The following is a 72,089-nucleotide window of genomic DNA, read 5'->3' on the forward strand; positions in this document are numbered from 1 at the left end:
TTACCTTATTAAAACAAAAAATTTCTGCAAAGCAGTTTTTAGCCTAGTAACTTAAACAAGTAATCGTAATAATCTTTAAACTTTTTGTTCTACTTATTACATTAGTAATCTGAGATACCAAACTCCAAGATTACTCATCCAGGTGGTCAGATCCTGAACTATAAATCTAATATCTGAACAGTTACAATGGCTATATACATTGATAAAATAAATCAGAAAACAAATGATATTTTGGAGCAGAAGAAAAAAAGCACACCTTGGAAATCCAATTGCACTGCTGTGGTACAATAAGCCTCATGTATAGAGTCAAAGACTCAGTTTTACATTGACTATAGTGGGTACTCTGAAGAAGTTACCCAACTGTCTTAGGCTTCAGTTTTCCTACCAGACCTACTTCAAAGAAAAGCAGAACTATATACAGAAATGAATTGAAAATGTGAAGCCATACACCAAATACACCTAGTAAGAAGCATACCCATGCTTTGTACCCAACCACTAGGGAGCTACCCACAGCAGTATCAAATTCACAGGTCACTTACTACCAGGAGGGGCAATGACTTTCTAATTTGAGATTTCCACCTCTGGAAGGCATTGACATTCTATTTTTAAAAGTAAAAAAGAACACTACAAATGAAAAAGAATTATTTAAGCAAAATGGCTACTTGTCACACATCGAGAGGTTACATGAGATTCAAAGAGCAATACCTAATTAAAACATTTATGTTCAGAATTTCTATGTAATATGTGTTAAATATAAAATCCACAAAGAAAAAAACCACAGACCATAAAAATTTCACAAATGCAAGTTAAACAGATTAGCCACATACACTGCCAAATTATTGTTGCCTTCCTCTCATTTCTTCCAATAAAGCAGTAAAGAAGAACAGGCAAGAACAGGTACATATCTCTGTCATTATACTCACTTTAGCTAAAGATGTATTTGATAATCTCCCTCCCCTTGAGCAAACAAGGATTATATGATTGGATCTGTTAGGACAACAGGACAAAAAAGAATAGACAAAGAGGCTCAAATATGTAACACTTGCAGTGTACACATAAACTAATGACTACTGAAAATTGGGCTATTAATGAAAATCTGGACAAAGGACTAGGAATTTTTTGTTTTTTAAAAGTTTTTTTAGTTGTTGACATTTATTTATTTTTAATTGTTTTTAGTTTTAGGGACACAACACCTTTATTTATTTTTATATGGGGCTGAGAACCAAACCCAGTGCCTCCTCATACATGCTAGGCGAGCACTCTACCACTGAAACACAATGCCAGCCCGCGGTTTTTAACTCTTAATGATATTGCTGACTCGATTATACAACTGTCAAAATTATTTTTAAGAATTTAAATTTCAAATTATAATTAAATTTATATAAATTATAATACAAATTAAATTACAAAATAAAATAGTGTCTGATATGTAAAGTAACTTCACTGATATGTGAAGTTACAGACTAGAGGAGGATAGAAAAACATTTCACTTTGATTCTTCTTTGCATTTACATAAAGACTTACTAGATTTTACTCTCATCTGAAGCAAACTATCAATGACATTGGATAGGAGTCATTTACTGGATATTCTCAAAAGACCTAATATTACTGGAATTGCTAGATACTCCAAAAACAATGTTTTTCCTTCATCTGTCTTCAAATCCAGAAAGAATCAAATGCCTGAGCCAGGTAATCAGTTGAAAAACAATGCAAAATCATCTGCATGTCAGTAGTCAGGTTGGTAATCAGAAAGATAAAAAGAGAGCATCATCACTTTAACAAAATCAAAAGACAAATAAAAACTAAATGACAAGAGATCACAGGCTAAATTTAGATTAATTTCCCCTAATTTATTAGAACTCAGTGGGAAAGGGAGAGATATGGTAAATTTCCTTTAAAATTTTCATATTTTAGTACTAAACAACAAATAAGACCTACATTTTTCGAGTACGAAAAAATAAAACATGATTTATATTAAATATCACAGGGAGATTTTATTTTCCATATTTGATTATAACTGTAATGTGCTTCCAAAAAAATTGAACGCATTACTTTACTTCTTTCTGAATGGTTATTTCAAAATGTGACTTTATACAAACAAATGGATTTTAAACAAGGATTTCTGTCTCAGGCTAAAAATTGGATATTAGACCACTGAAAGACAACTTCAGAAATTTGGATATGCTCTGGAGTGTTACTTTCCTTGATATATCTGTAAATAAGAGTGGCAGCAAGGTTTACCAAGGCTAGCACTTTAGAGACACCTGTCAGATTAGATTGCCTGGAATTCTCTTAAAGATGTTTGACAGGTACCTGGGAAGCTTCTAAAGTCAGGAATGAAAAGCACTAATCTAAGTAGAATCAATGCAAATAAAGTATTAGATACTTGTATCATTATATTTCAATATGCCAAACAAACCCAAGTCACTATTCTTAACACCAGTTTTCTATAATTGTTTCAAAGCTCTATTAAAAGGAATTTTTAAAAGTTTATTCTGTTCATATAATAGAGTTATTTTTTCTATTGAGATTTCTACTTTAATGACTTGAAATACACTGAAAGTATAACAGAATCACCAAATGGCATTTATTGTCTTCTTGGTTTTGGGTTGAATTTTCTTACATAAATATGAAGAAAACAACTAAACCCTAGTTATTAAGAATGAGAAGTTAGAGTAACTAATATGAAATTAAAATATATATATTAAAATATTTTGAGAAATGAAGATCTATGCCTCTGGATACCCTTTATTGTGTACTCCTTTTTCTTTTTGTTAGAATTTAGAAAGTTCAAGGAACATTATATTACTATACTTAATTTCATAGCTAAAAAATAAATGTTGGAAATTAAAGAATAATAGAACAAAATTGATAGATTGTTTAGATTTGCCTTGTTTAGAATATATATACATAAATATATATATATATATATATATATCTAGCAATTACACAAAGTATACATGAATTATAAACTCTATAAGGAACAAAAGTTTTATCACAGCACCACCTGCTGCACTTAATACAAATTGCTTCACTTATTAATATATCATCTGACTATTAAATAGGTTGAATGCTATATGGGATTTTTCTTAAAATTTACAAGCTGAAGAAATTGTTCTTTAAGAGTTTTAAAGAGTAAAAAATAGTACTTGACTACTTTTTTCAAGATCGACCTTACAGAAAAATTATGTTCTCATTTGAATTTATCCAGTAGAAGATGTTTCTGGAAACAAGACCAATTTATCTTCCAAAAGACTATTTTTAAAATATTAATTATAACTATTTCAAAACATTTATTTTCCTAAATGTGTTATATTATTGAGTCTTTTAACAAAATCCTGTCATTGAAATGTTACCTTTATATTCTTTACCAAAAGTCAGTCTGTTGATCTTAATCAGTGTAAGATAAGATTTTCCTATATTTAGTCTATTTGGCAGCTTTAAAAAGCAATTAGAAACTGCCTCATTTGCAAGCTACAGATGAGCTACACTGCCTGGCTCTGAGCCTAGGCTAACTCTATGCTCTTAACAAGATGCAGAAGAAATGATGCTGTGTGCTCAGGATCCTAGCCTTGAGAGCTCTTGCATCACCAACTTTTCTGCCATGTGTGAATAGGCCCATGGGAGAAAGATGAACCAAGAACAGGGATCCCAACCCAGAAAAACCTGTCACTTGGGTCCATCTCAAATTATCAATCCAAAAAAATTGTGAGCTAGTAAATAAAAGTTTTTTGTAAGTCCCATAAGTGTTTGGTTGTATATATAGCCATAGACAGCTAATGTGATCTAATATATCTTAATTCAACTCTTAAAAGTTAAATAATATAACAATAATGAAGTTTATTGATATTGATAATAGATAGCTACTATTAACTAGAATTTAATATAGCTGCATGTGGAGGTGCATGCCTATGATTCCAGTGACTCAGGAGGCTGAGGGCGGGAGGACTGTAAACTAAAAGTCAGTCTGGAAAACTTAGTAAACCTTGTCTCAAAATTTAAAAAAAAAAAACTGTTTTTTCAGTTCAATCAGTTTTTGCTTTGTGTTATTGGTGTATAAAGGATTATCATGTTCTCTTGATGATAAGACTACTTAATCACTATGAGACACTTTACCACTGAGTATGCCCATGCATTTTTAATTTTGAGACAGTGTTTTGCCAAGTTACTGAGGGTCTTGTTAAGTTGCTGAGACTGCCTCAAATTTGTGATCCTCTGGCCTCAGACTTCTGAGTTGCTGGGATTACAGGCATGAGCCACCATGACTGGCTTGTAAATGATCTTTCAAACAGTTACCAGTCTATTATAATTATGAAAACCAAAACCAAGTAAAAACAACTAAGAAGGTAGAATTATGACTTTTTTTTCATTAGTTCACTTATCACTAGTAGTAATGACTTCAGATAAACATACTTCAGATAAAGTACCCAAATAAAATTGATGTCATTGCCCATTTAAAGAAACCACCATTCTGAGTCATACAATTTAACAAACACAATAGATACAAAACTTATATATTTTCTGCTTGACCACACTGGTATGACTCACTTTAACAAAATTTCTCATATTTAATGATCCAGAATGACAACTGGTTACAGGTAATAATTTAAAGTATATCAATTAAGTTGACATTACATATAATTAAGCTGCACATCTGTAAATCCCAGAAACTGAGGAGGCTGAGACAGGAGGATCACAAATTTGAGGTCAAGCTGGCAACTTAGTGAGACACTGTCATGAAATAAAAAATAAAAAGGGTCAGGGATGTGGTTCAGCAGTAGAGTACACCAGGGTTCAATCCCTAGTACTGGAGGAAAAAAATTATGATCATCTTTGGTTGAAGAATTTCCTTCTTTCTCTCCCTTTTGCTCCCTCCCTCCCTTCATTTCTTCTTTCCTTTGCAATGCTGGAGATTGAGCCCAGGTCTTCTGCATGTAGTATTATTTTTAATTGATTCACTTCTTTATATATCAATAAATTCATTCTTATACACCAAGAACCATGCTAGGTTTGGGCGGATAAACAAAATAAGTTTTTATCATTAGTAAACTAACTACTGCAGGATTGATAAGCTTTTTCAGTATAGGGCCAGGTAACAATTTTATAAGTTTTAGAGGCTACACAGTCTCTCTTGCCAGCTACTCAGCTCGGCTGTTCAAAGGCAAAAAGAGTCATAGCCAAGACATAACAAATGAGCATGGTTATGTGAGAAAATTTTATTAACAAAATAGATGGTGGACCCGATATGTTCTGTAAGCTATAGTTGGCCAACTTGGTTGTCTAGGAGAAAATAGCAAACTAACTAGCAATTCCAATTTATGTGGCAAATAAGCCAACAATTTTAAGTGAAGGTTGTTGTTAGAACATGATCTAAGAGAATCAACACAGGCTTCTGGGAGGAAGTAACAATACAAAAGACTTCATTCTCTCAAATTTACCAAATAAAACTTGATTTTAAATAATGTGCCACCATTATAAAATAAGCCAAAATCTCATGCTGAAAATTTAAAACACATTTGATTGTAAAATAATTGCTTTATTATATGGTTATCTCTCCTAGTTACTAAAAATTATTCTGTAAGCATGCTTGAAAGCTTACCTTGAGTGATTGTTTTGAGAATAAATAAGGTTGACAAAAATCTCAATGGCAAATTGGAGTTCTTAAAGAAAGCAGCTGTCTTTGGTTTATTTTCCACAGAATGTTCTGAAAAATTATCCTGAATTCCTTTAATTACCACTCCTTTAAATATATCTTCATCCAGTCTTCTCAATTTTGATGTCATAGTTGAATGATGTTAAAAATATGTACAATCATGTTCATAGTTGCTCAATTCACAATAGCCAGATTGTGGAACCAACTTAGATGCCCCTAAATTGATGAATGGATAAAGAAATTGTGATACACATACACACACACACACACACACACACACACACATATACAATGGAATATTACTAAGCCATAAAGAATGATAAATTATGGCATTTGCAGGCAAATGGATAAAATTGGAGAATATCATGCTAAGTGAGATAAGCCAATCTCAAAAAACCAAAAGATGAATGATCTCACTGATAATTGGATGATGATAACTAATGGGGGGTGGAAGGGAGAATGGAGGAAGAAGGGACTGTACAAAGGGAAATAAGGGTGGGAGGGGTGGGAGAAAGGAAAAAAGTAACAGAATGTATCAAACACTATTACCCTTTGTAAATGTATGATTTCACAAATGGTATTCATCTACTTCACGTACAAACAGAGAAACAAGTTGTACCCCATTTGTTTACAATAAAAAAAGAAAGATAAACAGTGGCCATTTTACTAGTAATGAGACTAACATACATTGTTGTTATGTCTTTGTTGTAGATTTATTGTTTATCCCCATCTCAAATCACATAACTTTTAAAATTTAAGTTTTGATTTGAAATCATAAAGAAAGGAAAAAATGTACAATCTTAGTGTATTTGCTCATGCTCAGAAAACATTTAATTTAAATTCTAAAATAAAATAATTGAACTAAGAGTAAATGAATTTCTTGTTAATTAAAAAAATAAAACAATTAAAAATATGCAAGCCTGGAAGATTACAATCAACTGAAAAGGAACTTAAGTATGTGTATTTCTCTAAAACATGTAAAAACATAAGATCAAGCTATATTTCTGGAAGAGAAACATCAAAGGAAGAGAAGTGGACTGCCTGCACTCTGTTTGTCAATGCTCCACCATCACTGACTACCAGTTTCTCAGGTATATCTTATTGTATTTGGTTAGGAAATGACCATCTGGAGTCTCACTGTTTTCAGGTTAATCTTACTATAGGTGCCCTCAGTGACTCTGAAAACTGAACAATTTCAAAAGGATAAAATACTAGGTTAAATCATAGAAAATTCTCATGGAGAACAAACTGAAACAAGAAAATAGGCAAAATAGGAATAATGGCAAAAAAAAAAGCTCTAAAATAAAAGAATCTAGTGGTATTCCATATATTCACCAAGAATCAAATCAAAGAAAACCATTTCAGACTGCTGCAGAGTATGCTTTGCTAAGCCAGACTTAGAAATAACTTAAAATTTCCTTTGCTATGATTTGAATTCTTCAATCATATGACACTGAGTTTATAATAGTTACCTGCCTCTGAATGGGGATTTGTGAACAATTCCCTACTCAATAGCATATAACAATCTTCAGCATTTAAATTACAAACAGATATACTAAGATTTTGTGAGTATCAAATGCCAAATGACTGGGTGGCACAAGCAGTGTAATCTAATTCAAATACATTGCAAATAAGTGTATAATATCACTAGGAAAAAGCAATACATGAGATTTAAAATCTCAATTCAAATTTAAATATTTCAAAATTATTATAGTAATTTTATTAAAATGATAAGATTATGGAATTCTACATATTTTTGTTAAAAAACTATCTCTAATGCTTTATGCTACTTTTATAATAGGAAAATAAATTGTTCTTTACTTTTCAAATATGTGTGTAGACACTATTTCTCTTTAATTGAAAAAAAGTTAAAACCACAAAAATTTTATTTTTTTAAATTATTGCTGAGTCTTCACCAATATCTTCAACCAATATTGGTTGAGAATGTACACTCACCACACCAAAAATAAGGAAAGTCTCAAAACTAAATGCAAAAAGAGAATCAATACCTGCCAATCCCAATATATGACAAAATATTACAATTACCCAACAAAGAATTTAACACAGGTCTAATAAAATGAGCATTTATAAGCTCTTTTAGAAAATCTCATTGAAAAACTTAAAAGAATTACCAAAGAAAATGTAGAAAAAAAGCCAAGTGGAAATTTTAGAACTGGAAATACAATAAACACAATAAAAATTTTGTGAATAGGCTGGGTAGCAGAATGGAGGGGATACAGAAGAATTATTTAAATAGAAAGTAAAAAAACAGAAAACAGTTAATCTGAACAACCAATCTAAACTGAAAAATAAACAAATAGGATGTTGAGGAATTAAGAGTATAACAAGAAATTTAATAGTCATGTCATAGAGTCCTCCAAGAAAAATCAGGTAACTAAAAAAATACTTGAGAAACAATGGCTAAAAACTTCCCAGACATGGTAAAATATACATGTAGAGATCAAAGAATCTGAACAAATCCCTAACAGAATAAATCACAAGAGATCGACACTAATACTTATCATTGACAAACTTATAAAAGCTACCATAAAAAAAGGAGAATGAGAAATGATATTCTATATTACATGTACGGGGAAAATAACTCAAATGACAATATATTTCTTATCAGAAACCATGGAGGTGAGAAGGAACTGGCACATTTCTGAAGAGCCAAAAGTCAGAGAAAATAAAAAAGCCTGTCACCCAAAATCCAATTCCCAGTGCAAATATCCTTCAAAAATGAAAGGAAAATCATAATGTCAAAATGAAGAAAACAGGAGGATCTGTCATCAGCAGATCTGCTCTAAAAAAAATAAAGTTCTTTTAAACAGAAAGGAAAGGCTAAAAGAACAAGAGGAAGAAGAACACAAAAAGCAAAACTACACAGTAGACTTTTATTCTTTTCTTGAGTTTATAAACTGTTTGATGGGTGAAGAAAAAACAATAACATTATCTCAGGCAGTTCTTTTTTTTTTGGTACCAGGCCAGGGGTACTCAACCACCTAGACACATCCCCAGGCCTTTCTTTTATATTTTATTAGAGACAGGGTCTTGCTTAGGGCTTCACTAAGTTGCTGAGGTTGCTTTTGAACTCAAGATCCTTCTGCCTCAATCTCTCAAGTCCATGCTGGAATTACAGGCATAGGTCACCATGCCCAGCTACAGAAGAAATATTTAGCTTGATTATATTATAAATGAGGGAGTTTAAGAGATGTCATACCTCTCTATTTTACTAAAAACTGATAAAATGATGGTACCAGTGAGACTAATAAGTGATTTATATATAATATTGAGAACTACTAAAATGCTCAACAAAGAGATATACCCCTTGGGGACTGGGGATACAGCTCAGTTGGTAGAGTGCTTGCCTCACATGCACAAGGCCCTTGGTTCAATCCCCAGAGAGACAGAGAGAGAGAGAGAGAGAGAGAGAGAGAGACCCAAAAGATTATAGATAAGTAAAATTGGAATTCTAAAAAATGTTCAAGTAAGCCACAAAACAGTAAGAAAAAAACAAATATAAAAATGAAAAATAGATAAAGGCAAGAAATAAGGTGACAATTTAAGCCCTACCATGTACAAATCAAATACCAAATAAAACACAAAGATTGACAAAACTCATTTCAAATATAAGAATATATGCAGGTCAAATGTAAAAAAAATGGAAAAAGATGTACCATGAGAATATGAATCAAAGGAAAGCATAAATGGCTATATTAATATCAGTTAAAGTGATTTCACAAGCAAAGAAAATGACCAAAAAAGGACTTTATACAAAAATAAAAGGGTCAATCTATCAAGAAGACAAAACAATCCTAAATATATGTGGACTGAGCAACAGAGATACACTATGTGAGGTAAAATTGATGGAAATAACAGAAGAAACACAAATTTACTACTAATGCTAGAGATCTCTTTTTTAATTTTTAAAAATTTTATTTGTTCTAATTAGTTGCACATGACAGTAGAATGCACTTATACATTTTGAGATATTCAACACCACCTCTTAACAATTGATAGAACTAGATAAGATATCAACAAGGATGTAAAACAACTTATGAATATCAACAAAACAAACAAACCTGAAGAACACAAAGACCTAAAACAGACTAAATAATTCATGGGTCATGATATGATAATAAAACATATCAAAATCTATAGGACATGATTAAAGCAGAATTGATGGAAAAATAGCACTAAATTAATAAATGTATGTATTAAAAAAGAAAAAAGTCTTGAAACAATGTTTTCACCTCAGTAACCTAGAAAAGGGAGAGCATAATAAACTAAAAGCAAGGAGAAGCAAGAAAATAACAGATAGCAAGAAGAAATCAAGAAAATTAAGAACAAAAGCATGACAGAAAAATCAACAAAACAAAAAGATAATCCTCTGAAATAACAATGAAAAACACAAACTTCTAGGGAAAATAAAGAAAACCCAAGTTTCCATATCTAGAATAAAGAAGGCTATCACTATAGACACTGAAGATTTCAAAAAGATAGTACTGTGATAAACTCTACACAAATAAATTTGCGTAGATAAAATGGTTCATTTCTTCAAAAAGCACAAACTACAAGTCACTAGTATGAATGATATAATTATAATTCTATAATTCTATAATTAGAATAGTCATTTAACTATTAAGAATAATAAATTCAAAATTTAAACCCCCCCAAAAAAGAAATCTCTAGGTCCAAACATTTCACTTGCAGAAGTCTACTTAATATTTAAAGAATTAACACTAACTCTTCAAAATTTCTTCCAGATGAGATAATTACCATTTTTATAAATCTAATATTACCCTGATACAAAACAAAGAAAACCACAGACCAATATTCCTTATAAATGTAAGTGAAGAATCCTTAACAAAATACTAACATATAGAATTCATCAATAAACAAGAATTAAACATCACAAACAAATGAGCTTTATGTCAGGGATGCACAGCTGACTCAAAGTTTAAAAATCTATGTATTCTACCATATTAAACAGTTAAAGACAAATAACATTATATGATCTTACCAATCAACACAAAAAGTTCATTTGAAAAAATTCAATAATAAACCCATATCATAATAAAACCTCTGAAAAATAGGAACTGAGGGTAATTAACTCAAATTGAAAAAATCATCTATAAAAATACTATTATTAATGTTTACTTAATGGTGCAACAGACTAAATGGTGTCCCCTAAAGTGGAGAACAAGGCAAAGATATTTTCTCTCACAACCATGTACAATCAGTATAGTGCTAGAAATTCTAGCTAATGCAATAAATCATGAAAAGGAACTAAAGGTATGCATATTTAAAAGGAAAACAAAAACAAAAGCTACTGTGTTTATATTTGAGATAACATGACTATCTATGTAGAAAATCCCAATAAGTCTGTTAAGAAATTACTAAAACTACTAAGGTCTAATTCACAGGACACAAAATAAACAACAACAAAAATTCAATCATATTTTTATATGCTATTGACCAACATATGGACATCAAAATTTAAAAGAATGCTAATTAAAATCACATAAAAATTACTCAGCTGAAAACTCAGAAAGAGGAATTCTATGCAGAAAACTACAGCTCCAATGAAAGAAATTAAAGTTCTAAATAAGTGAGGAGATAATTTGTGTTCATAAGTTGGAAGATGCAAAACAATAAAAAGTCAATTCTCAATTTGATATACAAGTTTAATGTTATTAGCAAAATCTCTGCAAGTGATTTTATAAATAGAGAATATATATAAACAAAATCAAGGGAACAAAAACTAATTGAAGTATTACCTGAAAATAAGTTCCTATAGTCATTTACCTGTGTTCCACCATCTAGTTGCTGTAGAGACTGATATATTAATTTTAAAAAAGGTTCGTGAAGTTTGGCAGGCATTCACAAATGGTATCCACTATAGCTACTCTGTCATCATAGGCAAAAGCTAAACATAAAAAGATAAAAAATAGAAAGACACAGAAGTTTTAGATGTCTAGAATTAAATATCAAAATGTACCAAAAATCAACTAAAGAAAAAATAAATTTTAATTAAAATCTCTCAAAATCCCCATAAACTATAGAATTTGACAACATGCAATTGAAAATTTAAGTATGTACTGGGAACAATGGTAAGTGTACAAATCACAGTGATCTGGGAGGCTGAGGCAAGAGGATTGGAAGTTCCCGGCAACCTCAGAAATTTAGTGGGGCTATAAGCAATGTAGTGAGAGCCTGCTAGGAGAATAAAAAGCAGATAGGTCTGGGGATATAGCTCAGTGCTAAAATGCTCCTGGCTTCAATCCCCAGTTACTACCCCCTCAAAATACTTAAGTATGCATATTTGCTCTCATCTAGCAATAGCACATCAAGGGATTTAAAGAGCTTAACCTTAATATACATACTCTTTGAAGCTTAAATGATAAAATAAGCATATAACCTTTAAAAATGACAACTTAGACTTGTTCTTATTATCATAGAATAGTCCATAGCAAGCATAATAAAGAATCCAATTTATATAAAATGTCTACTTAATTTTATATTGAAAATATATATGAAAGGATATTTTCTAAAAATATTAACAATTGGATTTTAATAACTTGAGTAATATTTACTTTCCTCTTTACACATCTATATTATCATAATTAATTTTAATTTGTAAAAATAATTTAAAAATTTACAAAGATACTGATAACATTTGTTTCCAAAGTAAGTCATTTTGCTAAATGACTTCAAAGACCATAAAGGTATATTCTAATGCTCTGATAAAATAACACTACTTCTGGAATTTTAACCAACCTAAGAAGTCACCTAAAATATACCCCTGAAAACCCACATGTACAAAGATATTTATTTATAACAGCATAAACCTGAAAAATAACTTAATGTTTAACAGGGAAATTTTAAGTTAACATTACATCCAATGGACTAAAGATTATGAATGTATTGTATGTATACTTTTTTCTGTATATGTACTATGATGTTTCAATATCTTTAAAAAAGCCTTCTAGCTGGGGAAAGACTGCCCCTCCCTGAGATAGCCAATACTTAGGGACAACAAAAAGCATACTAGAAGTTGCCTTTGATCTAACCAATCCAGAGTCAAACCTCTATATAATCCATGCCTTAGGAAAATTATTCTAGCTAGCCACTCCTATTCATCCTGCTGAGTCTTTCTTTCTAATGCTTTCTCCTTGTTTCTGTCTTCCACCTCTTGACCACTCTGGTGTCTTTCTTATGTGGCTCTGCATAACCTGCAGTGCCTTCTGTCTCTAAGACCTGTGAATATATAAACTCTTGTTTTTTCTTCCTGAGCTTCTCTGCTTTCTCATGTAGCTGCATCTGACTGAGAATATCATAAAACAACCCAAATGGCACATGCCTGTAATCCCAGCATCTTGGGAAATGAGGCAGAAGGATCTTGAGTTCAAAGCCAGTGTCAACAAAAGTGAGGCACTAGGCAACTCAGTGAGACCCTGTCTCTAATAAAAATACAAAATAGGGCTGGGGATGTGGCTCAGTGGTCAAGTACCCCTGAGTTTAATTCCTGGTACCAAAAACAAAAACAATACAATAAGTAAATAGAAACACATTACTGATAAATTAAATAAAGCAAAGACAGGATAAAAATTCACATATACAACCACAGACATGATTAATAAGCTATGAAAATAAACCTTAGTTTCAACATGCATATTTGATCTCTTGAAGCAAGATGGGATACTCCCTTCTTTTGAAATACTCTCCCTCTTCAGATTATGTGACATCAATTTCTCCTGGTATCCCTTCTACTTCTCTGGTCACTAACCAGTCTCTTTTGCTTATTTATTCTCATTTAACTGACTGTTAAATATTGGAGTCACTCAAGATTCAATATCAGTTACTATAAACTGCTGACTAATATATATATCAAACCTCTCCAAGACTTCTTGGATCTCTCACAACAATTGCTTCCAGACACAATCCATTTTGCTGTTTCAAATCCATTTCAGACTCAATGTATCAAAAAAACTTGTCAGATTCCCCTACATACTGAGATGTTTCCCCCTAATAGTTCCTACTCTGAGTTACTGCTATAAACACTCATACAGTTGCAAAAGTCATAAACCTGAAAGTCAACCTTGACACTTCACTTCTTACATGGAATCCATTAACAAGTCACATCAATTTTATCTCCTTTTGAAATAGTTCAGTTCTAATTCTATACCCACCCTCCCAATCCAAATTGCTACCTTGTTTCACCTTAATTTCTTAATAGTTTCTTAATGTGATTGACTCCAATCTTTCTTCCATGTAACAGTCAGCACAATCTTTTTTATTAATTTACTTTTATTGTAAACAAAAGGGATACATGTTGTTTCTGTTTGTACATGGAGTAACAGCTTACCATTTGCATATTCATACATTTACATAGAGTAATGATGTTTGATTCATTCCATTATTTTTCCTTCTCCCCACCCCTCCCACCTCTCTTTGCCCTCTATATAGTCCCTCCTTCCTCCATTCTTGCCTCCCTCCCACCCCCCATTATGTGTCATCACCTGCTTATCAGTGAGACCATTCGTCTTTTGGATTTTTGAGATTGATTTTTCTCACTTAGCATGATATTCTCCAATTTCATCCATTTTCCTGCAAATGCCATAATTTCATTATTCTTTATAACTGAGTAATATTCCATTGTGTATATATATATATATATATATATATATATATCACAGTTTCTTTATCCATTCATTAATTGAAGGGCACCTAGGTTGATTCCACAGTCTGACTATTGTGAATTGAGCAACTATCTCTGTAGTATGCTAATTTTAAGTCCTTTGGGTATAGTCCAAGGAGTGGGATAGCTGGGTCAAATGGTAGTTCTGTCAGGGGTGGGCTCTGAGGGCCCCAGAGCAGCACCGTGGCCTGATCTCTAAGATGGCACCTGGCAGCTTGCCAAACATAGCTGCACTCGTAAACAAGTTTTAGGAAGTAACTCTGATTAGCTGCTGTATATGAGGCGATCCTGGTATCTGCCTGGAGACTGTTCCTTGATAGGCTGACTTTCCTGGTAGTCTACTCTCTGACAGGCTGATGTTCTCAATATAAGTCAGAGACTTGTGGAATAAAGAGGCTTTTTGGTTCCTGTGATCAAGAACGTACATGTTGTGATTGTCCCCGCAGGTGGTGGGCGATCACAAGTGGTGCTGAAATCCGGGAATGAAAATTTTACAAGGATAAGTAAGAAAACAAGGTAAGATATTCTAAAATTTTAACAAGTTAAACCAGTTATAAAAAGGTCAAAAATAAACAAGTGAAAGGCAGCCTTGGTAGCACGTGAAAGGCGGCTACACCCTGGACTAAGTGAAAGGCGGTCCACATTAAAGGTAATAAAGTGAAAGTGGCACGGGAAAGGTGGCTACACCCTGGACTAAGCAAAAGGTGGTCCACATTAAAGGTAATAAAGTGAAAGTGGCACACAAAAGGCGGCTACACCCTGGACTAAGTGAAAGGCAGTCCACATTAAAGGCATTAAAGTGAAAGTGGCACTTGAAAGGTGGCTACACCTTGAACTAAGCAAAAGGTGGTTCAAGGACTAGATAAGCACGTGGAACGCAGCTTACATTGTACAAGATGGGGTCTGAAGTATCAAAAGTTCTTATGCAACAACCCTTACGGGAACTGCTTAAGGCCAATGGTACACCTTTAAAAACCAAAACTGCTAGAACATTCTTAGATACAATAGAGAAGGTAACTCCTTGGTTTTTAGATGAAGGATTATTAAACATTCTGCAGTGGGAACAACTTGGAGAGGATCTTCATAAACAGGATCTAATAGCAACGGAAAAGAGCTCTTAAGGAGAACAAAGTGAGGAAGGATTGAGTCGTAGTGACCTAGAAAACAATTACTCAGAAAGTTTGAGAACAAGGGGAAAAGGAGAGCTAAATCTAATACAAAGAACCCCCAAAGAAATAACCAAGTGGTAGTGAAAACTTAAGAACTAGGGGAAAAGGGTAGTAGAAAGCTAAACCTAATATATAGAGCTTCAAAATTTGTAGAACCTGCCGGTATTTGAGGACCAAAATAGAGATACCATCAACCATTAGAAAAACTTTAAAGAGGCAGTTAAGACTGATTGGAAACAGGTATGCAGAGCAGTGTTATCTGGAGGACAATGTCTAATTGGAGAACTCAGTGGCAAAGAAATAGCTGTTGAAACTGCTTGCAGAAACATAGTAGCAAGGTTTCCTGATGGAAATGTTGAGATGTTAATAGGAGAAGGCCAATATGCTTCAATAGATGCACAAAATCAGCAGCAAAGAGATAATGCCCTAACAAAAGAGATAACTGTAGTAAAATCTGTTACACCTCATGCCTCAGGTCTTTGCCCAGGTGCAGAAAAGAAAAACATTGGGCTAACAAGTGCAAATTGGTTACTGTTGAGGGAAAGATGTTACCAAATCATTTAAGAAACAGGGCACAGAACTCTTCAACTCAAGGCTCACAAAATGGAAGCAGCTGTCATAGCCCTTGTAGAGTTTAAGGAGTAACAGATAAAAAAAAAAAAAAAAGGAGTAACAGATCTTTTTGCTGATATTGATTGCATCACTCGGGCAATTCCCTAATTGGAATTGGTTGGACCCATAGCCCCTCATAAGCTGATTTAGCCACATAGATGATTTCCATCTTTTCTTAGTAAAGCAAGCTGCTTATTTTCATCCTGTGTAACCTTTTAATTCTTCATGTTGGTACCTCACTTTTAAGGAGGGTTTATAAGTAAATGGAGTGCACTGATTAGAAGGTTAATGGAGTTAATATTGAAAAAAGCAGAGAGGCCCTAAAACAAGGGGAAGAGGTTTTGGAGGAAATAAAAGAGGGAAGGTCTAAAGCATCCGAAAGGGCCTCAATAAGATCAGAGACAGACAAGGAAAATGAAACTGGGTGTGAGGAACAACTTGTTAGGAAGAGGGAAATCAGTTTAGGGGAGGGTCCCCCATTAGGAGTCTGCCCTATGTTATCCACCCTTAAGGCCTGCTTCTCTCCAGGACCTCCCAAAGGGGGCTCCAAGTTTCTCCCCAGAGAGCCGCCGCCTAAACAAACCAGCCCAACCATCAGTGGCACGTCCTAATAAGGAGTATGATATCGTAGCCCCAGTCCCCACAAATATTGGGAGATAATTGTTTCACAATTTTCTGCGTCCAAACCTGAATTGATTACTAACCAGGATTAAGGGTTAAAATGCCCTAGGCATCAAGTTTCTGCTGGAACATTATATCTCCTTTCAGATCCAAATCTCAGTCAAGGCTTGCGTTGAAATGTAAATAGAGAAAGCCTGAAGGCTCAGTAGGAGACCGGTCTCAAACCCAAGAAAAAAAAAAAAAAACAAAGAGCAAAAAGAGTCTTACCTGAACTCCAGCAAAAGTAAATTTTATGGTGCTTTACTAAATTAATTAACGGCCGTATCATTTTTCCCGTATCATTTTTCCAGGACTCTTGCTTTTTTTGAATTCTACATATTTTTTGAGCTCATGACTTTTTTGATCAGTTCTAATTTTTTCTTACTCAACTAGAGTTTTTGAACATCTGTTACATTGCAATGGAGATTCACCTATAAAGTTTCAAGGCCTTTGATTTTGTGTTATGTGTATGTCGTGCTGTCTAATGTCATGTTCTGTCTGTATCTAAATTGAGCACTCCTAAAATTAAAATTTAAAAATGGATCCAAATATTTTTAATTCACCTGATTTAAAAAGGTCCAATTTAAATTGGGTAAACTAATAGAAGTAAAATGTCTTGAAAATAACTTGCAGGTCTCTAGTTGGTCAAACTAATATAATTTTCATGTTTATAAAATGTCTAACATCAATTTTTCTAGGACTTTCCTCCAACAAGAAAAAGCTGGCAAATACTGCTCAGGACACTTGTCTAATATCTTGTTTTTTTTTTTTTTTTTTTTTTAAGAAAATAAGTGAATTAGAATTGACATGCATGGGATTACTCAAATGTGTTTGTACAGAAAATTGTTTTGTGTCATCACCAAACTAAAAACAAGGTAACTAAGAGTTATGTCCTAACAGGTACAATTCTATACACAAAGGGTTCTAAAAGTTTCAACTGTGTTTCAATTAGAGTACTATAAATAACAAAATATTTAATCTTGTTAAAATAGAGTAATTTATCTAAATTCAGAAATTTCATAAGAGTTTGTTTCAGAATGTGAACAAAAAGGGGTCAACAAATAGGAAAGAGAAAATAAAAGGTTCTGGGTATGGAAATATATTTAATAAAAGGGAAAAGGAAATGTTTCTGGGTAAGAAAGTGCTTGTGGGATGAAATAAATGAGGGTCTAAGTAAGTGCTAAGAAAGTCTATGTAAGTAAAGGGCAAGTTTCAACAAGTTTGCATGTAACTAAGTTGGTTGTATGTATGTGAAACATTTAAAGCTATTTAAGGTTTTTCCTAAGGTGAAATACTATTGTTCTAATATAAACCAAAGTTTAATCTATATGGTAAAATGACATGGTAAAATAACAATGATTTCTTAGAAACACTAATTTACTCTTAACTTTGTGTCTATTAAGTTTTATTCTTTAGAACAATTAGTCTTAAAAATAGGGGTTTATACAATTATGGTTAAGCAACTGTTAGAGTATTGTACTACGTTATAGAGTCTAAGTTTTTCTTTAAAAATTAAATTTGGTAAGAACCAATTTCTCACTAAATTTGAAATAACTCTAACCACAGATATACCTTATAACCCATAAGGACTCTTTATAAACATAAAGGGGGAATAGGGGAGACCTTCAGGTCCCCTAAAGATAAACTTTCTCTTTGCCTCTTTAATTTAAAATTTTTAACTCTGGATAATGAGGGATGCTCTGCTGCTGAGAGACATGGCAATCATAAACAACATGATAGAGTGACGGTACAATGGAAGGATGTTCTTACAGGACAATGGAACGGCCCAGACCCGGTGCTTTACTGGAGCCGCGGCTCGGTTTGTGTGTTTCCACAGGATAAAACATTGCCTATCTGGGTTCCTGAATGACTAACTTGACCAGTGCCAATGCTACCAACAAGTAACTCAGACCAACATACTCCTGATAACCATGATGCTCGTAGCCCCCCTTGAACTAACTTAAAACCTCTTTTTAGTCTCTTAGGGTGCTATCTCTCTCAATGTTGGAATGCTTCTAGGTTCCCACTGGCAGTCTTAATGTGTGTTCCTACCTTCCTACCAGTCCCAGTCTGTTACAGATGAGGAATTGCCAGTGTTACTATCAAGAAACAGGAGAGAATTTGGCATCACAGCGGCTATGGTCACTGCAATAGTGGTTTCTGCAACAGCAGCACTAGCAACTGTCATACCTACAGCAACAGCAGTCAATCACTTGGCTGAAAATACAGCTGCAGTCTTACAGACTATAGAGACCCTAAACCAACATCTAACAGCAAGCATACTCCTTGTAAATCAAAGAGTGGACTTACTACAAGAACAAGTGGATATCTTGCAAGAACTTTTGGGACTGGGATGTGTTTATCCTTTAAGAGCAGTGTGTGTCACCCCTATTGCTTATAATAACCTTAGCTCTGTGGCTATGTTATATAAAAATTTCTCTGTCTACCTTACTGGCAATTGGTCATCTATGTTTGATAATTTAACCAGTCAGCTACGAGCTGAAATACTCAGTCAATGCCACCAGAGTTCAAATTGCATCGGTATCCAAAATGTTCTCTTTGTTATCTAAAAGCCTGGGATTGACAAATCAGTGGGCTGGAACAGTAGGTGTTCTGATTATTATCTGCTTAGGGATAGCCTATGTTATACGCAGCCAAATCAGAGCTTACCAAGATGCCCGAAGTCATCAATGGGCTACAGTACAGACTTTGATAGCCATTGAGACAGGTACATCCCCCCAAGTATGGCTAAGCATGCTGGACCAGTAGTCAAAGATGAGAAAGATCCGTGGAAATGCATACCAACCTAAGACAGGGTTCTGACGCCTGGGGGTCAGAATTCCAATGACGGGTAATGATGTAATTTGCCATGGACAACCTAAGACAGGCATGGTCCCAAGTCATCTTTTCTTTATTTAAAGAATAAGGGGGAGATGTCAGAGGCGGGCTCTGAGGGCCCCAGAGCAGCACCGTGGCCTGATCTCTAAGATGGCACCTGGCAGCTTGCCAAACATAGCTGCACTCATAAACAAGTTTTAGGAAGTAATTCTGATTGGCTGCTGTATATGAGGCGATCCTGGTATCTGCCTGGAGACTGTTCCTTGATAGGCTGACTTTCCTGGTAGTCCACTCTAATAGGCTGATGTTCTCATTATAGGTCAGAGACTTGTGGAATAAAGAGGCTTTTTGGTTCCTGTGATCAAGAGCGTACGTGTTGTGATTGTCCCCGCGGGCGGTGGGCGATCACATAGTTCCATTCCTAGTTTTGTAAGGAATCTCCACACTGCTTTCCAGAGTGGCTGCACTAATTTCCATCACCACCAGCAATGTATGAGTGTTCCTTTTTCCCTACATCCTCGCCAACACCTTCTGTTGCTTGTATTCTTGATAATCGCCATTCTAATTGAGGTGAGATGGAATCTTAGTGTAGTTTTGATTTGCATTTCTCTTACTACTAGAGATGGTGAAAATTTTTTCAAATGTTCATTGATTCCTTGTAGATCTTGTTCTGTGAAGGGTCTGTTCATATCCTTAGCCCATTTGTTGGGTTATTTGTATTATTGGTGTAGGGTTTTTTGAGTTCTTTATATATTCTGGAAATTAGTGCTCTATCTGAAATATGAGTGGCAAAGATTTTCTCCCACTCTGTAGGCTCTCTCTTCGCATTGTTGATAGTTTCCTTTGCTGCAGCACAATCTTTTGAAAGAATAAACCTCATACTATTTTCTTTCTCTATGTTCTTCACTGGCTTCTTACTACTATTAAGGTATCATTTCCTATAATTCAAACAATAAAATCTCAAACAAAAAAAGAAAAAATTACAGACATTTTATAATTTGAAAAATGTTCAAATAGTACTTTTTTGGATACTTTCATGAATAAATGCAATTTGATAACCACATACTCTGTGAAGATCACAATCTCAGTAAAATTTTCTGTGTTAAACGCTCACACCTCATTTTAAAATATGACTGACTATAAAGCATTCCTTCCAGGAAACAGATTACATAAGTCTATAAGGAAGAATTCAGAATAATTAGGACTATCAGATATTCAGCAAATTGAGACTCTTCAACATCATAACATAAAACATGAGGAGAGGGAGAAAGGAGATGTTAATGTGTCCAAAATATAGAGACCTAGGAGACACAAAGACCAAGAGCACCATGTAATCCTGGTTATACTGTTTTGGCTGTGGTAGTGGGTTTTTCAGCAATAGCTTTTTTGAGACATAATTTGTAACTGAGGAAAAACCTAAATAATCTCTCCAGCTTCATTTACTTCCAGTTGACTTTAAAAGTCACCAACTTTGAAGGTCATATCATACAGCTAATCAATATATTATTAGTCTTTCACTAGCTCTGCTGTAGATAGTTCCTCTGACATGTGGGTTTATGATAACTGTTGCCTATGTAAAAATTTCAACTTTAACATGACTTGAACTGCTTTTGTCAAAAGAATTAATCATTGGGCAAGGTTTGTGGCTCAGTTGTAGGGCACTTGACTAGCACATGTGAGGCACTGGGTTTTAGTCTCAGCAACACATATAAATAAGCAAAGGCATTGTGTCCATTTACAACTAAAAAAAGAGAAAGAAAAACAAAAACTGTTCACTTTGGCCTAGGCAGATGTTCAAAGTGTGACTAAACAGGGTGAAAAGTCTGGCATCTATGCCTTTGCATTTTATCTGTCTCCTTTGCTACCTTAATTTTTGGGTCAGATTGTTTCTGTTCAACTCTACATGTAGACACATTAGTAGCTTAAGGAATGTTTGTTCAGAACTGGTAGTAAAAAGTTGATTTACCCAAAATTTCCCTAATGTCTCTCCTCCCATTTCAACACTAAAGGCAACAAGAAAAGGGTAACTAAGATATTTTAAGTTTTACAGGGGTATCATGATGAACAGAGTGCCAACTACCAGATTTTGCAATATCCAACTCCAGACCATTAAACTGGTGACTAAAAGTTTCCAGTCATCGATCAATTCCTAACTGGACGACCCCCTCTTTTCTCCTTGTCTAAAGATAAATGAAGTCTGAAATTTGTGTGAAGATAATCTTTTGGGGTATTAGTCTACCATCTTCTCAGTTTTGCTGGCTTACTAAATATATGTTCCTCACTCAAATTGCTTGTTCATGATTCACTTAGCATGTTTACCAAAGGTGAGTAAATGGATTTGGGTTCAGTATCTGATTCACCCACTACCAAACTTTTAAACTGTATAATCCAGTAATTTTTGAAATATTAATAAAATTGTGCAACCCATCACCACATCCAGTTTTAGAACATTTTGACTCAAAAACATCTTACCATTATCATCATCCCAAACTTTACCCCAAGCCTCCTAGTCAACCACTAACTACTTTCTGTCTATAGCTTTGTCTTGATTTGTCATACAAATTGAATCATACCATTTGGTCTTTTGTGAATGAATTATTTCACTTATCATGTTTTCAAAATTCATGGTGTTTTTTTCTACAGACTGCATTTTGATACATTGTACACAAATGGGGTACAACTTTACATTTATATGTACATGATGCAGATTCACACAATTCATGAAATCATACATGTACATAGGGTAATGATGTCTGTCTGAGTTCACTGTCTTTCCTGCCCCACCCCCTTCCATTTTCCTCTACACAATCAAGTTTTCTCCATTCTTCTCTTACCAGCCCCTGCCACCCAATCCCCCAATACATATCATCATTCACTTATCAAAGAAAACATTTGACCATTTTTTTTGTGATTGGCTTATTTCACTTATCGTATTCTCTGACTCCATACAATTACCTATAAATTTTATTCTTTATTACTGAATAATATTCCATTGTGTATATATAACACAGTTTATCCATTCATCTACTGAAGGGCATCTAGGTTGGTTCCACCATCCAGCTTTTGTAAATTGATCAGTTATAAATGCTGATGTGGCTACATTACTGTAGCATGCTAATTTTCAGTCCTTTGGGTATAAATGGAGAAGTGGGATAGCTGAGTCAAATGGTGGATCCATTCTGTTTTCTGAGAAATTTCCTTAATGCTAAATTTCATGTTTTCACATGCATAAAACTTCATTCATTTTCAATAAAAGTAATATCATTGTAAATATAGTAATCCACGATAATAGACATAAAAATCTATTGAGGTGTTATTTGGTTGACATTTGGGCTAGTTCTACTAGTTGGCTATTATAAGTCATGTTACTATGAACAATCATGTACACATTTTTATGTCAAAAAATGCCTTCACTTTTCTTTACCACACACCTAGTAGAATTACTGAGTTATAAGGTAACCTGACAATCCTATTTTGAATGAGCAGCCAAACTAACCCTCTATGTAGCTATACCATTTTATGATCTTATTAGCACTGTGTAAGGGTTTCAATTTCTTCAAATCTATGATCACATGGCTTTTTTATACAAGGCATCCTGGTGAGTATGAAGTGGTATATCATGGTTTCCATTTACATTTTCCTGATGATTAATAATGGTGAGTACTATTTTATGTGCTTACTGACCATTTACAAATTCTTATAGATAAACGTCCATTCAAATTCATTGGGCATATTGAGCATTTTTATTACTCACTATTGTTTAAATACTCAGAATGGAAGTAGTTTATTCAATATGTAGATTAAATTGAGGAGTACTGGTGTCTTAAGAATATTGTCTCCCTAATCATGTCTGTTTATTAGAGTTTTAATTTAATTTAATTTAATTTAATTTAATTTCATTCATTTAATTTCATTTAATTTCATTTAACTTTAACCAGATTTTAGGACTTTTAATTTGTCCAAAAGTCACTGAATCAAAATGCATAAAACAATCTGCTTTCCTTTACACCCCCCACAATGAAAAGCAAACAAAAAAAATTATGTGTAGGAAAAAAAAGCTTTGTAGATGGGATGAAAACACATAAATTCAAAAATTACAGATAATGTTTAATTTCTTTTTTTTAAGATTAAATTTTTTTTATTGTAAACAAATGGAATAAATGTTGTTTTTCTGTACATAGAGTAAAGGCTTACCATTTGTGTAATCATAAATTTATAGGGTATTTTTGTGTATTTTTGCCCTTCCCCCCACCCCTCCTATCCCTCTTTTCCCTCTTTACAGTAGTTCCTTCCCCATTCTTTCCCCCCCTCCCTAACAATAACTCTAACCCTAAAACAAACCCCTTCCACGGCCCATTACATATCATCATCCACTTATCAGCGAGATCATTCTTCCTTTGGTTTTTTAAGATAGGCTTATCTCACTTAGCATGATATTCTCCAATTTCCTCCATTTGCCTGCAAATGCCGTAATTTTATCATTCTTTATGGCTGAGTAATATTCCATTGTATATATATGCCACAGTTTCTTTATCCATTCATCAACTGAAGGGCATCTAGGTTGCTTCCACAATCTGGCTATGGTGAATTGAGCAGCAATGAACATTGATGTGGTTGTATCTCTGTAGTATGCTGATTGTAAGTCCTTTGGGTATGGGCCAAGGAGTGGGATATCTGGGCCAAATGGTAGATACATTCCAAGTTTTCTAAGGAATCTCCGTACTGCTTTCCAGAGTGGCTGCACTAATTTACAACCCCACCAGCAATGTATGAGTGTACCTTTCTCCCCACATCCTCGCCAACACCTGTTGTTGCTTGTATTCTTGATAATCTCCATTATAATTGGGGTGAGATGGAATGTTAGGGTGGTTTTGATTTGCATTTATCTTATTACTAGAGATGTTGAACATTTTTCCATATGTTTGTTGATTGCATGTAGGTCTTTTTTGTAAAGTGTCTGTTCATTTCCTTAGACCATTTGTCAATTGGGCTATTTGTAGTCCTGGTGTTGAGTTTTTTGAGTTCTTTATAGATTCTGGGGTTAGTGCTCTATTTGAAGTATGATTGGCAAAGGTTTTCTCCCACTCTGTAGGCTCTTTCTTCGCATTGCTGCTAGTTTCCTTTGCTGAGAGAAAGCTTTTTAGTTTGAATCTATCCCAGTTGTTGATTCTTGCTTTTATTTCTTGTGCTATGGGAGTCCTGTTGAGGAAGTCTGGTCCTAAGCTGACATGTTGAAGATATGGACCTACTTTTTCTTCTGTAATCTGCAGGGTCTCTGGTCTAATTCCGAGGTCCTAAATCCATTTTGAGTTTAGTTTCATACACGGGGAGAGATGGGTTTAGTTTCATTCTGTTGCATATAGATTTCCAACTTTCCAGCACCATTTGTTGAAGAGGCTATCTTTTCTCCATTGCATATTTTTGGCACCTTTGTCTAGTATGAGAAAATTATATTTATTTGGGTTTGTGTCCGTGTCCTCTATTCTGTACCATTGATTTACCTGTCTATTTTGGTACCAATACCATGCCTTTTTTGTTACTATTGCTTTGTAGTATAGTTGAAGTTCTGGTATTGCAATACCCCCTGCTTCATTTGTTCTGCGAAGGATTTCTTTAGCTATTCTGGGTTTCTTATTCTTCCAGATAAATTTCATGATTGCTTATTCTATTTCTTTAAGGTACGTCACTGGGATTTTAATTGGAATTGCATTGAATCTGTATAGCACTTTTGGTAGTATGGCCATTTTGACAATATTAATTCTGCCTCCAGGAACATGGGAGATCTTTCCATCTTCTAAGGTGTTCTTTAATTTCTTTCTTTAGTGTTCTGTAGTTCTCATTGTAGAGGTCTTTCACCTCTTTTGTGAGGTTGATTCCCAAGTATTTTATTTTTTTTTGAGGCTATTGTGAATGGGGTAGTTTCCCTAACTTCTCTTTCTGAAGATTCATCACTTATGTATAAAAATGCATTAGATTTATGAGCATTGATCTTATATCCCACTACTTTACTAAATTCACTTATGAGTTCTAAGAATTTTCTGGTGGAATTTCATGGTTCCTCTAAGTATATAATTATATCATCAGCAAATAGGGATAGTTTGAGTTCTTCTTTTTCTATTCATATCCCTTTAATTTCTTTGGTCTGTCTAATTGCTCTGGCTAGAGTTTCAAGGACGATATTGAATAGGAGTGGTGAAAGAGGGCGTCTCTGCCTTGTTCCAGATTTTAGGGGGAATGCTTTCAGTTTTCCACCATTTAGAATGATATTACCCATGGGCTTAGCGTAGATGGCCTTTACAATGTTAAGGAACGTTCCCACTATCCCTATTTTTTCTAGTGTTTTGAGCATTAAGGGTTGCTGTATTTTATCAAATGATTTTTCTGCATCTATTGAAATAATCTTGTGATTCTTGACTTTAAGTCTGTTGATATGGTGAATTACATTTATTGATTTCCTGATGTTGAACCAACCTTGCATCCCTGGGATGAAAACCACTTGATCATGGTGCACTGTCTTTTTAATATGTGTTTGTATGCGATTTGCTAAAATTTTGTTAAGAATTTTTGGGTCGATGTTCCTTAAGTATATTGGTCTAAAATTTTCTTTCCTCTATGTGTCTCTGTCTAGTTTAGGTATCAGGGTGATATTGGCTTCATAGAATGATTTTGGGAGAGTTCCCTCCTCTTGATATTCATGGAATCCTTTGAAAAGTATTGGAATGAGCTCTTCTTAAAATGTTTTGTAGAAGTTGTCTGAGAACCCATCAAGTCCTGGACTTTTCTTTGTCAATTAAAAGACATAGACTGGCAGATTGGATAAAAAAGAAAGTTTCAACAATATGTTGAATGCAAGAGACTCATCTCATAGAAAGTGATACCCATTGACTAAAGGTGAAAGGATGGGAAAAAACATACCATGCATATGGACCAGCAAAATAGCTGGGGTATCCATCCTCATTTCTGATAATGTGGACTTCAAGCCAAAGTTAGTCAGAAGGGATAAAGAAGGACATTTCATACTGCTTAAGGGAACCATAAATCAGCAGGACATAACAATCATAAATATCTATGCCCCAAATAGGTGCTCACCCATGTATGTCAAACAAATCTTTCTCAATCTCAGAAACCAAATAGAGCATAATACAATAATACTAGGTGATTTTAACACACCTCTCTCACCACTGGACAGATCTTCCAAACAAAAATTGAACAAATAACCTTAGAACTCAATAACACAATCAATAATTTAGAATTAGCAGACATTTATAGAATATACCATCCAACGAAAAGTGAATACACTTTCTTCTCAGCAGCACATGGATCCTTCTATAAAATAGACCATATATTATGCCACAAAGCTAATGTTAGCAAATACAAGAAGATAGAGACACTTCCTTGTATTCTATCAGATCATAATGGATTGAAATTAGAAATAAATGAAAGAGTAAAAAACAGAAATTACTCCAATACCTGGAGATTAAACAATACACTATTATATGATGAATGGATAACAGAAGACATCAGGAGGGAAATAAAAAATTCTTAGAAGTAAACGAGAACAAAGACACATCATATCAAAATCTCTGGGACACTATGAAAGCAGTACTTAGAGGAAGATTTATTTCATGGGGTGCATTCAAAAAAAGAAGTAGAAATCAACAAATAAATGACTTAACACTACAGCTCAAAGTGCTAGAAAAAGAAGAGCAGACCAATACCAAAAGTAGTAGAAGACAGGAAATAGTTAAAATCAGAGCTGAAATCAACAAAATTGAAACAAAAGAAACAATTGGAAAAATTAACAAAATAAATAGTTGGTTCTTTGAAAAAATAAACAAAATTGATAAACCCTTAGCCACACTAACAAAGAGAAAGAGGGAGAAAACTCAAATTACTAAAATTCAGAATGAACAAGGAAACATCACAACAGACACGAGTGAAATACAAAACATAATTAGAAGCTATTTTGAAAATCTATACTCCAACAAAATAGAAAATTTCGAAGATATCAACAAGTTTCTAGAGACATATGAATTGCCTAAACTAAACGAGGAGGACATACACAATTTAAATGTGTAATTTCTTTTAATAATACTCTGATTTTTAGAGTACATACTTTGCACCAAAATTACAATACAGCTACTTGATATATTTTTCCATATATTTACCTTTACCAGAGAATTTTGTTTTCATATGGCTTTATATTTGATGGCTGATGTACTTACATTTCAACTTGAAGTATTCCCTTTAGATCTTCTTGTAGGGCAGTTCTAATGTTCTTTGTTTATCCAAGAAAGACTTCATTTATCCTTTATTTCTGAAAAACGACTTCATTAAATAAAGTACACTTTGACACTTTGACAGTTCTTTTTTTTCACACTTGGAATGTGCTATTCTAATGTCTTCTGGCTTGCAAGGGCTTTGCTGAAAATCTGATAAAATCCTTACAAAGAATTCTTTGTGTGTGTGTGACAAATTGCTTTTCTCTTGCAACTTTGTCTTTGACTTTTAAGATCATTTTGTCTTTGATTTGAAAATTTGATTATATTGTGTCTTGATGTAGGTCTCTGGGTTTCTTAGCTGGAGTGTCTTTAGCTTCTTGAATTTGGATGTCTATTTCTTTCCTCAGAAAAAGCACTCCTCAGCCATTAGTTGTACAACTAATTTCTCTGCCCCTTCTCCCTCTCTGTTGTCATTTTTGCAACTCCCATAAAGTGTGCATTGGTCCACATGATGGTATCCCATGAGCGCTTTAGGTTCTCTATCTTCAGTTTTTTTCTTTTACTGCTCTTAATTGATTTTAAATGACCTGTCTTCAAGGTTGCTGATGCTTTCTTTTGTTTGATCAAGACTAATAGTGAATTTTTCAGATCAGACATTGTATTCCTGTTATGATCCAATATGCTGTATACCCCAAAAAATTCATGTGTGAGGCAATACAAGTAAGTTTAATGGTGAAATAATTGGGTTTTAAAAGCATTAACCTAATCAATACATCAATCCACTTGGACGGATTATCTGGGTGGTGACTGTAGGCACTTAGGATGTGACAGGAGAAGGAGGTAGGTCACTAGGGATGTTCCTTTGTGGTATCTTTTTCCCTTTGGTGAGTGGAGCTTTCTCTGCTTCCTGATTGCTATGTACTGAGCAGTTTGCCTCCTCCACACCCTTCCACCATGATGTTCTGCTTTATCTCAGGCCCAGAACAAGGAAGTCAGCTGTCCATGAATTGAGACATCTGAAAACTTTGAGTGGCAAATAAAATTTTCCTCCTCTAAAATTGCTTATCAGGTCTTTTGGTCACAGTGCTAAAAAAGATGACTGAAACTGATCCTTTCTTATAATTTCCATCTTTTTGCTGATACTCACTTTGTTCATACATCATTTTCCCAATTTTGCTTTGTCTGTGTTCTCTTGTAATCCACTAAGTATCTTTAAGACAGTTTTAAAATTTTCAGAAACTTCAGAGATCTGCATTTCCTTAAGGTCAGTATCTGAAATGTGGTTTTGGCTCATTTGATTGAAGTAATGTCCTTTTTTCTTTGAATGCCTTGTGATTCTCACCCCCCCCAACACCCCACACCCAATTTGGACATTTGAAAAACAACCACCTTTCCAAGTCTACACAACTAGCTTCATGCAGGGAAGGCTTTCACCACTCAGCCTGACCAGAGACTGTAAGACCTCTCAGACTTTTTCTGGGAGATATGTCTTCTCTAGGCCTATACTTCATATTGTCTTGAATTCCTCAAACAGTCTTTCTTGTTTCTTCTCAGAAGTCCATAATCCCTCTGGCTTCTTTGTGCAAAAGTACACATTTCTGAAGCTCTAACACAGTATGGTATTTACCTGTTTTTTGCAGCTTCCAAAATATGCTTCAGCAAGACAAAAACCAATAGGCAAGACAAGACAAAAACCAGTACTGTGAGCAGCCCCCAGACAAGTCAAAACATTGACTGCAGAGTCCATTCTTTTGCTTCCATTCCAAAGGAAGAGCTGGGATATGGGAGTTTCTTCCTGGTTGCATTATACTGTAGGGGGAGGGGCATGGACATGCAAAATTCCAGAATTTTTCCTATTTCTTTTGATGGATTCTCTTTTCAACTGTGCATTGGTCTGTCCCCTACAGCATTTCAACTAGTCTCTGGAGTTCTCACAAACATGTCCTGGTCTACATATTGTAGTTAATTTGGTGTTTCCAGGGGATTATGAGGGTTTGGATCTGCCCAGATTACCATCTTGATGCATAGTCCTACCACCACAATTTTATAATCATTAGTTGTAATACATCTATTCTTGACAGATTTTATTTCATGTTACTACATTTTTCCATTCTCTATTTCTTTGGAAATATCCCACTCATTTGCTTTTGAATCACACAAGAAAATTAAGTTTTGTAAGGTATATCCAGTCTGATCATCCATCTAATTGACCACATTTAGTTCCCGGTGGCTTTTTGTGTTTTTAAGCATTAAACCCATTCTTAAATGATAATGGGTCACAACTGTGATAAAGTACATAACCAAATGTGTCAGAAGGATCCAAAGGTTAATTTCTAAAGAGATTACTCTTTGAAATTACTTTTGAGTTATAGTAGTATCTTTATAATAAATATAAGACTCACCAAAGTGGTTTATACTTTAATCCTCTTATTCTCATATCAAAGAAAAAAGTTTTTTAAAAAAGGATCACATTATTTTAAAATCAGAAAATATGAATGATATAAATACTTGCTTATGTTGGCCATAAGTATTCAATTCACTAATTCATTAATTTGGTACTATTTATACTTTTCTTACTCTATTAATACTGTTCTTAAGCTTTAAGATTGCTTTACTTTTATTAACATATTAGTAAGGTGAAACAGTATTTTAGATATAAGAATCTATGCTCAGCAAAAATTTCAAATCCCAATTAAGTCAAGAATATCTTTAAAGATGACAAAGCAAATCCTCAGGCATATGCTGTAAATATTTTATTCTTATGCCATTAAACTGATGTACAGTCATATATGATGCAGATTCCATTTTTTTAAAATTTCCAATTGTTAGCTTTAATATCTTAGGACTGTGCTTTCACATCATCTAGTACTACAAATGGAATTTCTCTGCAGAACTTAAATACTACAGACCTTCCTAATTAGCAGATATTCTAAGGTAAGTTTAGAATTGGCATAGGGGAATACATGATGTAGGTGATAAAAATTTTATACAAAGGTTCATTTGCCCTCCATCACTGTCATAAAAAAGTACCACAAACTTAATATTTAAACAACCTACTTATTATGTTAAATTTCTACAGGCTGGAAGTCTGATGTTGACCTCAGACTTCATTGGTCATGATGATCATGATGTATACAGAAACTATGTTCCTTTCTGGAGGTTGGAGATGATCCAATTCCTTGCTTATAAAGGTTGTTGGCAGAATACAATGCCTTGAAATGATAGGACTGAGATCACCATATCTTTGCTAACTTGTGAGATAAGGGCAATTTCCAGCTTCTAGAAGTCACCCATATTCCATCACTCATGGTCCTTCACTGTCAAAGACAGAAATAATGATAGGTTGACTACCTGGCTCCCACCTCTTTTTTTTTCTCTTTTTACTTTTTTTTATTCTTGTGATATAACTGTATATATGAAGGGATTTGTTATTACATATTTGTGAACACACACAATAAAACAATATAATTTAGCCAATATCACTCATTCTTCTGACTCTTCAATTTTTTTTATGTATTTCTTATGGAATCTAACTATCAATTTCTAAATATCTTTTATCCTAACTAGAAGTCATTAGTAACAATATTCAATTTAATGTCTGTAATATAAGAAGATCTTTCTCTTTAATTATTAGAATCCTCTTGAAAATAAACCTTTTATCCCTTCATGCCAAAAGACTAAGAAGGTTCCAGTACGTTCTGAATCCTAAAATTATGTGTAGGAGGAATTGTCCCATCACTGAATATTTATAATTCTAATATAAAATTATTTTACCACTAATGTCTTATCTTTAATTTTGAAAAGATAAATAAAAACATATTAAGGAAAACATAAGTATGAATTAGTATTGATAGGGTCCAAAATGAAACTTTTTGAAGTGACTATTAGTGTGGTCATTTTCCTATCAAAAATACTTTCAAAATTTTCACTTATAATATATCAAAGTCTTTCCCTTATTTAGTATTCATATCTACTGAACCATATATTTCAAAGTTAAAAAACAAAACTTTACACACTTTTCTTGAATATCATTTTGCTGAGAAGCAGATTTGAATAACAGCTTTTCACCATTCATACCAGATTCTTCATGTTTTACTTTGCTAAGGTGATGGTCTGAAATCCAGTCCACAAAGACAGAAGTTCATATACTTGCCCATTAAGTGGTACCTATATGTCAAAAATTAAATCAAACAATTATGTCATTTTATAATCTCATCAAAGTTATAGAAGAATTTACCTAATGTGCTTTTAGCATATTTTATTTTTTTTTAAAGACAGAGCTTCTCCAAAAAAGCAAAAGAAAATCCAAATCATATATGCTCAATTAGTATTAAAAATATTAATGCTGGCTAAGATAAGCAAGAAATTCATAAAAATGAAAAAAAAAGATGAAAGAACTGAACTTTAATAATAAAATGAGGAATTTTCATCAAAGTTCTTTTTTTTATTGTAAACAAATGGGATACATGTTGTTTCTCTGTTTGTACATGGACTAAAGTTGTACCATTCGTGTAAACATAAATTTACATAGGGTAATGTTGTTTGATTCATTCTGCTATTTTTCCCTTCCACCACTACTCCCAACCCTCTTTTTCCTCTATACAGTCCTTACTTCCTCCATTCTTGCCCCCCTCCATAACCCTAAATTTAACCCTACCACTAACTCCTCCCACCCCCATTATGTGTCATCATCTGATTACCAGCAAGATCATTCGTCCTTTCATTTTTTGAGATTGTCTTATCAGACTTAGCATGATATTATCCAATTTCATCCATTTGCCTGCAAATGCCACAATTTTATCATTCTTTATGGATGAGTAATATTCCATTGTATATATATACCACAGTTTCTTTATCCATTCATCAATTGAAGGACACCTAGGTTGGTTCCACAATTTGGCTATTGTGAATCGAGCAGCTATGAACATTGATGTGGCTGTATCTCTATAGTATGCTGATTTCAAGTCCTTTGGGTGTAGGCCAAGGACTAGGATAGCTGGGTCAAATGGTGGTTCCATTCCAAGTTCTCTAAGGAATCTCCACACTTCTTTCCAGAGTAGCTGCACCAATTTGCAGCCCCAACAGCAATGTATGAGTGTACCTTTCTCCCCACTTCCTTGCCAACACCTGTTGTTGCTTGTATTCTTCATAATTGCCATTCTAATTGGGGTGAGATGGAATCTTAGGGTGGTTTTGATTTGCATTTCTCTAATTACTAGAGATTTTGAACATTTTTCCATATGTTTGTTGATTGCTTGTAGATCTTCTTCCGTGAAGTGTCTGTTCATTTCCTTAGCCCATTTGTCAATTGGATTATTTGCATTCTTGGTGTAGAGGTATTTAAGTTCTTTATAGATTTTGGAGATTTGTGCTCTATCTGAAGTATGATTGGAAAAGATTTTCTCCCACTCTGTGGGCTCTTTCTTTGCATTGCTGATAGTTCCCTTTGCTGAGACAAAGATTTTTACTTTGAATCTATCCCAGTTATTGATTCCTGCTTTTATTTCTTGTGCTATGGGAGTCCTGTTGAGGAAGTATGGTCGTAAGCCGACATGCTGAAGATCTCGACCTACTATTTCTTCTATAATAATCAGGGTCTCTGGTCTGATTCTGAGGTCCTTAATACATTTTGAGTTTAGTTTCATGAACGGTGAGACGTATGTGTTTAGTTTCATTCTGTTGCATATCGGTTTCCAATTCTCTCAGCACCATTTGTTGAAGAGGCTATCTTTTCTCCATTGCATATTTTTGGCACCTTTGTCTAGTATGAGAAAATTGTATTTATTTGGGTTTGTGTCCATGTCCTCTATTCTGTACCATTGATCTACCTGTCTATTTTGGTACCAATACCATGCCGTTTTTGTTACTATTGCTTTGTAGTATAGTTGAAGATCTGGTATTGCGATACTCCCTGCTTCACTCTTTCTGCTAAGGATTGCTTTAGCTCTTCTGGGTTTCTTATTCTTCCAGATGAATTTCAAAATTGCTTGCTCTATTTCTGTAAGGTACATCATTGGGATTTTAATTGGAATTGCATTGAATCTGTATAGCACTTTTGGTAGTATGGCCAATTTGACAATATTAATTCTTCCTATCCAAGAACATGGGAGATATTTCAATCTTCTAAGGTTTTCTTTAATTTCTTTCTTTAGTGTTCTGTATTTCTCATTGTAGAGGTCTTTCACCTCTTTTGTGAAATTGATTCCCAAGTATTTTATTTTTTTTGAGCCTATTGTCAATGGGGCAGATTTCCTAATTATTCTTTCCAAAGATTCATCACTTATGTATAAAAAGCAATTAGATTTATGTGAATTGATCTTATATTGTGCTACTTTACTGAATTCACTTATGAGTTCTAAAAGATTTCTGGTGGAATTTCCTGGTTCCTCTAAGTATATAATCATATCATCAGCAAATAGTGATAGTTTGAGTTCTTCTTTTCCTATTTGTATCCCTTTAATTTCTTTGGTTTGTATAATTGCTCTGGCTAGAGTTTCAAGGATGATATTGAATAGAAGTGGGGAAAAAGAGGGCATCCCTGCCTTGTTCCAGTTTTTAGGGGGAATGCTCTCAGTTTTTCACCATTTAGAATGATATTAGCCATGGGCTTACCATAGATGGCCTTTACAATGTTAAGGAATGTTCCCACTATCCCTATTTTTTTAGTGTTTTGAGCATGAAGCGGTGCTGTATTTTATCAAATGCCTTTTCTGCATTTATTGAAATAATCATGTGATTCTTGCCTTTAAGTCTATTGATATGGTGAATTACATTTATTGATTTCCTGTTGTTGAACCAAACTTGCCTCCCTGGGATGAAACCAACTTGATCATGGTGCACTGTCTTTCTAATATGTTTTTGTATGTGATTTGCTAAAATCTTGTTGAGAATTTTTGTGTCAATGTTCATTAAAGATATTGGTCTGAAATTTTCTTTCCTCGATGTGGTCTCTGTCTGGTTTAGGTATCAGGGTAATATTGGCTTCATAGAATGAGTTTGGGAGTGTTCCCTCCTCTTCTATTTCATGGAAAACTTTGAGAAGTATTGGAATGAGCTCTTCTTTAAAAGTTTTGTAGAACTCGTCTGAGAACCCATCTGGTCCTGGACTTTTCTTTGTTGGTAGGCTTTTGATGACTTCTTCTACTTCATTACTTGAAATTGGTCTATATAAATTGTTTATGTCCTCCTCGTTCAGTTTAGGCAATTCATATGTCTCTAGAAACCTGTTGATATCTTTAAAATTTTCTATTTTGTTGGAGTATAGATTTTCAAAATAGCTTCTAATTATGTTTTGTATTTCAATCGTGTCTGTTGTGATATTTCCTTGTTCATTCCGAATTTTAGTGATTTGGGTTTTATCTTGTCTTCTCTTTGTTAGTGTGACTAAAGGTTTATCAATTTTGTTTATTTTTTCGAAGAACCAACTATTTATTTTGTCAATTTTTTGTATTGTTTCTTTTGTTTCAATTTCATTGATTTCAGCTCTGAGTTTAACTATTTCCTGTCTTCTACTACTTTTGGTGTTGATCTGTTCTTCTTTTTCTAGGGCTTTGAGCTGATAGTGTTAGGTCGTGTATTCATTGAGTTTTACTTCTTTTATTGAATGCGCTCCATGAAATAAATTTTCCTCTAAGTACTGCTTTCATAGTGTCCCAGAGATTCTGATATGATGTTTCTTTGTTCTCATTTACCTCTAAAATTCTTTTAATTTTCTTCCTAATATCTTCTGTTATCCATTCATCATATAATAGCATATTATTTAATCTCCAGGTGTTGGAGTAGTTTCTGTTTTTTACTCTTTCATTTATTTCTAACTTCAATCCATTATGATCTGATAGAATACAAGGTTGTTATTCTATATTCTTGTATTTGCTAATATTAGCTTTGTGGCATGAAATATGGTCCATTTTAGAGAAGGATCCATGTGCTGCTGAGAAGAAAGTGTATTCACTCTTGGTTGGATGGTATATTCTATAAATGTCCTTTAAGTCTAAATTATTGATCATGTTATTGAGATCTATGGTTTCTTTGTTCAATTTCTGTTTGGAAGATCTGTCCAGTGGTGAGAGAGGCATGTTAAAATCAACTAGTCTTATTCTGTTATGGTCTATTTGGTTTTTGAAATTGAGAAGATTTGTTTGACATATATGGATAAGCCACTGTTTGGGACATAGATGTTTATGATTATTATGTCTTGCTGATTTATGCTTCCCTTAAGCAGTATGAAATGTCCTTCTTTATCCCTTCTGACTAACTTTGGCTTGAAGTTCACATTAACTGAAATGAGGATGGATACCTCAGCTTTTTTGTTGAGTCCATGTGCATGGTATGTTTTTCCCCATCCTTTCGCCTTTAGTCTATGGGTATCTTTTTCTATGAGGTGAGTCTCTTGCAGGCAACATATTGTTGGATCTTTCTTTTTAATCCAATCTGCCGGTCTTTGTCTTTTGATTGATGAATTCAGGCAATTATGTTCAGGGTTATTATTGAGGTATGATTTGTATTCCCGGTCATTTGGTTCATTTATTTTGTTGTATTTATTTATTTATTTTTTGACACGACTTGGTTCCTCCTTTATTGAAAGTTATTGATTCAAGTTTGATAAGAAAGAAAAATAAAATTGGCTTTAACTCTGCAGTACAAAACATCATATATCTAAAAGATTCTAACAAATCTGAAGCTTTCCAAATGTAAAGAAATCCTCTATGCGAATTCATATTTCTTCTTTCTACAAAAGGTATTCTTTGTCTTTATACTATAAATTCTATCAACATGACATGCAGAATTATAGTCATTATTAACTGTAAGTTCTTATGATTTGTACCTGAAACACTGCTAAAATATTTTGCTTTTGCAAATAAAAATGTATTTGGAATATTCTAGAGCTATCTCTCTCTAAAAGAATCCAAAAAACAATGCTTGCTAAATGAAAGAAAAAGATGAGAGGACAAAATAAATTTTCCTCTGAAGAAATTTTCAGTCACATCATACCCTAGAAGTTTTACAAACTGGTACTTTTTCTTGTTTTACACTTTTCATTTCATGAGCAGCATGGGAATCTTCTTTCAATCTCTGTACTTTTATAAATTCATACTTCCTCTGCAATAGTACATATCCATATATTAAAGAATGGTTATATGAAAAGTAAACAAATGCAAATGTAATTATGTTGTGAGGGCAGACAATCTACCTGTAAGTTAACCAGCCAAGCTTGAACTCTTTTAGCCTGAAGTTCCATCTTCCTGTTTTCTTCATTTACTGTATTTAACTAGGGAGGAATGAGTTAGATATTTCAAATATAAAACTGAAACCATTTTCATATTAAAAGAATATCTCAATCTGCTCTACTTAACCAAGCAATGTAGCAAAACAGAGGCAACATTCATGATTAAGTAAGGCACAGCTAAAAAATACCATTTTATCCTAAGCATTAGTAGTGTCCAGGAAAATTTACTTCATTCTATGAAAAATTTGCAAGACCCCTAACATCTTAAAGGCACTTATTGTAGTAAGAAATGTTTTTCAAAAAAACTTCTATTGAACAGCAACATATATATATAAAAGTCTAAAACTCTTGAGTGTGTAGTACCATGAGTAAACAGATGGTAACATGTATCTAATCAATGGGAAGTACTGACATGTTTACAACTTTGAGTCTTTTTATTCATGAACATAACATATCCTCAATTTAGATTTTATTTTTAATTTACTATTTGTAGCTTTCACCATAGATGTCCTACACATTTTTCTTTAGATTTATTCCTGGATAGCCAATTTTTTTTATGTTACTACATATGGTCTCTTTTAATAAATAGCACTTAATACTTCATTGTTGCTGTTGGCATGTAGTAATACACTTGATTTCTGTATGGCAATCTGACATCCAGAGTCTACTAAATTTGCTTATTCATTCAGAGTTTGTCTATATACTTCTTTGGATACCTATGTTAAGTATGTAATTATATAGTCTTGTCATGTGAGAATGGCTAATTTTTTTTTCTTTCCTTTTTTCACTTTACTGGATCAACAAGGACTTCATTGAAGTGTCCAACAAAGTGCTAACAGCAATCACCTTTATTTTGTTCTCATTTCAGAAAGCAAGCTTTCAACAATAATTTATCATTAGGTATTATTTTGTTGTTGGATTTTTTTTGTAAGTATTCTGTGAGAACTTAAGAAATTCTCTTCTATTACCATTTGTTGTTGCTGAATTTCATTTAATTGAAATTATCATATGATTTTTTCTCCTATAATCAGATGTTAATTTTCAACTGTTAAACCACCCATTTTCTTGAAATAAATCCCATTTAGCTGTATTATTCCTTGTATGACTGGATTAAGCTTTGTTAATTTAAAACTTTTTTGCATGTATATTTCTAAGAGACTGGTCACATTTTTTCTTTCTTATAATGTCAAGATTTATATTCAAGGCTATGTTGCCTTTATAATTAAGGGAGATTACACCTCTTCTTGTCCTAGGTTTAAGATAAGTGGTATTTCTTCCTTAAAAGCCAAAGTTTGATTTTATAGCTTTTTAATTATTTTCCCCTCTAACCTACATCTAAAGTTTTCAGCAGTTTAAAAATAGTGTGCCTGTGTATTATATCTTTAAAATTTATCCTTGTCAGTAGTAACAGTTTCTTGAGTCTTTCACCAGTTTTGGAAAATTCTTGCTATCATATTTGGCTTTTGCCCTATTCTCTTGTTCCTCTCTTCCTGCAATTCTCATATGTTAAACTTAACTATGTCCCACATATGTCTTTTCAAATTTTCTATTCATTCTTTATGTAATGCTTCAGTTTAAGGGCTTTTTGTGAAAGTGTTCCTGTTCCCTAATTCTACCTACTGCTGTGTCTTATCTACTAAGTGTGTAATTACAGTTAAATAGTAAGTATTAAATATAGAAATGAGTGTTTAGAATTTAATTATTTCAGCTTATCAGGATTTTTTCTTTCACTTATTTTTAATCTAGTAATGTAGTAGTTACTAAAAAATTTAAAACTTTAAGAAAATTCCAGAGTTGGGCACAATGGTAGTCCCATCTTACTCAGAAGGCTAAGACAAGCAAATCATGAATTTCAGGCTAGTCTGGGAAAAAGGAACACCCTGACTCAAGGAATAAAGAAAAAAATTTCAAATTGTCAAACATGTAACTTTCTTTCCCATATAGAAGAAAAGGATATAAGAGCAGTTTAAGACTATTTTCTTTATATTTGTAAGTTTTCAAAATAAAATTAACATGAATGCAATCAAAATTTTCTCTAACCAAAATGTTCTAATATTGACTTGTTTGTTAAATAAAAATTATAATTTTTAGAAGGTCTTATTACCTAAAATATATTAAAATAAGTCTTACCTTTTTTTTAAGTTATCACACAATTCTTTCAATGCATCAAAAGAGGGTCTTAGTCTCTTGCTTTCTTTATTTCTTTTCTTAAGAATTTCAGTTAAGTGATCAGCTTCTGCATCATATTGCTAGGAAGGGAAAAAATACAATATAATAACCAGATAAGAAACCCATATCACTAATACTACTGAATATAAATTAACCAAAAGTAGAACACCCTCAATCACAAAAATGTTAATCAGTGGATTTAAGCATAGATGAATATTGTGACAAATGATTTATAAAAATTGTGAAATAAACCAAAGTAACAGCAAAACATCAAAAACATTTGTGAAAGACCCAAACATGGGGCTGGGGAGATAGCTCAGTCGGTAGAGTGCCTGCCTTGTAAGCACAAGGCCCTGGGTTCGATCCCCAGCACCCAAAAGAAAAAAAAAAGACCCAAACATATTAAGTAGCAATAAGTTTATTTTTTGATTCTGCTAAGAGAAATCCACCCAAAGTCATTGATGTATTTTCTTACTCATATCAAGGAATAACAAAACAACAAAGGATTTGTGATTATTTTCAGGAGACTAATAGGCAATAGATAGCTTTATAGATTAAAATGTAAATTTTAGCTAGAGTGTTACCATAAAGTAGCTAAATTTTTTATTTCAGTTTTACATTTCAAACAATGTTAAATATTTCTTTGAGCTCCAACTATTTCTCTCCTGAATCAGTTTCAGAAATGATAAAATCAACTTCCATCTAACTAAATTTAAATAGGATAAAATGTTTTAGATTTCAGATATAAAATACTTTATTTATTCATAAAATATCAAAACAAGCAAGTATCTACAGGAAATCAAGAAACTATACTTCCTTCTAAGTAATTATGTAAATATGATTAAAATAAAGCAGTTATCTTTACAATTAATAAGAATAATAGACAAATCTAAAGAGGGAAATCAGAATAAAATTAGCATGGAGAGGTCTGAAAATTTAAGCACTCTTTCCTTAGCCCTATGAAATAATCCAACATGAAAAAATTATTTTTATGTAATTTTATTACTATATTAAGTGATCCCTTAAATAACTGAGGATACACTCATATGTAGTCACTTTTAAAACTAGTTTAATATTTCTATTATCTAATTTTTCCACATCTAAAAGGTACTAAAGACATATGATAAGATATGGCAGGGTAAACCTACTACATTCTGATTTCCTACTGATGTACCCTAAAAACCCTAGACAAAACACAGAAAGCAGCTACCTGATGACTGTGAAAAGTAAACAAGAGTCAGGAATTAGAGAGGGGTGTAAAAATTTGGAGAAAAAATGTCAAAGGGGTGATGTTTCCTGTTTTGTTGGTTTGTTCTCTTTCTCTCAAACTTCTGCCCTGAGGGTGGAGTCCTGGATGTAAAGTGGAACTTTCTACTTCCCTAAGATCTCTGAGAAAGACAGTCAAAGAAACCAAGAAGAGGGGAACGTGTGATCTGGATCATGGGGAGAATATTGGAGAAGAAATATCAAAGCATCCTCTCACTTTGGTGTACATGGAGATGTACAAATTGGACTCATCTCTGAGTTGTCCAGACACAGGAAAAACCAAGCAGAGCAAGGCAAAACCTTGTAGAGATGAAGTAAGATTTTAAACTGTTGCTGAGTCTCAAACTATCCTCTAAGTGGCATATGAACAAGACAATTACAGAGCAAAACTGCAAAGGCTTTGAAAACCAAACTGAAATGAGAACCACAGCCTATAAATATAAGGTCAGAAAGAGCTAAGGTCTTAATGTCACTGGGCTGAATAAATGCTTTAAATAAACAATATTCTCCAGAGGATTCTAAAAGGCACAGAATCTATAAATATGTTTCAAATACAATCCAAAAGTCACTGGACATGCAAAGACCCAAGAAATGTAATGAAGTTTCAAGAAATAACATAACCAACAGATGCCAATTCTGAGATGACCCAGATGCTGGATTTTTAAGTATGTTCTATGAGGTCAATGTAAATGTGAAAGTAAATATAAAGACAAAAATTGTTATGAGAAGAAAATTTTAAAGAAGACAAGTTGGTGAACATGAGCAGCATGGTCATGAATGGAGATGAATAAAGTGAAAGCAGCAGTAGACTAGGAAGTTGATGCAGACCTGACTAGAGGGAAATTCAGATATAATAAAGAAATACAGAGGATAAAATATTTTCATTGACCTGTGTAGAATGAAGATTAGTCACGTGAACAAGGAAAGAAGATCGGCCATATGAATGTGAGATTCTGCAACTCAAAGTTTCAAATGAGATGTGTAATAAACACAGAAACTGTGAATGTTGCTTTCATTACCATGTATTTTCTCCTATCACAATATCTTCCTATGTTGAGGAAACTTGTTTAGGGAATTGGTGAGCATTTTTCTTAAACTTGGATATACCACAGAATCAGAGAGTTCTGTGGGAGAGGCTTAGTGGCAGAGCAATTGGATAGCAGGCAAAAAGTTTTCATTCAGTGACTGCAATTCAGAAGAAAATTTAAAAAAAAAGAAAAGTCATGGAAATATGAGAAAACAGTTCATTCATATGTGCAAGTATAATCTTGATTCATAACTCTTAGTTGAAATTTCTGGAAAGACTATTCTTTAGCAAATAATGAATTCTTTTTACAAGAGAGGAGTAAAATAAATTACATATGATCATACATTGCACCATTTATAGCTACATACTGACCATACCAGTGGAGAAGGCATGAAAAAAGTGAAGCATAAACCACAACACAGGATTTATGGTATTAGTTGATACACAAGGTGTATCATAGTACAGTGAACTTTCCCTTGTAGATGATCAAGTTTTCCTGTGTCACAGACTGGATTTGACCTCCTGAGTTCAAGGAAAAAACATATCCTCATTTTCCTAGGCATCTCAACCCTAGCTCTGCTCCCCTTAAATTCTTTCTGAAAATCAGTGACATAATCCAACTAACCATTGTAATGACTCCAATTTGGGAAATTTACAGTTAGAACCCTCTAAGATATAAACTCTTTTTAAACTTCTTTTCTTCATGTTTTTACAGAAATATTTTGAAACATGGATGCAATCATCAACACTCATGTTGGGACAAATCCTCCCAACACATTGTGGAAAAATATATGAGGAATTTGCCATCATATGAAAAGTTTCACTATACTTTTCCAGAGAACTTGTCAGTCAAGAGTTACCTGATTTGAGGGCCTGTGATTCCTTCTTCTATCTTAATCTCTTTGGAAGGGAATCTCTGATTTTGATCATAGGCTTGATGTGCTTGGAAGCAAGATAATATACAAACATTTTACATTTCATTAAGTATGCAGTAACATTAACATAAAGGATGAATTACATTGCAGAAAGAATGTGAATCTTGAGGTATTGAAAAGAAATTGAGATATATACTCAACAAAACCTGAATAAAAAAAAACTACCCTCCTGTTCCTACTGAATGAATATAGACCCTGGTGTTGGGAGTGAGCAGTGTTGAAGACTACTCTATCTTGGGTTTCTTTTTTCTACTGGGGCATTTGATGTTCAGTAAAGCCAGATGACTCAAATGCACTAAATGAAAATCTGAAATAGAGGTTTAGAAAAAATAGCAGTTAAGATTCTGATGGTAGTATCAGTTTTGCAATGACCATTAATATTAAGACACTGTTTAATATATATATATATATAATATATATATATATGTCAAGATGTAGAATGCTGCAAAGCACAGTGATCTATATTCAGAGGAGGAAAGAAGGTAATTGAGAAGTTCAATGTCTAAGCTGAATAAAAAATGTGGCAGCACACATCTTGAGCAAATACTATCAGAATCATTTAATCCATTTTATTATAACTATCCTGTCCCTCATTTGCCTTATATAACTAATAAATCCAAAGTTGTGATGAGATCACAGGGTATGTACAATTGTTTGCTCATCAAAGTTTTCTGAGCTAATTAGTTGAGAAATATGTTTACAGAATAACAGCCAATACTTGTATGGGTGTTTTTTCATACTCCTGGGAATCTGGTGCATCTTCATTTCCTATACACTATGCTTTAATCAATATCACATTTCTTTTTTTCACTCTTGTTTGAAGACAGTGGTCCAACATTTATGAAAAAAAAAAGAATGATAAAGCATAAGGGGATCAAGCAAGGATACCCAAAAGAAAATATTCTGAAAGATTGCAGAATTATCAGATATCAATAGATATCTTTTGTTTTAAAGAAATTGGTAAATACACTAAGAGTATCAGTGCTGAATTCCTGCTGTGATGGGTCTCCCTGATGTGTCTGATTGTTCTCCACCTGGAGGACTGGGAGCAGGCGATCAGTCGGCCCTACCTATCCTGATCTGACCTTGTTGGGGAGTGTCCCCCTCCCTTGCTGCTGGTTGAGAAGGGCAAGGGGGCTTAAGACCCTGACATCTGGCGCCCAATGTCGGGCCCCTCAAGGCTGAACTGCAGCCAAAGCGAAGAGGCAGTTTTGAAACTGAAAGTACCGGCAGATTGGGCCAAGCGAATTCTGAGGTAAGGCATCCCTGAAAAGATGGGGCAAACACATACCACACATGGTGACCCTGCGCTCTCAGCTCTTAGACTCATGTTGAAGAGTAGGGGCCTTGAGTGGTCTGATACACAGGCAGAAAGAGCCTGGGACACCTTTACTTGGGTGGTCCTTTGGCTTCCTGCTGCTAATCTTTTTGACTCGTCCACATGGGATTGTGTAGAACAACTTGTTAGGAAGAGGGAAATCAGTTTAGGGGAGGGTCCCCTATTAGGGGTTGGCCCTAAGTTATCCACCCTTAAGGCCTGCTTCTCTCCAGGACCTCCCAAAAGGGGCTCCAAGTTTCTCCCCAAAGAGCCGCCACCTAAAGAACTGCCAGCTCCTCCCATTGCATCTCCTTCCAGAAACTTTCCACATAGTAAATAACATTGGGAGACCTTTAATGAGGAGCCCAATCCATTTCCATCTGCTCCTCCCAAGGTTGAGGAACCACAAGGGCAGCCAGCCTCTACACATAGGGAGGACTCACTACCACCCCGGGAAGCTCATTGCTGCCATCTTGTATTCCGGGACCACATCAGACTCCAAAGAAAGCTCTCGCCCTCCTCCTTCTGGATGGCAGGAAATCTTCCCAGTGGCCATTTTATGATACTGGGCAAGAACTCCCTGACTCTAACCTCCCCCCTCCCTTTATGACCCTCCCAATAAATGTTAAAATGTTAGTTTTGGAAGGAATGACTACCGATCACAAATTGGCCTGTGCAGGGATGAAAGATCACTCCATGGAAAGGTGGATTTTGGCTACCAAAGATATTGGCACACAGCTTCCGCAAGTGAGCGGGCAGATGGAAAGGGATTCCTTATCTTCAAGTCTCTTTCTTGTGCTTCTCTGCTCTTCCTGCAAACTTGAACACCTCCTTCTTCTCCCCCTGTTAATCCCTCCTCCTCCTCCAACTTTGAATCAGCTGTTTCTGCTTCCATTCCCCCACCCAGCTCACCTAGTCCTCCTGCCATGAGGTCCCACATATGCAGGTATGGAGGGAGTAACCAGTCCAACCATCAGTGGCATGTATGATAAAGTAGCCCCAGTCCCCACAAGTATTGGGAGATAATTGTTTCACAATTTTCTGCGTCCAAACCTGAATTGATAACTAATCAGTAATAAGGATTAAAATGCCCTAGGTATCAAGTTTCTGCTAGAACATTTTGGCCCCTCTCAGATCCAAATCTCAGTCAAGGCTTACATTGAAATGTAAATAGAGAAAGCTTGAAGGCTCAGTAGGAGACTGGTCTAAAACCCAAGAAAAAAAAGAAAAAGAAAAAAAGAGCAAAAAGTCTTACCTGAACTCCAGCAAAAGTAAATTTTATGGTGCTTTACTAAAGTAATTAACGGCCGTATCATTTTTTCATGACTCTTGTTTTTTTTTGAATTCTACACTTTTTTTTGAGCTCATGACTTTTTTGATCAGTTCTATTTTTTATTCAACTAGAGTTTTTGAACATCTGTTACATTGCAATGGAGATTCATCTATAAAGTTTCAAGGCCTTTGATTTTATGTTATGTGTATGTCGTGCTGTCTGATGTCATGTTTTGTCTGTATCAAAACTGTTCCTAATATTAAAATTTAAAAATGGATCCAAATACTTTTAATTCACGTGATTTAAAAAGGTTCAATTTAAATTGGGTAACCTAATAGAAGTAAAATGTCTTGAAAATGACTTGCAAGTCTCTAGGTGGTCAAACTAATATAATGTTGATGTTTATAAAATATTTAACATCAATTTTTCTAGGACTTTCCTTCAACAAGAAAAAGATGGAAAATACTGTTCAGGACACTTGTCTGATATCTTGATTTTTACAAAATAAGTGAATTAGTATTGACATGCATGGGATTACTCAAATGTGTTTGTAGAGAAAATTGTTTTGTGTCATCACTAAACTAAAAAACAAGGTTACTAAGAGTTATGTTCTAACAGGTATAATTCTATATACAAAGGGTTCTAAAGGTTTCAACTGTGTTTCAATTAGAGTACTATAAATAACAAAATATTTAATCTTGTTAAAATAGAGTAATTTATCTAAATTCAGAAATTTCATAAGAGTTGTTTCAGAAGGTGAACAAAAAGGGGTCAACAGGAAAGAGCAAATAAAAGGTTCTAAATATGGAAATATATTTAGTGAAAAGCAAAATGTTTCTGGGTAAGAAAGTGCTTGTGTGATGAAATAAATGAGGGTCTAAGTAAGTGCTAAGAAAGTCTATGTAAGTAAAGGGCAAATTTCAACAATTTTGCATGTAACTATTGGTTGTATGTATGTGAAACAGTTAAAGCTATTTAAGGTTTTTCCTAAGGTGAAATATTAATGTTCTAATATAAACCAAAGTTTAATCTATATGGTAAAATGACATGGTAAAATAACAAGGATTTCTTAGAAACACTAATTTACTCTTAACTTTGCATCTATTAAGTCTATTAAGTCTATTGTTCTTTAGAACAATTAGTCTTAAAAATTGGGGTATACAGTTATGGTTAAGCAACTGTTAGAGTATTGTACTATGTTACAGAGTCTACATTTTTCTTTAAAAACTAAATTTGGTAAGATAAAAGTGTCAAGGTAATTGTGAAATGGTCACTAGTTGTATATTAAATGTGTTCATATTTTCCAGGTATACAAGTTTTTAAAGCAGGGAATTTATCAAGCTCTATTCTCCAGATCAAACTTGTCTGTAATGGTAATCTTAAACTTATAAAGAGTAAATTTTTGGGGGGATTTATTTCTATCATTTAATGTTCTATTATAGGACCTGTCATCAATAGGGTATATGTAAAATTTGTTAAATGTATTTCTGAAGGTTATTGAGAGCCTGATTTGTTTAAAGGTTAAACATAAAAACATTTTGTCACTTTGCCACACAAAAGAAAAGTTAAAAGCTCTCTCAGCATTTCTTTAATTTATGTTTAGATATGATGTTAAATTGTGTTAACTAATGTTCATGTAGACTCAGGAGTCAATATATGTAAACTGCTTAAAATGACATTTTAAAAGAGTGTAATGCGTGGTAGCAAAAATGGGACAACAGTGATTAAGATTAGGGTCTCTGACCTCATAACTTTGGACAGTGGACTTCCTTGAGAGCTACACAGAGCTCCTAACATTGCACTTTGCAACTCTACCATCTTAGATCTCCAGGTTCAACTTGATTCCTTGGCTGCTGTCGTCCTGCAAAATCATCCTGGTTTGAATCTGCTAAAGGCGAAGGAAAGAGGGCTTTGCCTGTTCCTTGGTGAAGAGTGCTGTTTCTATGCCAACTGCTCTGGCTTGTACAAGATAAAATCAAAAACCTACAAGAAGATCTGGAACACTGTAGGAGCAAGCTCCACTCAAATTTCCTCTGGACTGGGCTATAGGGGTGACTCCCCTACCTCCTCCTGTTTAGGGGACCGCTAATCAACATTATCCTTGTGTTCACCTTTGGGCTTTGCATAATCAATAAACTTATCCATTTACTGAAAAGCCAAGCTAAATCTATGCAAAAAAAAAAAAAAGAGTATCAGTGCTGGTGTTTGAGGAATAAACTCCATAGTGAATTCTGGTTACAAAGTAAGTATGCTGTGGCATATCTAGAAAACTTTTAATGTGTTTGCATGAACATCCCAGAGATTACATTTGCTTTCTAGAAATCAGAATTTTTCTCAGTAATACTGTACATTCCTGGCATGCCAGGGACCTGGTTTCCCAAAAAAGAATCAGTAAAAGTGATAGAAAACTATAAATGATAAGTATAAGGATGGTAGAAATGTAAATATTAACCTTCTTTAAAACAAAAAATGCAAGGTGACACATCTGAATGGCACGTGGATGCCTCACACACTGTAATGCCTACCAGATATGAAGGGGAGAAACTGTTAGCTGTAGGATGCCCCGATTCTTCCAGTCTCCACAGGTTCCAATTACCTCTGCACCATATTTTGATTTGAAAGCAGAAAAACTGAAAAGAGCTCTAAAGCATTCTCTCTGTTTCATAATGTTTCCTAGTTAACTCTTCAGTCCCTCTCTCATTTGCCCATCCATTTAGGTTTTCCAAAGGAACTTCTAATAGAGTTGGGAGCTTGTTTCTTTCCAATTTACATTCCTTACATGGATTTTTGACAATCCTTCATGATTTCCAAAATAAAAACAATATATATCTTAATAAAAACAACTTCTTCATCTTAGTCTTTTGTGTCCCTACCACTTCTCAGGAAACATTCTCAGAATGAAAGAGAGATTTATACTTCCCATTGAACTGCTTGTGTCCTGAGCTGTAGGAATCTACAGCAGTTTTTGTAGATTTCTCAAAAGAACATCCATTCCCTTGCTCCTAATTATTTCTTCTGCAGACTAGGATCATTGGAATCATCTTAGAATGTAGTGAACATGTAGAAGCAAAGACCTGCTGAGTCATAATGAGTTTTTGAACATGATCCACGAGAGATGATTCTATACACTTTCAGAGTTCCAGCAAAAACTTTGTCACCTTCCAAATCCTGTAGATTAATTTGAATGTATCTCTGGATTCTTCCCTAGGACCCTCCCTCAATTTAAAATGTAGAAAGTTCTATAATCTTTCCCAAGTTAATTTCAGATACCTGTGCATTTAGGGAATGATACATAATTGTTCATACTTCTAATTTTCCATTTGGTGTTTTTGATATATATTTACATAAGGAGTAGCAATATGTTGCAGGTCATTAATTTTTATACTTTTGTACTCATTTATGGTAAGTTAACTTATCTTTGAGGGATCAGGTTTTTACTCCTCAATTAATTTCAAACTGTGAATAAGTCACCAAGTATGGGAAACATTTACTCTCCTCTTCATTCATCTTTAGAAGCTGAAACTCACAAATGCATCCCACATTTTGAAAACCTGCTGTGTTCCCTACTCATATGTTGCTTGAGTCTTCCCTCTTTCCTGAATACTACTGAATTCTTTCATTGATGATTTGGCATACTTACTGCATTTCTCAGTCTTCTTTCCCTTGTGTTCTCTCCTTTTCCTTATTTCAAATTTACCAGTTATGAAAGCATGTCTTAAATCTAACTCAAAATTCACTTCCTTTAGTAATATACTTAATTAATCCTGTGTCTGAAATTTAATATGATATGCTACTCCTTATCTTTCTTTATTTGCCAGCTATTTAACAGGCACATTCCTTGAACAATTACAATATACTACTGCTCATATTTTTGGCAATATTCTTTCCAATATATTTTGGATCCTATGTGGTTCTTACCTTGTGCATGTCCTTTTATTCTCTTCTTTCTGCTGGGATGTAACTCACCAGATAAAAAAGAAACACACCCCTCTGCATGTTGCTCAGAATCAATCTGGGAAAAAAACAATGATAAGTAGTTGCATATAGATCTCATCCCCACACTTTAGACATCTCATTTTTTATAGTTGTGAAGTCTTTCGAATTAGAAATTAGACCATTATTTTTTTGCAATAATACTTTCCACAGGAGACACTGTCCTATGCCATCCAGATGAAGCTGTATTTTCTCTCTTCTCTTCATTTTTTGGTGTTCCTGAGATAACTTGAAATATATATTTTATTTATAGATGATAAATATTTTGCTTTAAGCTGTGATTGATATTGAAGTTTATTTTCTCCCCATGAAGACATAGAGGTGAAAGAAAGTAGCACACAAAATATGCACTTTTTCAGAAGTGATATTGAGATATAAATAAATCCTGCCAAGGATACATCCTCATAATAAACCTGCACATTAAAAGAATCCAAGTGTAACAGTGGAAAAGAAATCCATTTAAATGCATGCAGATCCTCCACCTACGTATACATGTAAGAGACAAACAAAATGAGAACAGGAGACAAAAAGACAACTCCAAAAGTTCACTATATTCCAATAATTGTATCCAAGATCTTTAGAAAACATCATGTTCAAGAGGTAAGGTAAATATGTTTAATTATTTTATTGCATTCTTGCAGGGAAAGGATATAGAGAGGGAGATACAGTTTGAAAATTAGCAGAAAAGTATGCATTGTGAATGTGAGTATAATGCTGTTAAGAGGCAGGTTTGTATCTCATTTAAGCCTGTTTTCTTCCATGATCAAGACAGTGGAAATCATGGAGAATAATATCTTTAACCTTGGCACTGATGACAGGCAATGTGAAAGACAATGACGAGCCTCTGGGAATGAAGTTGTTTTTACATGAATGGGTTCAGTGGTCATTGGATTTGTGTCTGTTCCTAGTTTCAATTGCTTATTCCTAAGTCTCCTATTTATCAATCACAATTTAAGGGTATCACAAAAATGAAAACAAACATTAATCAAAAATATCAGTGCAAATACTTGCATAAAGTTTATCTTAATCCAGCTTGATTTCTAAAATTATTTTCATGTTAATGATGAGTTAAATATTTTATACTTATATATTAAATTACAAGGTTTGGATGTCCAAAGAATATCCTATGAGGCCATTTCTTTTGGCCAAATTCACCTTCTGGATGCAAAAAGGGAAGTAATCAGGAATTTAAATTGATACATATGCATACCCATTGCTGGCTAAATCCATCAAGCCTCAAAGTCATCAAGCCTATCCTGCTCTTCCTCTGATGACATGTCTAAATGTGACTCTTTAGAAAAATGCAGATTTAATTAAACTACCTAGAAAATTAACTTGAATGACAACTTATCGTAGTAAAAAGGAAAAGTAACTATAATCATAAGATTTTATTTTCCCAATGATAGTTTTAAATTAAGCATAATTTTAGGTGAGCATATCTATAATTTGAAATACTTTATTGCAGTTAGTGTGTGGGGCTGTGTATTTTATGAAGGGACATGTGTATCCTTGTCAAGTACTATAGCAATTTCCTTAAACCCCATGTCTTCATCCCTAGAGACAGTGTTTTTAAATTCCCATGTTTGCTCACAAGCTGACAGGGGCCTGCCTCTGCCCCTTAAGTACCTGCAATTAAAGGTGTGCCCCTCTGAACCCATTACATATAGACATCATTGAGGTGTAATTTTACTGATTCCATACTTCAATGCACCACTAGTGGAGATAGTAGATGTCACCATGTACAAGGCCTATAATAACTCACAGGTTGATCCACTCAAGGGGAATCACTATCCCATGAAATTTCAATGATTATTGCTGTTATTTTTGACATGAACTTCTTGTTCTTTCCCTTGGGTTACCTCAGATAATTACAGCTTCCATACTGGATAATAATCAACATGTGACCTGTAAAGCATTACTTTTCCTGTCCAGTCCATCAGTTCCTGGACTTGGGGGTACCACATTTACATCATGTTACTCTCAAGAGTTTTACTTATTTCCCTTCATATTTGAGTTTGTGGTAAGAGCTAAAGGAGATAAAAGATGCAGGGAGGGAAAAAGTCTTTTCTAGATGGAGATGAATGGAGACTTCAAAATTGAGGTTATCATTTAGGGACAGGAAATACTGAGAGCATGAAAGGCTGTACATAGAAAAGGTTTTAAATGGAAGGTGTTTCTCTAATAATATAGGGATTGGGAAAGAGAACTTCCAGAGGATGTAGCAAGCTGAGAGAGAACAAGAGACAGAGTGATGCAAAATTTGTGTTATAAAAGATTTACAGCAAATGTAAGATGCTTGGACATCCAAGTTTTAAAGGGAGTTGATGGTCATTATGTGCAGTATATGCATGAACAGCAGGACCAATGTCAATGCTACATGAGCATGTGAACAGAGAGGTATTGGCATGAATGGAGATGAACAGTGAGAAGGCAGCAGGGCAGTAGGAAGTTGATGTAGGCCTGATTGGGGGGAATGTTTCCAGAAATAGAGGACAGAAAAAATTTAGTGACTTGTGTAGAATCAAGGTTAAAAGAAGAAAGAAAGAAAGAAGCTGAGTCAAAGAAAAATGAGATTCTGCCCAAGTGTAACTGAAGGTTTCAAATATATTGTATAATAAAATGCAGCAAATATGAATGTTGCTTTGATTTACCATACAGTTTCTCCTATGGCAATATATTTCTATGAAGAGAGAGATCTTTTAAGACCTTGTTGGACATTGTTCTGAAACTTGGACATACAAAACCACAACACAATCAGAGAAGTCTGTGGGAAAGGCTCTGTGGGAGAGGCTCTGTGGGAGAGCAACTGCTTAGAATGCAAAAGGATCTAAGCCAGTGCCCACCACTGAGAAGTACATAAGCAAACAAAAAATGTCATAGAAATATGAGCAAATAATTCATTGCTATGTGCAAGTACGCAAGTATATCCTTGGTTTATAACACTTACTCAAAATTTCTAGAGAAGCTAAGCTCCTGTACATAATGGATTCATTTCACATGAAATCAGTAAAATAAATGATACATGTGTTGTGTACAGCCACAAGACTCATAAGTACTAAACAAAATCAGGAACATACGTTCTGTAAAATTCACAGTGAAGTATCCAATGTTAAAATCATTTTGAAATGACCATTAAAACAAAGACAATGGTATATATTCAATGTCAAAATGCAGAATGCTGGAGAGAAGAGTGATATGTGCACAGAGGAGGAAAGAAGAAACCTGAAGATTTCATTGACAAAGCTGAAGTAATCTTGTGTTAAACCTAACAAAATTATTTAATTTATTTAATTATAAATATGTATCATGTTCCTCATTTGTCTTACAATTAGTAACTCTACAGTGCTGATGAGTTTCCAGGGAATGTATGCGTCATTCATCACCAGAGAGAGTTTCTGAACTAATTATCTCAGATATGCTTTAGAATAACAGGTAATATATATATGGTTGTTTTTTTTCATACCCATATGGGATATTGGTGAGATTTCTTTTCCCTTTTCCTCTTGTTTACCCAACATCACAATTTTTTCCACTCTTGTGTGAAGATAGAGGTTACATATCTAAGTAAAACATGAGAAAGCCTAAAGAATTTAGATATGGCAATCCAAAGAAAAAGTGATCTGAAAGTTCACAAAATTATGAAATACCAATTTTAGGTATTGTGTTCCAAAGTCTTTGGAATATACACTAAGAAAAACAGTCTTGGTGTTTCAGGATTAAATTTGTAAAGAATTATGGCTAAAAAATGAGGTTGGTGTGAGATTCCTAGACAAGTTTTCAAGTATTTTCTAAAAGGGTTGGCTGATCAGAAAATTCTGTATCTAGAGATCATAGTTTAGTACACTAATAGACTGTACTCAGGAACATGGCTTCATTTTAAAGAACCAATAGAACAGTAGTAATAATAATACTATTAAAATGAAAATTTTAGCTGTCTTTAAAACAACTAATTCTTCAAAAAGACTATGCTGCTCATTTGAATCATTCATATGCATGTCACACACATTGTAGGGAATCATTCATATTCATATCACACATATTGTAGGGACTTATAGGTATAGAGGAGAGATTGGTAGATAATGGACTGTCATGATTCTTCCAGTCCCTACTGGTTTCAATTATTTCTGGGTTAGGAATCATCTTGCCTTTGGTTTGAAGGCAGGTACACAGAAAGAAGCTGAATTGTGTTCTCAGTTTCCTCATTTTTCACCTCCAAAATTACCTAGCTAACTTCTTTTATTTCTTCCTCATTTTCCCTTCCCTTTAACTTTTTGAAAAAAAAAAGTAATTCTTTATCTTTTGCTTTTTTCAAACTGAGAGACATGCTCAGAATTATAGCATTATTTATGCTGGCATGTCATCTGCTTGTACCCTGATGTGTGGGATACACTAGTGCTCCTTCAATGTTGCAAAGGGAAACTCTTTCTTTTGCTATGAAAAAAAAAATGATGTCTGCACACCAGGATCATTGGAATCACCTTAGAATATAAAAAAAAAGTAGAAAGAAAGACCTGTTGAATCAGAATAAGATTCTGAACATGGCCCCAACAGATGATGCCTTACAGTTTGAGAGTTCCAAGTGTGAACTTTTTGGGCCTCCACTACCTCTACCTTAACTTGAATGTAGCTTTGGGTTTCTCCCCAGGATATCCCTCTCAAATGAAAAATTAGAAGGAGCGGTAATCTTTCCAAAGAGAAGTTTAGATATCTGCAGATTTTTGGGCCACTCCATAATCATTCATATTTCTTTCTACTTTCCTAATTTATGTTTCTGTTCCACAAATTTTTCATAGGTAAAAGCAACATGTTTTGTGTCATTAGAATGTACACATGGATAATCTTTTGTGGTAAACAAATGTAGCAATGTGGGATCACTTCTTCACTCCTCAATTTCTTTCCATCTGTGACTAAGTCAGTAAGGTAGGGAAATTTTCACTCTCTCCCTCATTCAACTTTGGACCTGGAAACTCAAATGCTTCCAGTTTTAAAAACATTGCTCTTTTCCCTGCTTATCTGTGACTTCAATGTCCTTCCTTCTGCTGAGTAAAACTATTCCTTCTTCCTTCAACTCCCTGTCATCAATGCCTTTCTCAGTGTTCATTCCATCTTCTCTTTTATTTCAACTTTCTTTTGATTGAAGCATGTATCACAATTCAACCCATAATTCAGTTTCTCTAGTAACATCCCCAACTTAATGTGTGGCAGAAATCTAATAAGATATGACTCATATTTCTTTGTCCTTACTAGCTATTTAATAGGTACATTCTTTGAACAATTAGAATACACTAGAGCTCATGCTTTAAAGCAATAGTCTCACCAATATATTTTGCATCATTTCTGGTTCTTACCTTTTATATGTCCATTTATTCTCTTCTTTGCTCCTGGATAGGATATACCAGAATAACACAAAGCACATAGCTCCGGATGTTGTACACAGATACTCTGGTAAAAGTAATGTCAATAATGAGTTGCATCAAGACTTCATCATCACTCTTTATTCATAACCATATATGTATCATGGTGAAATCACTGAAATTGGAAATTAGAAGAATGCACATTCAGCAAGAAAATTTTCCCTGAGTCACACTGTCCTAGTCACTTCAGAATGATATGAGCTCTTATATTCTTCTGGCTGCTGATGGAGTAAAATCAGGATGAGGGACCTAAGAAATGTGTTCCCTCTCAACAAATACACTGATGTGCATATATATCCAAAACAAGTATCATCAATTTTTAGTCAGTAAACTTTGTATTGCCCCACAGTTCTACAAACACTAGAGCAATTTTAAACACTAAAAGGTCAAATTTCTTGTCATAAACTATAATTCTGGATTTGAGAAGAAAGTTTCAATTCTATCACCTTGTGTAGGAATGATAAAGTGCTGCACTTGTTTCATTTGAGTCATCATAGTATATCAAAATTTAACTTCTTCAGCAAAGTATTTACTGAGTCAAAATCTCATTTAAAAAAGGGAAAATAAACTAAGGAAACATGTCTGTGTTTAATTAAACATAACATCACATCACACACACTCCAACTGATGAAAAATTATGACAGTGAGGGAGTAGAGCTGGGTGAGAATTCAAGTGACAGAGATTCCAGAAGTTCTGGGGAGGATCAGGTGGAATGATATTTTCAGGCAGTTCCCAGAAGTCAAAGATTCTGAAATCAATTCATGTCTGTCATGCTCCAAGACAGTGTGGGAAAATTCTTCAAAACTTAGAATCATACACACTACAAGGTCACTGATTACAGGATTCTGTAAGTGGCGTCTGCTTTACAGACTAGTGCTCAGTCTCCAAGGTCCAGAGGGCTTATCAGGCAATTCTTCATTAGACAGACCCACATGTCTGAGTAGAAAAAACAGTACTGAGATTGCATTTCCTCTGCAACTTTCAGTGTTCCCTCAACATTCTCTGGGTCATGTGGGGGAGCAAGGAGCTAAGTTTGTGTGCTCCACCACCAGGTTAGGCCTGTTTGAGCTAGAGCAGATAAGGAAATTGCTGGATCATGTTTGCTTCCCCAAGTCCCATAAAAGTTGTATATTTCCAAACTTAGAAATCCTAGATGGAAGTTTCTCCATTTGTTTCTCATTAATATAAGAACATTCTGAAGATTTGTTGTTGTTCTTGTCATGTTTTTGTTCTGATATTTGTATGAGGTTTCCACATTGTTTTTTCATGTTCTATCTAAATTTTTAAGATAGTTTAATTCACACCTTTTTTTTTTTTTGGTCCCTGGATTTCTTCTTATTTTCATTTTAAATTCTTTCTTATTCTCATTTTTATCAAATTTTATCTTCATCTCCTCTTCAGTCTCTGCTTGTCTTCACCCCTTTTTTGAAAATTGATCCTGATAACTTTATTAACTCTAAGGTCTTTTTTTTCCAAGTCAGGTGTATACTGTTTTTTCTATTCCTTCTTTTCATTTTGTTGTTTTGAAGTGATCATTTAAAACATACATTTTATTTTAGGTAATAAATATTTTCTTTAAAGGCGTGATTGTTGTTGGGGTTATTCTATGTCTTTAAAGACATGCTGGTGGGAGAAACTTGAATATAGAGCATGATCATGTGTGGACTTGATGCTGGGATATAACCTGTGCTTCTGACATATCCCAAAGACAAATCTGCACACTAAAAGTACACACAAATGACAGTGGAAGAGAAATCCATTTGAATGCATGCAAAAGCTCAGTTTACTAACAAAGACAACAGGAGAAAAGGAGTGATTAAGATACCACCAAAATTTCACAAGTTCCCAATAACTTCATCCAAGATCTTCTTTCTAGCATCCACTAAAGAGGTAGGATAAACATGTTTAGTAATTTATTGATTTCTGGCATGGAAAAAAGGAAGTATAAAGTTGTTTCTGATTCCATTAGTAGGCACTTGTGTGTCTGATTTAAGTCTATTGTCAAGGGAGAGTGAAATCTTGAACACAGGCATGGGTAAATGGTAATTCAAAAATGAAATTTTGAGCTTTTGGGATTGATGGTCTTTTAACATTGAATGTGTTCATTGGCCACTTCAGTTATGTATTTTCCTACTTTCAACTGTTTCTTCCTAAGTCTCAAATTTATTTCTTATCATATAAGAAGGTCACATAGAAGAAAACAAACAATATTCAAATGACTTCCTCAATTGCTAGGATACGGTTTGCCATTAATCTTCCATTATTTCTATATGATTTTCATGCTGATGTCTAGTTAATTTTTTTCTTTAGATTTAAGTGTTAAATTATAATGTTTGATTCTTGAAACAGTATTCCATGAGGTCATTTCATTTGACATAATTTACCTTCTGGAAGCAAGGAAAAGAGAAAGAGACCAGGAATTTAAATTGACACATTTATATACCTGCTGCTGGGTATTTTCTGTGCCATCATCCTCTCCTGCTCTTCTACTGGTGACATGTGCAAATGTGACTCTGCTAATAAATGCATAGGTTTACATTAATTACTTTAAATTGTTAGAGTAAAAAATCTAGCCAAATAAAAAGGAATATTTATAATAATCATATTTCTTTTTCACAATTATAATTTTAATTCAGCTTAATTTTTGGTGAATGCTTATGCTGTTGGAAACATTGTATTATAGTGTCAGCCTGGTGATCATTTCCAGGGACATGTATATACTGCAAATTTTAGACCTTTTTTAAATTTGAAGATAGGGGTTTGTAAATTCCCTGGCTGACTGGAAACCTGACATCAGCTTGCTTTATCCTCCCATGAATTTGCAAACACAGTTATGACTCCCTGCATCTATGGCATATTGGTTTATTTAGGGAGTAATTAGGCTACTCCAATACTGCAGAGACACTAGAGGTCACCACGTTCAATACATATAATGACTGAAAGGTTCACCCACTCAAGGAAAAGGGATATTTTACAGAAAAAAACATTAAAATTTCAATGAAAAGAAGAAACTTTACACTGTTCACTGAATTTGTCCTAAGAGTAATTTGTCTTTCAAGGACCAATGTCTGCAAAAAAAAAAAAAAAAAACACTGATCACATTCCTTTTCCTGTCCTTGCCCCTTCCAGTCTGCCTCTGTGGAGTGCTTTGCAGGAAAACCATCCCAAGATAAAACCAATCACTTTCTAAAAAAGTTATAATTTCATATTTAAAACAATACTGCCAGAAGCTTTAATTGCATGTCAAAACCTGCCATCCTGGTGGGTATCATGAGAGAAAGATTTTCCTCATCTTTGTAAGCAAGAAAAGGTTTCTGGCTGAAATCTGACCAGAGAAATTTATCAGTGATCCATGGTGGCCTTGGGAAGGAGGACAGGCAAGAAAACCTTGGACATATTATATTCTCAGGCCATTATTATATAAGACTGTTGGGTTAATTCAAACCTGAATCCAAAGCCTTTATAACCATAATCTATTCATTTTTTACCCACTTTGCCTTCTCTTGGACACTCCCTATCAAAAATACTAGCCAGGGGCTGGGGATATATTTCAGTTCATAGAGTGCTTGCTTGCAAGCACAAGGCCCTGGGTTCAAAACCCCAGCACCACAAAAAAAAAAAAATACTAACCAACAGGTATTTGTCTAAAATGAAAGGCCCAGAGGCCTATGATCTCAGGGACTGTGGAGGCTGCTGCAGCAGGTTCTCCAGTTCAAAGCCAGCCTCCCTAAATTAGGGAGGGCCTAAGCAACTGTAAATATAAACATACAAAGGAAAGAGGTGATGGCTCAGGGGATATGTGGCCTTGGTTACAATACATGCTAGCAAAAAAAAAGAAAAAAAAAATAAAAGCCTCACCCATTTTTCAAATTTCCTGTGGCCCTGTTTACTGCATATCATCTCAGGAATCATTGCACTGGATTAGCTTCCAGAAACCATAAAAACATTACAATTTTAAAACACCAAGTGGAAACTCACTAAAAAATCAATTAAAGAATTTTCTGAACATGAAGAGCAAAAATACTCAGAAAACACAGAGTACAAGATATCTTTTCCTGAGTAGAAAGCAAACTTTTTTTTAAGAGCTCAAACACCTAACTTTACCTCTTTTTTTTCATTGTAATTTATTTTATTTTTAATTGAAAAATTATATTTGTACATAATTTCACAGTATAATGTGATGTTATAATATGTATACATTGTGGAATGATTAAATCAAGCTACATACACATACTTCACATACTTATTTCTCTCTGGTAAGAATTTTATATATATATATATATATACATATATATATATTATTGTAAACAAATGGGATACATGTTGTTTCTCTATTTATACATGGAGTCAAGGCATTTGTGTAATCATAAATTTACATAGGTCAATGTTGTTTGATTCATTCTGTTATTTTTCCCTTCCCCCCACCCCTCCTATCCCTCTTTTCCCTCTATACAGTCCTTCCTTCCTCCATTCTTACCACCCTCCTTATCCCTAACCCTAAACCTAACTCTAACCCTAATGCTAACACTTCACACCCCCATAATATGTCCTCATCTGCTTATCAGCAAGATCATTCATCCTTTAGTTTGAGATTGACTTATCTCACTTAGCATGATATTCTCCAATTCCATCCATTTGTCTGCAAATGCCATAATTTTATCATTCTTCATGGCGGAGTAATAGTCCATTGTATATATATGCCACAGTTTCTTTATATATTAATCAACTGAAGGGCATCTAGGTTGGTTCCATAGTCTGGCTATTGTGAATTGAGCAACAATGAACATTGATGTGGTTGTATCTCTGTAGTATGCTGATTTTAAGTCCTTTTGGTATAGGCCAAGGAGTGTGATAGCTGGGTCAAATGGTGGTTCCATTCCAAGTTTCTGAGGAATCTCCATACTGCTTTCCACAGTGGCTGCACTAATTTGCAACCCCACCAGCAATGTATGAGTATACCTTTTTCCCCACATCTTCGTCAACGCCTATTGTTGCTTGTGTTCTTGATAATCACCATTCTAATTGGGGTGAGATAAAATCTTAGGGTAGTTTTGATTTGCATTTCTCTTATTACTAGAGATGTTGAATATTTTTTCATATATCTGTTGATTGCTTGTATATCTTCTTCTGTGAAGTGTCTGTTTATTTTCTTAGTCCATTTGTCGATTGGATTATTTGTATTCTTGGTGTAGAGTTTTTTGAGTTCTTTATAGATTCTGGAAATGAGTGCTCTATCTGAAGTATGAGTGGCAAAGGTATTCTCCCACTCTGTAGGCTCTCTCTTCACATTATTGATAATTTCCTTTGCTGAGAGAAAGTTTTTAGTTTTAATCTACCCCAGTTGTTGATTCTTGCTTTTATTTCTTGTGCTATGGGAGTCCTGTTAAGGAAGTCTGATCCTAAGCCAACAAGTTGAAGGTTTGGACCTACTTTTTCTTCTATAAGATGGTCTGATTCTGAGGTCCTTGATCCATTTTGAGTGGAGTTTTGTGCAGGGTGAGAGATTGGGGTTTAATTTCATTCTGTTGCATATAGTTTTCCAGTTTTCCCAGCACCATTTGTTGAAGAGCCTATCTTTTCTCCATTGTATATTTTTGGCCACTTTGTGTAGTATGAGAAAATTGTATTTATTTGGATTTGTGTCCATGTCCTCTATTCTGTCCCATAGATCTACCTGTCTATTTTGGTACCAATACCATGCTGTTTTAGCTACTATTGCTTTGTAATAGAGTTGAAGATCTGGTATTGCGATACACCCTGCTTCGCTCTTTCCACTGAGGATTGCTTTAGCTATTCTGGTTTTTTTTATTCTTCCAGATGAATTTCATAATTGCTTGCTCTATTTCTGCAAGGTACATCATTGGGATTTTAATTGGAATTGCCTTGAATCTGTATAGCACTTTTGGTACTATTGCCATTTTGACAATATTAATTCTTCCTATCCAAGAACATGGGAGATCTTTCCATCTTCTAAGGTTTTCTTTAATTTCTTTCTTTAGTGCTCTGTAGTTCTCATTGTAGAGGTCTTTCAAGTCTTTTGTGAGATTGATTCCCAAGTATTTTATTTTATTTTTTTGATGCTATTGTGAATGGGGTAGTTTTCCTAACTTCTCTTTCTGAAGATTCATTACTTATGTATAAAAATGCATTGGGTTTATGAGCATTGATCTTGTAACCTGCTACTTTACTGAATTCACTTTTGAGTTCTAAAAGTTTTCTGGTGGAATTTCCAGGTTCATCTAAATATATAATCATGTCATCAGTGAACAGGGATAGGTTGAGTTCTTCTTTTCCAATTCGCATCCCTTTATTTCTTTGGTTTGTCTAATTGCTCTGGCTACAATCTCAAGGACAATGTTGAATAGAAATGGTGAAAGAGGGCATCCCTGCCTTGTTCCAGTTTTTAGGGGGAATGCAGAAAGCAAACTTTATTTTGTATCAAATTAAGCTTTGCACTTTCAAAATATAAAATACCAACGCTTTCCTATGTCAAATAAAAATGAGGACTATCCACCTTCACATAAAAACCAAAAACAAATAAAAGAAATTAATAACAAAATCAAAATATTCAAGACAAGTTTCAATAATAATAATGTAAAATCTAGAATGAGTGACTCATACTGTTTATACCACTCAATTTGAGAAATATAATCCATGGCAAATTTAAAAATACAACAATACACCAAGAAAGAGAAAAAATAAAAAGGAATTAACCATTACAGGAATCAAGAGAAAACCTACATTTATAAAACCTTCCTTAATCAGTACCATATTATGTGTGTGATGTGTAGAAAACTAAAATTAAAGCAACAGAGTTTTTATTACTTGCATGATTTTAAAAATATGAAGAATCTTTGAACTATATCCCTAAAAGACCAGAGTTATCACTAAAATATGCATTTCTCAAGACAATGGGCAAAAAGTTTCCATTTATGGAAAATATACTCTTTCTTTCACACAGTGAAACAGAAAAATCATATCAAATGAGAAATCTTTTTCTCTAATCTTAAATAAACCAATAATACAGTCCTTGGGAAATGTATTTTTTTTTTCAATTCAGACTTGAAACAGGTTATTATTAAACAAACATAAAAATCTCATTGTTTGCTATTATATATTCCAAAATTAAACATTGCTTAAACCACCACAATGTTCTTAAAACATATTACAGACTTTTATATCTGCTTTTATTTTCTTAATGAAACCTGTGCAATCCAACAATCTACATCAAACCCTGTAATATGTAAGTCATAGTTCACATAAAAATTAATGATAAACGTTCAAGTTTTTGTTAAAATCATGATATTAAATTATCCATAAAAATTAACTAGGATTTATCAATGAACAACCATGGACCCACAGAGCGATGTCTCATGGCATTCTGTGAAGTCTTTGCTCCATCTTTATTTTCAGCTTCCTCTTCTGAAACATCTTTTTCACCTGCCTCTTGTTCCTCCTCCACTTTTTTCTAAGGTTGATAAAATTCTGGTAATGATTTTTCTTAAAGACAAGGACCAGAAATATGTTGCAGATTTGTTTCAGAATCAAATCAAAATACAATGATTTATATGTCTGTGACTGCCTTAACATTTGTTTGGATGTCCAAAAGGAATAAATTATTAAGAAAACAGTGAAGATTATAAAAACTGGAAGAAAGATCCATTTTACTTGCCAAACTCATTCTGATTACCTACCTATCTATAAACTGAACTGTAATTAATCAATAAGCATTAATGCTGTGAATGTGGAAAATTTAAGACACTATACTGCATTAAGCAAATGTTACATAAATTTCCTATTAATATTTTGTTCTAAAAGTATACTAAAACTTTAATGCTATCCTGTTTCAGTTCCCAGGAAAAAAGAAATCACAATGTGTACAGTTAAAAATCATCTTCTTGTTAATTTTTTTCTAGTCTCATAAATGTGCTTTCCCTTCACCATCTTATTAAGGTAAATTACTAACAATAAAATTTACATAAAATAAAACATTAAGTTTACAGTTCAATGAATATTTAAGCATGTGCACATACACACATTATATTTGTTACAGGGCCAATTGCTAATTAACTTAATCTCAGAGCATACCATGTTACTGAAAGGAAATTGGGCCCATGAGTTTTACTATGCTCACTAATTCTAGACTGTTGAGAATCCTAGGCAACTCAGAACTGGGGGGAGCACTAATAAGTAGGGCAAAATATGAGAAGAATTTTCCAGTCATAGACAACTTAATGTTTGGTCTGCATGGCATCCCTCGCTATACTGGATCAAAAGAACCTACGCATGACACATTCCAATGGTTCCAGGAATATTACAGTTTACAACAGTGGTTTTCCACCAAGAATGATACTGTCCCCCAAGAAACACTGTGCAATGTTTGGTGCTATCTTTGGCTGTTACATCTTGTGGGGGGGAGCTGGACATTGCTATTAGTAACTACTGAGATACCTTGAGCATCCAACAATATACAAAAGGTAGTTCATACAATTAAAAATCATCTGCTCAAAGTGGTCAATAAAGTCAAGCTTGGGAAACCATGGTTTAAAGTAAATCTTTGAAGTGAACCCTTTACAAATGGAATGCACTGGGACTTCTCACAAAATTAGGGGAGTATAAGAAGAAAGTGCATTTCCTTCTTTCTCCCTGTGATTGATGGCTTTCTTTGATTATCTTGAGAACAAAGAGTCACTCAGAGCTGAGACTGCAACAAGGTAAGGATAAATGATGTATTAAGAAACACAATGATGTACCTTACAGAAATAGAGCAAGCAATTATGAAATTCATCTGGAAGAATAAAAAACCCAGAATAGCTAAAGCAATCCTTGGCAGAAAGAGTGAAGCAGGGGGTATTGCAATACCAGATCTTCAACTCTACTACAAAGCAATAGTAACAAAAATGGCATGGTATTGGTACCAAAATAGAAAGGTGGATCAATGGTACAGAATAGAGGACATGGACACAAACCCAAATAAATACAATTTTCTCATACTAGACAAAGGGGCCAAAAATATGCAATGGAGAAAAGATAGCCTCTTCAATAAATGGTGCTGGGAGAATTGGAAATCCATATGCAACAGAATGAAACTAAACCCATATCTCTCACCATGCATGAAACTAAACTCAAAATGGATTAAGGATCTCAGAATCAGACCAGAGACCTTGCATCTTATAGAAGAAAAAGTAGGTCCAGAGCTTCAACATGTCAGCTTAGGACCAGACTCCCTCAACAGGACTCCCATAGCACAAGAAATAAAAGCAAGAATTAATAACTGGGATAGATTCAAACTAAAAAGCTTTCTCTCAGCAAAGGAAACTATCAGCAATGTGAAGAAAGAGCCTACAGAGTGGGAGAAAATCTTTGCCAATCATACTTCAGATAGAGCGCTAATCTCCAGAATCTATAAAGAACTCAAAAAACTCTACACCAAGAATGTAAATAATCCAATTGACAAATGGGCTAAGGAAATGAATAGACACTTCACAGAAGAAGATATACAAGCAATCAACAAACATATGGAAAAGTGTTCAACATCTCTAGTAATAAGAGAAATGCAAATCAAAACCACCCTAAGATTCCATCTCACCCCAATTAGAATGGCGATTATCAAGAATACAAGCAACAACAGGTGTTGGCAAGGACGTGGGGAGAAAGGTACACTCTTACATTGCTGGTGGGGCTGCAAATTAGTGCAGCCACTCTGGAAAGCTGTGTGGAGATTCCTTAGAAAACTCGGAATGGAACCACCATTTGACCCAGCTATCCCACTCCTTGGCCTATACCCAAAGGACTTAAAATCAGCATATTACAGAGATACAGCCACATCAATGTTCATAACTGCTCAGTTCACAATAACCAGATTGTGGAACCAACCTAGATGTCCTTCAATTGATGAATGGATAAAGAAAATGTGGTATATATATACAATGGAATATTACTCATCCATAAAGAACGATAAAATTATGGCATTTGCAGGCAAATGGATGAAACTGGAGAATATCATGCTAAGTGAGATAAGCCAATCTCAAAAAACCAAAGGAAGAATGATATCACTAATAAGTGGATGATGACACATAATGTGGGTGGGAAGGGTTAGTGTTGGGGTTGGAGTTGGGTTTAGGGAGGGGGGCAGGAATGGAGAAAGGAAGAACTGTATAGATGGAGGGGAGGGGTGGGAGGGGTGGGGGGAAGGGAAAAATGGCAGAATGAATCAAACAACATTACCCTATGTAAATTTATGATTACACAAATGGTATGCCGTTACGCCATGTACAGACAAACAACATGTATCCCATTTGTTTACAATAAAAAAAGGCTACTAATATGTACTTTGTTAATAAAATTCACCATTGTTATGAAAAAAAAAAGAAACACAGTATCTTAATAACATCCTCTGGGTCCTAAGGATCTCCACAGTTCTGTCCTCAGACTTCTTGCTATATGATCAAAAGGTAGAATGAGTTTTTTTTTTTCTAAACAACTCATACACTTATAAGGGAAAACAACTCAAAACGTGTGGCATGCTCCAGAAGGGGTATCATAACATTAAAGTTTAGATTAGTTATCTATCAATTATGTCGCTAAAGGAAGACAAATTGACAAAGCATATACAGAGTGAATACTAAGAACTTATTATGCATCATTAGAGTAATGATTTACAGACCTATCTTTTAGAAATACATTTAGAAAAACTCTTATTTTATGCTTTTCAATCTCTCCAACTCAAGTTATTACAAGGTATAGTCTTTTCTAGTAACTTTTTACTATGGACATCAGTAGAGAAGAGAAAACCTTAAGTAGTCTCACAAGAATTAGCTGTCATTTTTAAAAATTTCCAAGAAAATTAATTTTCTTGTAACTTGCTAAAAGATGTACAGTATCATCCCTGCCATTTCTTTTTGTTCATTTCAGAAAATTTCTAAAATTATACATATTCACTGTTCCAACCCCCTCTTTTGAGAACTTACATCCTTTTATTTATACAATAGATAAATCCAACAGTTTGTTCCATAGAGGGAAACCTACCAGAGTCACTATTTTTAAAGCATTTACATGTCAACACCTAATTCTTTCATGGGCACAGACCTATACAGCTTTCTATGGGTAACCATTTTATCCAAGACAGTGTTTTTGTTAGGTATAAAGCAACCTTTCTCTCCCGTTACAGGAATTTCCAGCTTACATCGCCGTAACCTTCCTGTCCCCCCACATTATGTTCCAATATGTCATTGGTCCATCAGTCAGTTTGTAATAATTCTCCTCCGTGATTGGTTCCTCCCAGCCCATGAAATTCCAATACAAGGAACCCTGTGCCATCTTTTTTCCCTTTCCCCTTTCCCCCAAGTGAACACGTTTTGTCCGCTTAGAATAAAAGTTCCTCATGTGAGACCTGTATCTGTGGAGCATCTTTTCTGGGAGTTATCGATGAACCAAAACTGCCCCCCTTACATCTAACTAACATCTGGTGCCAAAAAAAAAATTTTTTTTAAAAAGGAAATGGAGAAATGTTAGGTATAAAGCAACCTTCCTTTCCCATTAACCCAGCCTCCCAACCCACCTGTCAATCTGCCGTTAAGCCCGCCTTTCCCATTACAGGAATTTCTGGCTTACGTCGCCGTAACCTTCCTGCCCCCCTACATTACATTACAATATGTCATTGGTCCATCAGTCAGTCTGTAATAATTCTCCTCCGTGATTGGTTCCTCCCAGCCCACGAAATTCCAATAAAAGGAACCCTGCACCATCTTCTTGTCTCTTCCCTTTCCCCTTTCCCCCAAGCGGACACGTTTTGTCCGCTTAGAATAAAGTTCCTCATGTGAGACCTGTATCTGTGGAGCGTCTTTTCTGGGAGTTATCGATGAATCAAAACTGCCCCCTTTACATCTAACTAACATTTTTCAGAGAGCAGTCTTCAGACTAGCAGCATTAACTTCACCTTCAATTTTTCATAAATGCAAATTCCCAGCCTCATCACAGAACCTGATTCCAAAACCCAGGGCAGGGACCAGCAATCTGCTGCAACAGTTCTCCTGGCAAATACAATATACCTTCAAGTTTGCTCCAATTGGAAGACATTTCTGACTCCAATATCTATGTTACTAGATACAGAAATTAATCTATGCACACTCCCAGAGTACCTTCTCAGCAGATGACTTTAATGGAGATTCTGGAAATTGCCCCCAAAATGTTTCAATCTATATAGTGTGATTCAGCATGACTGGTTATTTATGGGATCTATGGTCAGTTGCACCCTATTGATCTACAAATTTTCTGACAGTTACAGAACTTAGAGGAAAAGTACAGAATGGTAATCAATGAAATTAATAATAAAAAATATTTCTATATAGTTATCTTTTGTATTTGCTAAATCAAATGTTATTTTTTATTTACAACTTGAGTTTGTGAATGAGTTATTTTCATATCTCTGCAAAAACCTTACACCTGATAATAAATTTATCTTTTAAATTATCTGTGTTTACTGTTTTTCCTGCAGGGCAGTAGTCCCTTGAGGACAGAATTATTACTTACCTCATAACTGCCCCTTTTACTCTCAACACAACTATCTGGGAAGGATAGGTACACTGTAAATGAAATATTCACTGATTTCATTTCAGGAGTTTTGATTTCAATAAATCTTAAGAAACGCAGCAAAATATAGAAAATATCATGATTGTCATGTGTTTGATTTAGGTTTACACTCTGCTCTGCATTTTCTGTGTAACTTTGGGGAAATTCCTCATCTCTCTCAACCTTAGCTTCCTCAACTAAAAAATGGAAACCATTTCACCTAAGCAGTTAACCATAAAGTTTCTGAAAATCCAATAGATAAAAGAAAAGTCCAAGTTCCTTACTAACTGAAAGTATGAGGGCTTCTACCACCAGCACAATTTTCCAAGATCAAAAATAAAACATTGGGAAGTACCTGTATTACAACAGGCAGCAGAAATAAATACTTTGAATTATATAAATTCATTTTACAGTTCAGTACAGGCCAATACCAATCCAGATCAGGTACAGGAAATACATTTTCCCAATATTCTACCAAAAAATGAAAATTGGCTGGAACAAAAAATAAACTTCAAGTACAGCCACTAACATAGTGAATGACTTTAAGAGTAGAGTATGTTTACCAAAAAATTAAAATTTTGACTCAGGTATACTGAAGCAGATCCATGAATAACATGAAGTATGCAAACACAGTGACATCAGATCAATGTTATTAAATAGCTACAAGCTAAATGCAATGTTGAAATTCTCTGAGTCAAGAAAATAACAATTTTCCAAAATTCACTGGACTACCATTTTTACATGATGTACACATCTCCCCATTCATTTATACAACTGATAGAGGTCACCAATTCAAACTTAGGTACCAAAGCAGAAGAGGAACCTACTAAGTGTGTAACTGTGTTTACAGAAATGAAGAAAATTACAGGTGAATAAAAATATAAACACTTCAGGTTTGGGGATGTAGCTCAGTGGTAAAAAGTTTGTTTATTAGCATGTGATAGGCCTCAGATTCACACAACAAACAACAAATAAATCTCCAGAAACAAAAACATTGTAAATTATACTTACTTAAAAGGTATGGCTGCAGTTGTGCCTTTTTGAAGGACAAAGGCAATTTGCTACAAATATCATACACTGTAAAAATAAGCAGAATCATTACATATAATACAACTAATGCAATTTATTTTTAAAAATATTTTAGTGCTCTAAAAACTAAGTACTCACAAGTCCTAATGATAATCCTGAAAGCAGAGTTGCTAAAGCAAAAATATGTATGATCCCCAAAGGAGTAATCCAAGGTTTTGAATATAATAGTTGTAGCAAGTCTGAAATCAAAAGGAAAGAAATGAAAATGGTTTCCTTAAAAAATAATAAAGATAGAAAACTTTTAATTCATAACCTGATGTTCACAGACAGCTGAAAGTGTGCTGATATACTACTCATCCTAAAATAAAAGGAGATGATTTTAAAACTGAGTAAGATACACAGCTTTGTCTATATTTTCTGTTTTCTAGTCCATAATTTCCCCCAACAATGGATATTATTGCTACTATTAAGGAAAGTTATTACTCACTCATTTCATGACTGTAATAAGGTTTGCTCATAAAATCTAAGTTTCTGAAAGGTTGTCATCACCTGATCATCTCATAAGTAAAATTACTTGGTACTCTTTCTTTCTTTTTACAGTTTTCAATGGTCACTTTTTCTTTTCCTTCTGCCCTTTGGTACTCAGGATTAAAGGCAGAGTCTTGCATACCCTAAGTAATAGGTACTCTACTGCTGTGCTATATCCCCTTTCCCTTTTTCTTTTGAGACAGGGTCTCACTAAATTACCAAGGCTGGTCCCAAATCTGTGATATTCCTGTCTTAGCCTCCCAAGTAGCTGGGATTACAGGCATGCACCTCTGCTTATAGTTCAATATTCACTTATGACTTTCATCTGATGATTCCTCAAAATACTGACCAACTACTGACCAACTGGCTATGAGCTCTATGAAATCAGTTGGAAATGGCAATTCTTACTGATCCTTAAAATCTTCCAAAAAAAAAAAAAAGCATAGAAGGGATCCTGAAGAAACAATTTGGGATGCTTGTTAATAGGACTCTTTCCAAATAAAATCACTTCTCTCTTGCTATGGATGTAACACAGTGGCAGATTACTTGCCCAGAATGTACAAGACTCTGGATTTTACCCCCAGCACCTCCAAAACAAAATTACTTTTCTTATTTTGCTAAAAATTAAAATTTATAATAGCACAATTTGACAACTTGCAATGATGTATAAATGACTACATAAGAACTAAATCATAAGTAAAAATAATTATTTTTATGAAATTAAATGCAGGTAGTTTAAATGGGCAGTTTAAAAAAGCATGCTTCAAAAAGAAGGATTTGTGTGTTTCAAACAATATCACCTTTAGCAAGAAGTATAAGTTGGTGTTCCCAAGGGCTTTTTTATGCACAAGTAAAAGGATGGCTTAATCCAATGATAAATGATGGGGTGGATGAACCTGCAAAGCTTACCTTTGCCATATCCCTCTACACAGTCTCCCAATAAAAAAGGTACAGGCTGCTGCCTTTAGGATTACACAGAAACTTACAAGCTACTGCCTTTTCTACCACAAAAAAGTTAAGATTCACTTAAAATATTTAAAAAAATTAACAGAAATCAGTTACATTTTAAGTTCAACATTGAAAACTAGCTTAATCATGTTGCCTTTGTTGTTTAACAGGCCAAGTGGGAACCTGGGTATAGTGGTACTGGCCTATAATCCCAGTGACTTGGGAGGCCAAGACAGGATGGACAAAAATTTGAGGCCAGCCTTAGCAACACAGCAAGGTCCAATCTCAAAATGAAAATAAAATCAAGTGGGTGTGGTGGTGCATGCCTATAATTCCAATGGCTCTGGAGGTTGAGGCAAGAGGATCATGAGTGCAAAGCCAGCTGTAGCAAAAACAAGGTGCTAGCAACTCAGTGGGACTCTGTCTCCAAATCAAATGCAAAACAAGCCTGGGGATGTGGCTCAGTGGTTGAGTGCCCATCAAGATCAATTACCAGTAACCCCCAAAAAATAAATAAAACAATATTTGTTGTGAATGTAGCTTAGTGGCAGAGAATTCCTGGGCTCAATCCCCAGTATAGCAACAACAACAACAACAACAAAAAAGACAAGTAGGAATAGCAATAAGGAACTTAAACTTCTGTGTGGCTTCACTATTGTCTGCACTAATTAAACTATATCAGGAATACTAGGTTCCATCATTGCACTGGACATGATGGTTCAATGAGAAGTTCTGATATCTAAAGAATAATCTGGAGGCACAAAAGGAAAAGATACACTTCAATTACAAACTACTGCTCAGAGCTGATCTTTTTCCTACTCCCAGAATCCAAAGCACTTTTCTCTGATAGTTGGTGATCCACACCCCATCTCCCAAGGGCACGTATGGTGAGGAGACTAGAATAAGATGAGAACATGATAACCTCCATGAAACTCACCATTCCCAAAAGTCTCTTGAATGACCACTGAGGCCTTGCACTCCAACTGTGTAGCAGAAAATAGGCTTGCCATTCACAATCCTAACTGGTGTATAAACATAACTATCTTCTAACTAAACTTAAGCTCAGGGATTAATCATACCATTATATATTGTTCAGACACATTATCTGTACAAGTTAGATGGGCAGAGAAATCACACGTAATTAATCACTGTACATCAAGGAGTTTAAAGGTAATATATGTAGGTAATGTTTGATTCTCTCAAATTACCACATGCTCATTACACTCTTCAGTCTTTGGGGCAATATTTAGTTTTTAATGATACATATGATCAAATCTAAGAATATAAAATATTCCTAAAAAGGCACTAAGCATAATTCTACAGAATGACCTCACATAGCATAATAAGTATCAAGGTTATGTGTTTTATTTACAAGATCTAACTAAAAGTATCAAACACTAATAAATCCAAATATGCCTTAAGTGTCCAAGAAACAAACTGTGTACATGTATTTATTCATATAAAATAAAAACATAATTATCTCTTCCATTTAATTGGGAAGTAAATAAGAGAAAAATCCCTCATACTTATGGAAGAGAACCTGGACCAAACCATGATAAAACAGGTTCAATATTCTTCCACTCTTTTCCACTTATAAAGTTGATGGAGTCCTTCTTAGTCCTTGGACCTGGATAGTGTCTGAATTCATCATCCTCACAACTAAAGATCAGAATTAATTATTAATAGCAATGGAAAATAAATTTTGTATTTGTTTTCACAATTTCTTCACCTCATTTTAATTCATCCTAATATTCAAAAGCCTTAGCAATGTAGAAGCATGTTGAATTACTACTGATGATATCTTAGCCTCAAACACAATCATAGGACTTAAGATTTTGTTCTCACTCTTTCAAGTATGAAAGTACTATGAAAGTGCAGTAAGCAGATAAATCTCAGAAAATGATGTTTAAGTTTTGCATATAACTAACATATTAAAAGTATTACCATATGAAAAGTTATTAAAATAATGCCTGAAACATGAAAATTATTAGCTATTTTTAAACTATGTTTAAAAGTTTTTTGTTTGTTTTTTGTGGAACTTTACATCATAGTCACATCACCTCTGCCATTCAGTTTTAAATCATAGAAAGCATCTGGGGCAGTGATTTACTCCCAGGGACTTTAGTGATTCTATTTACAGTCAATTTTGCACACTCCATTCCATCCCCCTCCACCTCCCCATGCCCTATGTTTGGGATTCTGTCAAATAGTCCTAACTGTTCTCTAGTTTTGTGCATCTTCAAGTGCAGAAGTTCCATTGTTCCCTACTACCAACCACAGGGTCAGGGGATCCTTTTGCCACTCAGAGAAAAAGACTACAAAGAAGCTCCCATTCAAAAACATAGTTTTAAGGAGAAGATGGATTTGACGTAGTTCTTTGAAGGACAAGTAAGATTGCAACAGGCAAAAATGAAGAGAAAAAAGCAAGGTAAATGCCATGACTAAGAGAGAAAGGGCAGGAAATTCCAGATATTGAGAATAATGATTACAATTAAGGAACATGTGGGGAAAAGGAATGAGGGAAAAGGGAGGGAAAG

General features: G+C 34.3%; 2 pseudogenes; both read right to left on the reverse strand.

The window, feature by feature from the left end:
• Positions 1-1,486: 1,486 nt before the first annotated feature.
• On the reverse strand, positions 1,487-48,996 carry LOC124975006 (coiled-coil domain-containing protein 138-like; annotated as a pseudogene).
• A 12,808-nt stretch (positions 48,997-61,804) lies between these two features.
• Positions 61,805-72,089, reverse strand: part of LOC124975007 (thioredoxin-related transmembrane protein 1-like) — a 15,251-nt pseudogene continuing 4,966 nt past the window's right edge.

Source organism: Sciurus carolinensis, unplaced genomic scaffold (assembly GCF_902686445.1).
Source record: "Sciurus carolinensis unplaced genomic scaffold, mSciCar1.2, whole genome shotgun sequence".
NCBI classification, from domain to species: domain Eukaryota; kingdom Metazoa; phylum Chordata; class Mammalia; order Rodentia; family Sciuridae; genus Sciurus; species Sciurus carolinensis.